The following is a 72,089-nucleotide window of genomic DNA, read 5'->3' on the forward strand; positions in this document are numbered from 1 at the left end:
AAAACCACACCTTCTAGTAGTGCCACTCCCTGCTGACCAAGCATTCAAATCTTTGAGCTTATCAGTGCTGTTCTTATTTAACCACACAGTCCACTTCTTAGCCTTCATAGGCATGTGACCACACCATAATGCAAAAATGCATTCAACACAACTTCAAAAGTCCCATAGCCTACAACAGTCTCAACACTGTTTAAAAGTTCCAAGTTCAAAATCTCTTTTGAGACTCATGGAAACTTCTTAACTGTAACTCCCTGTAAAACTCAAAATCAAAAAGTAGATCACATACTTCCAACATACAATGGCACAGGATACACATTACTATTCCAAAAGGAAGGAAAGGGAGCATAGAGGCATAGTGGGAAAACACTGGACCAAAGCAAGACCTGAAACCAGCAGCCCCACATCTGATGTCAGAGTGCTCTTCAGATCTTCAACTCCTTTCAGCTTTGTTGACTACAACAAGGAGAGACTCACTGCACAGAGTCATTCTCTGACCTCTGCATGTACACCATAGCACACATACATCATTCTCTCTCTCTGTCTCTCTCTCTCTCTCTCTCTCTCTCTCTCTCTCTCTCTCTCTTACACACACACACACATACACACACACACATGCACACACACAGCTCCCACTACTAATACTACTAATAATTGACAAATATTTTAAGAGCATACAGCTGATACTGTTTGCCTGTCTCTTCTTCAGCTACTCTGCCATTTTAGTGCTTCTATCTGGGAAGACTAGGCATTGGCACAGCAGGGAGCTTCCTGTTGGTCATTTTAGTTTTTCTTCGAAAGAAAGCCAGTGAAATGCCAGAATCACCACTAACACTGGGAAGCAGATTCCAGTGAAATGTCAGCATCACCACTCAACACTGGGAAGCAGACGCCACTTTTTAAGTTTTAAGTTTCCCGTGAGGAGCTCTTCAACTTCCGTTTGAAAACAATCACTGGGAAGTGCAAACCTCCGATGAATTCTGTGGAGTTCTAGAACAAACTGATTGTACGTCAACCTCCTGGAAGATGACATTTAACTAAACAACACAGAGAGTTTTATAGGAAGAAATTAGTAATGGCTTTGTTCTCATGGTCCTGAGGTCAGGGACAACATCATCCACACCTCCAGTAGGGGCACTCCCCTTGCCCTCACTTCCTACCTGGAACCATTCATTTACACAGGCTGCAGAGGCCTGACTGGAGGGTGACTTTGGGAAGACTTCACACTACCAGATGAGGAGTTAGAATACCCAAGGCAAGTCATGTGGCAAGCCTCTCATCAGTAAAGCTCAGATCATGGCTTCCACAGCTACTCCCAGGCTCACTGTGCCTGCTGAACCTTGAAGCAAGAGGCCATGTCTTGACTTATGCCCTTCTATTGTTCTGTTTCCTTAGTATCATCCCTCTGCTGCTTTCCTGCCTTCTGAGAAGACTAGGAACAGAGAAATGGACCTGTGCAATGTCCCTTTTCCTTGTCAGATTAAAGGCATTGTGAGGACAAGTGCTGAGTGTCTCTTGTTCAGCAGATTATCACACACACCTAGTTGCCAGCAACTAAATACATATAAATTTATGTAAATACCCTGAAAGGATAAGTGACCACAGGGACACGGCATTAGTCAGTTTCCCACTATTATAACCTCTGCTAGAGGTGATCAGCCTATGAGAGAAAACTTCATTTTACATCACTGTCTTGGAAATTGAGGTGTACCTACTGTTTTCTTAGACATGTCATATGTGTTAGGAGCAGCCCAGGGAGTGGTTACATGGTGTGTTCATGCCAAGAAATACAATACAGGCATTAAGGAGAATGGAGTAAATTGTGGGTGGAGGGTGCGCATGCCCTTAATCCCAGTGCTCAGGAGGCAGAGGCGGGCAGATCTCTTTGAGTTTGAGGCCAGCCTGGTCTGCAGAGCAAGTTTCCAGGACAGCCAGAGCTGTTACATGGAGAAATTCTACCTCAAAAACAAAACAAAATTGAGTAGTTTGATATTTAGATTTGCTTTTTAAAACAACTTGGGGGAGGTGCTGGGGAAATGGTTGAACAGTTAAGAGCACTTGCTGCTCTTGCAGCAGGCCCAGGTTCAGTTTTTAGAACCCACATGTGGCTCACAATTAGCTATAACTCCAGCTCCAGGGGCTCCTACTCCCACTTATAACTTTCTTGGGGAATGTGTACACATGGCACATTTACATAAACCCAGGCAAAACACTCAAAAAGATAAAATAAAGTAACTTTTTAATAAAAATGCTTTTCAAATTCCAAGGCTTTAGTAAATGTCCTAAACAGCTTGGTCTCACTGCTACTAAAAATTTTATTTACAGTTGGGTATAATGGCATATCCCTATAACCCCATTTGCTGGGAGGTAGAGGCAGGAGAATCAGTAATTCAAAGTCATCCCAAGCTATGTACCAATTTCCAGACCAGCCTGGGTTAGAGAAGACCCTGTCTCAAAAGCAAAACAAAAAAGACAGAAAAAAATGTGTTTCTATTCATTTACAAATGTACAGAGTCATGGCAAAAAGCTTGTCTTAAATGACCTATCCAAACCTGGTGATCTCTGAAAAAGTAAACTGGAAAATGGGTTGACATGAAAGGGGACTATTAGCTTTCAATTCATATTCCTTTGCAATGCTTATGCTTTTAAAAGTGAAATTGTGCTATAGTTCCAGCATCTCAGAAATTCAGACAGAAAAGTCGTAAGTTCCAGGCCAGCCTGGTTACACACAGGAACTTTGTCAGAAATAGACCCCAAAGAGCAGCATGAGATTGTATTCACACACTTGCCATAGATTATTTTTTCATATTTTGTATTTATTTATTCATTTATTTATTTGTATTTACTTTAACACAGGGTCTCTCTGAGTAGCCTTGGCTGTCCTGGAACTCACTATGTGGCTGAAGCTGCCCTTGAACTCACAGAGATCTGCCTGCCTCTGCCTCCCAAGTGCTGAGGCTAAAGATGTATACCACCACACCCTGCCATTTCTAATTTCTGAAAATTTTAAGTCGACACAACGTACCCAGGAATGTCTGCCCCCAAAAGGTCTAAAACACAAGAAAATGGTACAGCCTTCCATATCCAAAGTCTTTAGAACCGTTGACCTTGCCAGCCCCAGATCAAAAGTACTTAGGAGTGCTCTGTTGCTGACAGGTGTGGTGGGTTTGGCTGTGCTTTTTATGCTGGCCAGGCAGAATTTCCTCCTCCTCATCCACTAAACACAAAACACAGCCACAACGTTGATGGCATTTTTGTTGTATGAGGACATTACCAGCAATCTGAACATGATTAAAAGTGCAGAGGAGCTGGGCGGTGGTGGCACACACCTTTAATCCCAGCACTAGAGAGGCAAGAGGCAGGAGGATCTCTGTGAGTTCAAGGCCAGCCTGGTCTACAGAGAGAGCTCCAGGACAACCTCCAAAGCAATCCTGAGACAGAAACCCTGTCTCAAAAAAACAAAAACAAAAACAAAAAAATGTGCAGAGGAAACTGAGCATAGGTTACATGTAAATAGGACAACATTTTATGTAAGAGTATTGTCGACTGTGGATATTGGTGTCTGAGGGTTTCTGAAACCAATTCCCTATAGACTTTGGAGGTTGTCTGTATATTAATTTGAGAAAATTAGTTATCTAGTCTGTTACCATAGCCAGAGGCTCTTAGGCATAAGCAATACTTAGGAAGAAAAATCATTGTCTTAAATCCTGTTAAGTGAAAATTATTGAAGGCCATTGTTTTGGAAATAGCATCAAAGTTATTACCTACCCTTCAGAGAAATCAGGAAAGAGCCAAATTTCCCCCCAAAGGCCAGTTTTAATCAGCATGATAATTAAGTTCCTTCAATTTAATCCTTACAAAAATGTAGCCTGATGTTAACAGATTATTTTCTGGTGTTCTGTCTTAGCCAAGTCCTACAAGAATAGTAACTAAACTGACCCTTTTACTGGCTGTGAAAACAGCCCCTCCACTCAGCTCTTTGGGACACTATTTCATAGACCTAAGTGCAGTCCCATTCCAGAATGGAAAATCAAGCCAGTTAAGATCTTACCAAATGTGCTGCAATTTTGTCTTTTGATAGTCAATTCCCCAGAACTAGTCTGGCTCAGAGTCATTGGCCATCCCATGCTAGGGAGTATGTTCAATCAGGAGCGATGCCCAGGAGTGGCAACAGCACCACGGGGGACAGAGAGACTGAACTCACTCTCAAGGCAGTTACAATGGAGCTTCCATCATGTTCCTGGCAATGCTGCCACTGGAATGCTCCAGCAAGTGGCCCTTTCCTATCCAATAGGCATTAGTTGGGGCTGCCTCAGGGTGCAAACATGCCATTGAACAAAACCATGCCACTGAGGAAGTAAGCCAACAATTCTCAAGAACCCCAGTTTGGACAGGGGACTTGGTTGTTCCCTGAGAACCACTCTACTACCCCTAGCTTCACCTAGAGGGTGACACCTGGACAAAAGGCATTGAAAGAGCATGGCCTGAGGCTCGGGGATCTCTTTTCCGGTACACCGACATCCTGCAACACTTTCCTGAAGGAAGGAATATCAGACATGACCTAGGCTCCGAGAATCCCAAGTTGCTGGGTTCCTGTTTCCAGGTATGGGATGTCCAAGGCTGAAACCCCACACAAGGTAGAAGTCACCCTAGTGAATTCTGGGCACAGGACTTTGAGCCTCACCCTGTTGCAGCAGTGAAGAAGACCCTGGAGACTGCTTGGAGTTGGTAGTTCATGCTAGTTCACCTGTGTTTCTAGCTTTCCTTCCTTTGCTTCTGCTCACCTATCCCAGCTAACTGTTTTCTCTTCTTGGCACTTTTCCAGTAGAGCATCAGAGGAAGAGAAAGGCAATAGAGGACCAGAATGGTGCTGTGTGTTCAGAAGGCAGTCCTGGGGAAAATGGCACCAGCACCAAAGGCAGAGCTGTGTGTGTGTGTGTTGGGGGGGTGCTCCTAGTGACTCCAAGAAGCCAAAAGATTGTTGGCGGCAACTAGTAGCAAGCCTCCAATGTTCTAGGTTGGTGTTTCTCAAGCTGCAGCGTGAAGACAGACCACCTGGATCTTGTTGTAATGTGGATTAGGCTTCCAGCTTGAAAGAAATTTCAAAATTCTGTTTCTGACTTCTAGTTCAGGGATCATAGCTACAGTAGCTGAAGTTTGAGTGGGGAGGATGATTGTAAATGGGTGTCACTGGGTTAGGTCATAGTTGTCACTCATCACACCCCATCCCCATTCCTGATTTGTGTGGTGCTCTGGGCTAAGGGCTTTAACAAACTTCTTGCTTCTTTGGCAAAACAAAACAAAACAAAACAAAACCTCCAAACAGCTACCTGATACCCTCCCACCCCACCCCCGCCCCCATTTACAGAAGGACCAGAGCCCAAGCGAGACAAAATTAGCTGCTGATATGTGATGAAGCCAACACTGCAATCGAGGTCCTCAGAACCCTGGCACTGATCTTTTAACCTCTGTGAAGAACAGGTACCCTTTTCTATGTGAGTCTGCCTTCTGGAAGAACCAGTGCTGTCCAGCTTGGTGAGAAGAGAAAGGCTTGGGGCTGAGGAAGCAGCTAGAGCTTGTCTAGCATGTAGGAAGCTTTGTGTTCGATTCCCAGCACCGCATAAACCAGACTTGACTCGCTACACAGTGAGTTGGAGGCCAGGGTAGGACCCGCTCTCTCGGGTCCTCATTAGTTTGTTGGAGGCCAGGCCAGAACCGGCCCGGTGTTTAACCACAGTGGGCAGTGGGCAGTGGGAGCTTGGCAGCTATCCCAGCCTTCAGCAAAGAGATGCAGCTAGGGCCCGGGCGCCACCTGCTTGGCCACAGTCACTGGTCCTCTTGCAGTGGCGCACTCATTGCTCCCAGCAGCGCCTAGGCAAGCACCCGCGTTCTCAGACCACAGCATAATGTTGCTTAGCTCAGGCTTGAAATCCAGCCTAAATTCACCCCCTGGGCCTGCAGGCACACGCGCCAGATGCTCTTCCCAAGCAGAGCTGGGATAATGGGAGGTGACAGGCTGTGCGTGGGGACCTGGAGCGAGGGGCTGAGATGCTGACAGCGAAGCACTCCTCCTTGGAAGGAGACCCGCAGCAGGAAGGGGTGGGGCCACGCCCTGTGCCTCTTAGGGGCGCGATCGATAGCATACCTCCAAACTTCACTCCTTCGGGCTCTGATGATCCACTTCCCTCAGAGTTTGAGGTTCCTTTGGGTAGCTCCCGTTCCTGGGGGCGGGGGGGGGGTGTCTTCAACCTCACCCTCAAAGTCCACTGCAGCAAACCCCGATATCAGGCTTTGTGGGAATTTTCCGGGGTAGAAAATAAATTGAGGTCACGCTGGCAACAACAACAACAACAAAATTCCATTCAGCCCCTTCCCTTCACCCAGCCCATCTGGCACCTTTGTGGGAAATAGAAAAGTACTTCTCGGGGCAAGGCAGCGAACAGGGTCAGGACAGGCAAGCGAAGAAAGGGCACAGCCAATCAGAGGGCTCCTGGCTTGGTGAGCCTACCTAGCTTTCAGGGTTAGCAGGTGCCTAAGGGCAGTGAACATCAGATAAGATGCCAGGTCACTTACTCTCCTTTTCCCTTTTCTTCATCAATTGTTGGCTGAAAATCTATCCCCGCTCCCTGCTCCTTGGCTCTCCTTCCCTCTGAATGTACCCTATATCTCCCTACTGTAGGAACCAAAAACCGACTTTGAATCCCAGGGAAGAGGCAGACATGTAAATGAATAAACCACCAGGTTTCTGGTGTTTAAGACTGAGCTAGAATAAACTAAGAGAAAAAAAAAGAATAAACTTAGGTTTCTGATGTTTAGGACCAAACCATGATTTAGACTTCACACAAAAGTCAGACCCTTGGAGTGTTTCCCTTTAAAGCCCAACCTAGTAGCAAAGGGTCTCAGGAGTATGAGGGTAAGCATTCTCCATCCAGAGTCCCTGCTTTGCTGTAACACACAAACAGAGGCCTTGGTTCTTCCAGTCTCTCCATAGCATGTCTGGAAGAAGATTGAGTGACTTTGCCTCACTAGGCATCTGAATGGGGACATTGAGAGGAAAGGCAGAGACAGAGTGCCAAGGCACTTTGTGGAAGGAGGCTGGAGTGAGCTTCTCAGGTACTTATATATGCTAGGAAAGGTATTGGGAAAATCTCTACTCAGGAATACCCCCCACACCGCAATTCCACTTTGAATCTTGAACTGCTTGGGGAGAGAAATGGGGATTAAGAAGGGTTTCAGATCCTTTTAAATTGTCATGGGTCAAAACCATAAGTGCTAGAGGCAAAGAAACCCTTGAGAATAGAAAACCTCCAGTATTCACACTGCTCCTAGAGAGCTCTTGGGATCCTGGACCATGGAAGCAAGGATTTAGGATATTTCAGCCACAGCTGGAGAGCTGGGTGCCCCAGCAATGATGTCTGTGGATCGGTTGGACATGTTTTCAGCTCAGGTCATGTTGAAATACATACAGGCGTCCAGCAGGTAAAGAGGCAAGGCTGGCTGGCTAGGAGGCAGCAGGGAGTGGCAGAGACTTCACTGCAGAGTGCAGGAACTATCCAAAGAAAGCAAGCCAACATGCTAGACAGTCTCATAGAAGAGAAGCCAGAAATGCAAATGGCTGAGAAAAAAAAAAAAACTCATCTTAAAAGAGAACTACCCTGGTACAGTACCTGCCTACCATGGATAAGTCCCTGGGTTTGTGAACATCAGGACTACACAAACTGACTGAAGGGAGGCAGGGCACATGACAGTAACCTTAGTTTTTGGGAAATAGAGACACAAGGATCAGAAGTTTAAGGTCATTCTTGGCCCCATAGCAAGTTTGAGGCCAGCTTAGATTACATGAGACTGTGTGTGTGTGTGTGTGTGTGTGTGTGTGTGTGTGTGTGTGTATACAACTATATATGTATGTGTATATATATGTGTATGTGTGTGCACAACTATATATGTATTTAGATACGCATATAGTGTGTATACAACTATATATTCATGTGTGTGTGTGTGTGTGTGTGTGTGTGTGTGTATGTGTACACACAAAACTCAGAAAATATTTTTGATCCTCAGGAGTGGGACAAAAGGTGTTGAGCTGAATGGGACAGGGGGAATCTGGGTTGGAAGATGGACAAAGTTAAGGACAATATTCCTTTTTAGAGTATGTACTGGGGCCTTTGGCACTGCTCAGGGAGATGGGAAGGAAAGTTCTGGCCTGTGAGTCCCAGGCTGGGCTATAGCTCTACTCTGTTGGGGATCGTCCATGTGACTTCCATGAAATAATTTACAATATTGGGACTTAATCTCACTCTTAAAATGGAGGTATTTAGTTGGGCTCTCTTGATAGCTGGATCCCATGTATGGAGGGGACAGAAAGTTTGCATAGTGGAACAATAATCCACTTTCCAAAAATATTGAGTTTATTTGTCATGTGTCTGTGAGGTATGTTGAATTAAGTATGGAATTCTTGCTTCCTCTATAAAAGTCCACATGAACTCCAAAGGCCTTAACGAAGTCCTCCACTGGAGAACAATGCTTTTAAAAAAGAGGAGGATCCTGCCACAGGTTGCCTTGTGGTTACATGTGTGAGCAGGTGAGCTTAGCTCTGGCAATGATGGGAGGGGAGCTGGCAGTTTGTGCTGCTCCAACTGTACCCTCACTGACGTTTGTTCGATACTACCCAGCTATGGCAGAGGAGATGCGGGTGGGTCCTGCATCCTTTATCAGATGAACCCCTGAGGAAAATCTGCTGTAGGATGTTACAGATGCTCTGAGATGAAATACAGATGCTCTGAGATGAAATGATGTCTCCTTGAAAATTCATGAGGCATGGCCCGTTGCCCTGATGGTTGGCAAACCGCCTTGTGCTGCATCAAGACCCCTGCTTCCTCTCCAAGGCCACTCAACTTTGGGCTTATCCTGAGCCCTGGGACAGCTGAGCATTCTTTGGGGACTTTGGATGTGCCATATTGGGGGGGGTCTCATGATCTGGGAAGGTTGGGTGGTAGAGGTGGGTGAGGGGCCCTGCTGGGAAGGAATGGCTTAACAAGAAACAACCCAAATAGAGTGCTGGGATTGAGTCATTTTAGAAGGCAGCACTGTTTATGGAACATTTCGTTCTTGATAGCTACTGTCACATTCTAGTCATTAGACTGCATTTACTCGTGGGTTGTAGAAATGACTTCCCATGGGAAACGAAGGCAATTCCCTTTTCAAAGGATGCTTTGTTTTCCAGAAGAAGAAAGGGAAGCATGTGACAGTGAGGAGACCCAAGTCTGAATCCCCTGTTGAGCTAGTCCCGTTTGGAATCCACAAGGCATGGACAGGAACTGATATTGTTAATGATGATGGTGGTGGTGGTGGTGGTGATGATGGTGATGGTGACACCACTTATTGAGCACCTTCTGTATGTCTACCTCTGAACTAAACCATTATACGGCTGTCTCAAAGGCACTGTTGTTAACCTCATTTTATAGATGTAGAAACTGAGAAGTCAGATCTGTTCAAGACAATCCAGCTGGGGGACCTGCTCTGTCCAGTTCTGACGCTCATCCCTACAGTGGTGACCTCTACATTTTAGTGTACCCAGCATTTAATAGAGATTTCCCTTGTCACCCTGATGTAAAACTTCTCTCACCAAAACCCACAGGAGTGAGGAGTAAACAAAATAAATAGGACACAAACCAGATAACAAAATGGGAGAGAGCCACGTGCGCTTCAGCTTTAATCTATTACATCCATTAGGCGACAGCTGCTTCCCTTCGGTCCCCCAGATGCTGACACCAAGCGCTTAAGATGTCTGCAAATTAAAGTGGGACCACAGTGGTGTCCGAGGATGCAGAGCTACAGCCCAGCTCTCTGCAGCTCTGGCTGGCCAGCCAGACCTCCATCCTTGCCTTGTTAGCATTTATATGAGGCCTCTGGCTGCAGAGCCAATAGATGGAGCTGCTCAGCCTCACACTTTCCCATTTTGATTAGTTACAGTGAAGCTATAATAACTGGCCTTATTTCTTCTCTTCACACCTGACAGCATGCCAGGGGCTCCCTGGGCCCTCCTTGCAGTCTAGCATCAAGTCTTGGATCTATCCCACCTGAGTGATAATGATTAATTAAAGCCATCCATCCTTTTAGCCCATTTTCCAGTTTTTGGAGCTTTCAAATCCACTCTCTTGTTTGTAGCAATATAATTAGGCAGTGAGGGCCCAGCTAGAAATCTATATTGCTGCTACCCACGCCACACTACATCTCTCTAGAGCTGAGGCCAGTGAGCTGGACTCTGGGAGGTTTTGGCCTGGGGCTGATTTTAGAAGGAGGGAGATGTATCACTCTCTCTTTTTCTTCTGATGTTAACAAGCTGATAGAATGATAACATGACCCACCGGCCCCTATTGATGTTGTTCCCTAAACATGGGTACCCCTTTTGGGTGTCTCCTACTTCCAAAGTGAGGATTTAAATTAACCTTTTGGGGAATTTCCCTATAACAGGGTCCTCCTGATGACATAACAACTGCTTTGTCCTTCCCCGACACTGGGACATTCACTGGACCCTTCTCACTTAGTTGCGAGTTGTGATGTCTGGTTTGCCCATGACTAGTCATCTCTCCCCAGGCTTAGCCCATGGGTTCTCCAAGCCCGTGGGTCTAACCTAACTCCCAGGTCAGACACTGACATGTCCTTCCACAAATCTCTCCCTTGTTTAAAACTGAGCATGTCTGGGTGTGGTGGCACACACCTTTAATCCCATCACTTGAGAGGCAGAGGCAGGTGGATCTCTGAGTTTGAGGACTTGGTCTACATAGTAGTTTCAGGGTAACCAGGGCTACAAAGTGAGATCCTGTCTAAATAAATAAATACATGGAGTGTGGCTCAACGGGTGGTTAAGTACATTCATTAAGCTTTGGAGTTACTGAGGGAAGGCAGAGTTGAGGAACTCCCAGAGTTCCCTGGGGACAGGGAACACCAGAGCTGAATTGCCCTACAAAATGTTTTGTGATACAGAGAGTCAAGAAAAAAGCCAGAAAGACACACTGACAGCAAGAGGAGATATCAGAGCTGATAGGTTTGGGCAGGGTGCTTCATTACAAAGTCCAGGATTTAATGTTAGGGGCTTGCAGGGCTGTGACTTGAAATTCCTTTATCTCCTTATGGTCATTAAAGTCACGTGCTAGCATGCATGAAGTTAGGGTTTGTTTTGTGCAAAATTGGAGCGAAGTTTCTCCAGCAGGAGCAGAGGACATTCGCCATAGCCAGGAGTGAGGTGGGAAGGCAACAGCATTTGAATACTAGCGCTTCCAGAAAAGCATAGCCCCCAAAAGAACTTCAGGGCATAGCATGGGGGAAGTAGATGAGAGATCCAAGACGAGAGATGACACATGGGAAACCCTGACCACAGCCCTGTGAGGTAGGCTGAACAAATAATTGGATAACCCTACTGTACAGGTGAGAAAACCAATACTTGGCCATGGTACAACACCTGCCCAATTCCACACCGATGACAAATTGGGAAGCCCAAGTAAGACTCAAAACTTTGTTCCACCCCCTGCTACAAGCTTCCTAACCACTAATTGCTACTATGAGACAATCAGAGAAGGTCTTTGAAGCTAGCCTGGGCTACATAGTAAATCTCAGGCCAGCCTAGACTACATAGCAAGAGTCTATCTCAAAATATCAAACCTACTGACACATAAAAGGCAACCATGAAAAGATAAACAAAGGAACCGAAACAACTTCTGCACACTGCACCACCCTTGGCCCTCTGTCTACTCATCACAACATCTATGAGTGGGACCTGAAGCTGCAAGGGGGCAGGGGAGTCGTTTTGACACAAGGGATATTCCTGGAGCAGAAAACCTGCTTAAAACACCGTAACAGCAAACACTGGATATGTGAGGGAAGAGTGTATGTTTAGTGACATGGACTCCTGCCTTGGGCAGGCCAGCGCTAAGTCTAGGCTTCTCCCAGCCTCCCCACTGTATTGATTCCCTTTGCAGAAATCCTGATTCTTCTAACTTAAGATGATCCTTAATTGTAACCTTCATTTGTGCCCTTCAGCCTTGCCTTATGGACTCTTTCCTTTATTCCGGTTGGTACTGTCTGCTTAATATTGAAAATCAACTCCTCATGGCCAGGGCTAGGTTCCTCATGGGTACTTGCTTACTGGGTAATGGTTGATTACTGGGTAATGGCTGATTGGTTCCCTGATGTTTCTACCATGTAACTTGTGATTGTCACATGCTCCTGAACAAGAACCAGGCTGAGCTGGTACCAGCTGTCATTTGCAGGTGGCCTCATGGGTGCATTTCTTCCAAGCAGCTGTTCTGGTAAGTAAGCATGGTGCTACCTCCTGATGACTTCTGTCCCTGGAGCTTTCCCCAGTGACTGCTGTCCCTGAGGCTAAAGCTTAATGACTCCATTCCCTGAAGCAGTCTATGGTGGCTGCTGTCCCTAGGGGATGCTCCCAGAAACATGCCTGATGCCAACAAGGAGTCAGCAATGCTCCCACAGAATTAGAGGCTAGAAAATCCAAGAACTTCTGGGCTAGAAGAAGACTTGGGGAGGGGTAGCACACTGTCTGATATGGCCCAACTCAATCAAATCTGTTGTCCCCGTGGAACCATTACTAGTGCCTTCTTTGCAATATCAAAACATCACAGCAAGGATGACAAGTGACATAGAATTACCTACTTAATGGTCCTATAAGATCATTGTTTTCCTTGTTGTTATTTTGCCTACTCCCTCTTTTTTTGACTGAGTAATATCCCTGGAAAAATCCATCTTCTCACTCTGTTTATCCACTGAAGGCACCTGGATGGTTGCATAACTGTCTATAATACAGCAATGAACACAAGAAGGCAAGGATTTTTTTTGGCATAATGATTTCATCTTCTTAGACTATATACCCAGTAGTGGAATTGCTAAATCATATGCTCTTGCTCAGTTGTGGAAGCCAGTAAGTTAGCCTTAAAGAAGATGTAACCATGGCTGTTAGAGACTGGAAAGGGCAGTGGGGAGGGAAGGCACAGAGGAGCCCAATAAAAGACCAGAAAACACTGAGTGGAAAACTCACATCCGGTTGTTCTTCAGCACAGCAGCATAACCATTGGTTAAGAAACTCCCCATAATGTATAGCTGAGCATGAAATTTACCATACAATAAAAATGATTAAGAATTATTGATATGGGTCCAGTGAGATAGCTCAGCAAGTAAAGGCACCTGACCCCAAGGCTGATGGACTGAGTTTGAGTCCCTAGACCCACAAGATGGGCAATAGATTCCTCAAGTTATCCTCTGACCTCCATATCCCACACTTTGACTCATATAAGCCCCCAAGTCACTAGATAGATAGATAGATAGATAGATGATAGATAAGGTGGTAAAGAGATGTAAATGCTCACTTCTCTGATTTGACCATTACACATTGCATGTATGTAGTGAATTGGCATAATACACCCATAAAATTATACAATTTAAAAAATTAAGCATCCCCTTTAAAGATACACTGTCTATGGAATTTTTGTTCAGTGTTCATCCTGAAGGGATGGTCACGTGTCCAAAAACATCAAGTTCACCCTTGAGAGGTCCAAGTTCACAAGGCAGCAATGGAGCAATGGGAGAATTGTTTTGTGCTGAGGTAAGTTGGCGTGAACTGTGTACGTGTTGTTAAAGTAAACAGGGCTTGGGGACAAGTGCCTTTTCTAAAGTCTGTATCCTTGAAAATGTTTGGATGGACTTCGTTAGTTCTGACAGGCAGCCCTCAGAAAGCCAAACAGGAAGCAAACCCCAGGCCCTGGAATAAAATAAACACTGTCCTCCACAAAGGCTCCCTTTTGTCTTAGGTCCCCCCTGAAGTAAGAGTTGGCAAATCTAAACTGAAAGAAGGTCCTGTACCAGAGGCACACAGCTTCTCCCAGCCAAGCCCTAGGTCATTTCAACATCTTCCCTTTTCCACGTGCTCTCTCATGCCCTCACCTGGATCCAGCCAGGCAGTATCATCAAATCGAACCCTGTGGGTATCAAATTCAAATCACACAGCCACATCAATACTTATGGCCTAAGGAAGGCCAACACCAGGCAAGGCTGTGCCCAAGGCAGTTGGGGTTGGCTTCTAGGTGGAGGCATCAGTTTTCCTCTGTTTGTTTGCTGTGGGGTTTGTTTTTCTTTATATTTTAAACTTGTTTCCATGCGATCCAAGCATTGACTGTTTCTCAGGAAAGCAAGGACCTGCAACCTGGGACCACACAAACCGTCAAGGCCCCTCCTGGTGTTGAAAAGAAAACAGCCTGATGCAGGGGTGTGCACCAGCTTGCCCCTGTCCTGCCCACCTGCTGACTCACAGTATTTGCATAGCTGGGATTCTTAGGAAACACCCAGGTCCACCTGCATATCTATGCAAAGCATTTTCCCCTTTGGTTGGCAGAAAGAAGAAGCGCCGTGGTAGACTCCAAGTCTGGCGTTCTCATAGCCCTCACTCTAGACTATAGGTCTCAGTACAGTCACATAACAGAAACCCTTCTGTGGAACCTACACTTACCTCTTGCAGAGGTGAGGAAACTGTGCTTGGTAGAGACCAAACGATGACCACAGTCATTCAGCACACATGTGAAGGAACTAGGATGCCAGCTCACATTTTAACTGTAGAGCCTGGCCCTTAGCAACTCAGCAGCCATGCTGAGAGATCCTAGGCTTCCCCAACATCCCTGTATGTTCAGACATCAGTGTGGTCATAGTACACAGTTTGACTCAGAAGTTGCAGAGGTGGTCCCAAAACCCCACCTTTGGAAGAAGTCCTAAAGAAATGGTTAGTGCCACTCCTGCTGGTTTGGGAAGGGTCTGAGGCAATAGTCTACAACACCACCACCACCACCACCCTTTTTTTTTCTGGAAAAGATCAGCTAGTCAATAGTTTAGGCTCTGTAGGTCACAGACAGCTTCCATTACATATTCATTGTTATCGACCTATTTTACAGCCATGTGAAACCACTTATTGGCCTTCCAGCTACCCCAGGACTCAGCAGTAGTTTGCTGCTCCCTAACTTGAGGCATTGGATAGAAAAGTCCAGGTAGGGGCCATTTCCCATTGTGAAAAGACCCTACCCCTACCCCCAGTCAAGCTGCAAGGAAGTGGTGAAGGTGAAGCTTAGATTCATTTCTGCTTTGCAGTGTGGTGTGAGCCTCGAGACAGTAAGATTCCAGACAAGCCACATGCAGGCTGGAGCTGGAGGAGGTAAGGGCTCCTAAACAATGACACTGGAGGAAGGGGAAAGAAAGTTGAAGGGGAACTTCTGTGACAGGTAGAGCTCAAACTTGCAGACTCCTTCAAGTCAGTCAAGATCCCATGATCCTAACCATGCAAGGCTAATAAGCTATCATCAGATAATCTATGCACACAGGATCTGATTCTCCTCCAGTCCATCCGCAGCCACATCTCAGAGTGTCTGCCTTATCTCTTGCCTCAGCAGAGGAAAGACTGTCACTGCTCTAGGATGGGTGGGGGTTGGGGGAGAGCCCCGAGTTCTAAGCTCAAAAACGGAAGATGAAAAAAAAAAAAAACCTTCTATTGGAGAGATTCCACAGTCTGGAGGGATCCCGTTGCTTTCCCATCTTCTCATAACTCCAGAGTGCCATGCAATCATTCACTTCAGGGAATTCAATCCTTAGAGATAATTAGAGCTAGGAGTATGGATCCTCCACTGGTGAAAGGGTTCCCTCTGCCTTACTAGTTCTCCAAGCCTCTCCTTTTGCTCTCTTTTTACCCCTTTTGCTTTAACACTCCTTTCTTGGCTGTGGATGGTCTTGTTCTGGCATTTGACATGTATCTTTTCCCATGCATGAGCTCTTGGAAAACGTCCATTTTATACGTGCATACATTTTGATTCACATTATGTATTGTGCATGTGATTTGCAATACTTCTTGCTTCTTCGACTGCCACTGTATTTTTAAGGTGCAGCCTTGTAGCTAAATATAGACATACAGTTCTTCTAGCTGTTATATATACCAACTCCACATAACCAAGTTTGCCTTTCTGTTTCTTCCGTAATGCACACACAGGCTTGTTTCTGGTCAGTTCATACATAGTGTGATGAGAATTCTCACCCCTGGTCCTTCATAGCCCTGGGTAAGAAATTCCTGTGACTTCTCAGGAGAGTAGAGCAGTGGTCTGCATGTACTTGTGAATTGAACTGGATATCATCTTGTCAGGTAACTCTCAAAGAAGGCTAGACCAGCCAAAGGTCCCACCAGCCATAGACCAGGGTTCTTGCTGCCACATCTTCCCAATGTTTGACATGAACTGTCCTCTATTTCTGCTAGTGTAATACTGATGTCTTCTCTGTTGTGTTGGTCTGTCCTTCGGTGACTGAATTTTGAGCAGCTTTATCTTTGCCTCTTAGGCTGCAGGGTTTTCTTTTTCCATTAACTTCCCATTGTTATTCTTCTTCTCTTTCCCCAAAGCTTTGCTGATTTTTGTCTTAAGTTTTTTTTTTAAAAATCTTGATTTGCAGGAGTTTCATGAATATTCTAGAATTCAGGTATTTGTCCTTGGTGAGTGTCAGACATTGCCAGTATCTTTTTTGAGTCCGTTTGTGCCTTACTATGGTATCTTTTGTTTGAGAAGTCCTTAAAATTGATATAATCAAGCATATCAAGTTTTAATCTCATAGTTTATCCAGTTTTGCACACATAGTCCATCTATTATGTTGGACCAAAGATAGTCTCCTTCGGTCTATCTTATCACTTGATGTACCATGTCACATTTAGGCTGTCTTACCTAGAGATGATTCCTCAGCATAGTTATAATTTCTTGGTGTAGTTTGTATTGCTGAAACAACCAACCAGAATCTGGGTAATTTAACCATGAAAGGGAGATTAGTTTGGGCTCATAACCCAAGGTCAGGAGGCCACATATACTTAAGTCTGATGAAAGGCCCTAGAGCTTTAGGTAGAGAAACTTGAAGGGGAAATGGGCTCATGTAGAAGGATTGTGTATGTCAGGCCATGGGGTGTGTCAGGTTCATTACATAACAATCTGCTCGGGTCAGAATCTGACCCGATTCTGAAAGATATAGTCCATTTCTAAAAGAGAAAGAACCCACTCTTTGGAGGAAAACAATGTTCTCATCTATCGAGGAAGGCAAGCGCCCCATGAACTAATCCTTCCCAAGGGTCCCACCTCTGACTCTGCCACATGGATGAGTTAAGCCATTAAACTTCAACGTGAATTTTGATGAGAACAAATCATATTCAAATTATAACACATAGAAAAGGTTAAAGGCTGACGAGATGGCTCCCTGGGTAAAGGTGCTTGAGTGAAGGCCTGAGGACCAAGTTCTAACTCTGGATTCCACATGGTGGCAGGACAGAGCCCAGTTCAGAGAGTTGTCCTTTGACCTCTACTTGTAATTAAAAAAGGGGGGTGCCTATGACAAGAGGATTAAGATTTTTGAGGCTAGTCTGGGCTACACAGAGATATAGAATGTCTGAAAAGTCTTTATTATTATTATTATTATTATTATTATTATTATTATTATTATTATTATTGTTTTGAGACAGGGTTTCTCTGTAGCTTTGGAGCCTGTCCTGGAACTCCCTCTGTAGACCAGGCTGGCCTCGAACTCACAGAGATCTGCCTGTCTCTGCCTCCTGAGTGCTGGGATTAAAGGTGTGTGCCACCAACGCCCAACTGAACTGAAGCTGGAAAGAGCTTGTGCCTTTCCCCAGTAACCCAACAGACCTTGGATAACTTCTTCCAGACTCCTTGAAATAGAGGTTGATCAGTCAGCCATCTTTGTAAGCCCACTCTTTGTCAGTTGCTGTGGCGTGTGTGGGCAAAAGCACCATGGTGAACAATAGGCCTTTACTCAGCTACTCTCTGTGAAGAGGTAAGCACTCCCACACACAAGAGCCACTTTGTGTACCTTATTTCTACATTGATTCCATCCTTGTGAAGTTCAGCTTACCTCCACAGGGTAGCTCCCCAGATACACTTGACTATGGAGTGTAGAGTGATGCACTCCCTCACAAAGATGTCCCCTGACCTGATGCTGCAGTTTGGATATGGTATGTCCCTCACTGGCCCATGTGGTAAAGGCTTTGTCCCAGCCCATTGGCATTCTTGAGAAGGGAAGATAGTAGTACCTTTAGGAGCCATAAGTCTGCAGGTCATTATGGATGTGTTCTTGAAGGGCATTGTGGTACTCCCATTTGTCCTAGAAATTAAGTGAGAAGTGCTCTTGTCATGATGTGTCGTGGGCCCAAAGCAATGGGGCCACCCCATCCTAGGTAGGAACCTCTGAATCTGGGAGCTAATGTGAGCCTGTCTCTTCAGAACTTGGCTGTCAATGCCTCTGCCACAGTGCCTTACTCAGCAGCAGGCAGTCTGCAGCTGTCATTAAAGTTGAAATGGTGAAATGGGGGGAGTGGCTTGTCCTGTTTTCTAGAAGGGCCTAATTGAATTTGCATGAGCCTATGAACCAGGAGAACCTCTTTGTGCTGTGGTTGAAAAGAAATAAGATATGAGAATATAGTCAGAGAGATGGGTGGGACATTGCTGGCTTGGAAGACAGAATGTAGGCTACCTCAAGATTCTGGAAAAGGAAAAAGGATAGATGGATGCATAGATAGAAAGACAGATGACAAACAGGTAGATAGGTATATAGATAGACAGGTTAATAGAAGATAAATAAGTAGGTAGAGAGGTACATAGATAGATAGATAGATAGATAGATAGATAGATAGATAGATAGAAAAATAGATAGATGGATAGGCAAGAACAGACTGTCCCCTGAGGCCTCCACCAGCATCTTGATTTAACCTAGGGAGACCTGTAACAGATTTGTAACACATATAGCTATGCTATATTAATTAATGTGCATTGCTTAAGCCAGTGTTTATTAGTACTTTACTTGTAGCAATGACAGCAAACTGAGAAATTGGTCATGAACATGTCAGGTAACCCATTTTTCTTTACAATATATAATACAGTACATTAGAGTATGAGTTGGGGAGATCCAGAAAGATTTGTGTACAGATCCCGACTCTGCTTATATGACCTTGAGCAGTTCCCTTGAATTCTGAATCTCAGTTATACCAGAGATAAGATGTGAAGATTGACAAGAGTGGCACTCTTCCCAAGGTTTGTTGTGAGATCTGAATGAGGCTGAGCAAGCAACATACTTAGCACAAGACCAGGCAAGTGAAAGTCCCTGGATCAATGGTAGCCATTATCATATTTATTGAAGGAGAGAGATCAAGAGCCTGGAGGCTCCTCTGGGGTGAGGGATGCCCTTAAATCAAACATACTGCGCATTCAGTTTAAAGTCAAGAAGGCTGTGATGCAGTGGGAAAGATCACAGACTCCAAAGCCATTCTCCCTGGAGTACAGTCTAGCTTTGTGACCTTGACCACATGATTCAGCATCTTAGCCTGGCTGTGCCCAGAAATGGAGGCCCAAAACCACCACTGGAGTTCAGAACTGTATTTGGAGGAGATTCTAGAAAACACACAGTAGGAACTGGGAAAGTGTAGTAAGAAAGGGAAGAAGTCACTAAATATGTATTTCTACCATTGCTCAGCCTGAAGTATGAGCAATCCCAGAGCAATTTGAGACCCTGTGTTGCCTATGCACTGCCAAGCTTAAGGATGAAAAAGCCAAGCATATATACCCATTCCTGTTGGTTGAGGGGCCAGGGCTTCTTTCAGGAGACACCTGTCCTTTCACCCATGGGCAGAAAAAGCTCCCAGGAAGAGATGATGGCAGGGGGACCATGGACTGGCATGCATTGACTCGGCAAAGGGTGAATGCATATAGAAAGAGGTCCATGTCTGTCAAAGATAGCTTTATCACTGTTGAAGAGAGAAGATAACGGATACCTGAGAGGTAGGTGGAGGTTAACAAAGTAGATTGCTCCCCCCAGAGAGACACATAATCACTGCTGACACATTAGTGATCATTAGTTGATCTTTAGTTCTTTGTGTTTCCTTGATAGAAAAGCTTCCTTCAAAATGCTTAGCGAAGCTAAAGTCACAGGTACTTAGGAGAAGGGGGGATGTGTGAAACAAGGAACAACATCCCCCCTACACACACATCACATACACAGGGCTGGTCTCTGTGGGGACTGAGTCACAGAGTGGGTTGCTGAAACCAAGGATGCTCAGTCAGTGGTTTGCATAGAACCTAAAGGGCTTTGGGTTTCCACAGAGCACAGATTTGAAGTCAGCTCTCCTATCTCTCAAATGACAGAGGCCACAGCTACTGTAGATGTTATGAACTCAGTTATGAGCTTCCTGAAGGCAGAGCCCGTGGGCTCATGGCTGCTTGTCATCCCTTTTTTTTTTCTCCTGGAGCACTGTCAACACTCGATAATTGCCTGTTTGGTAGATGTGCATGAAAAGGGCTGGGAGAACCAGAAAGTGATGCTTCCATCTAAATATTAAGTGTCCAGTGCCATTTCCAGGTGCAGTCTCTCACCTTCAACTCCCTCTCCCCATCACTCGGTCACCAGAAAGCTCCCAGCGTCTGCACCCTGCTGATGCTGGCAACCTGGGAGAGTCTCCGCTCCGAAGCACCTTCTACAACACAAACCACAAGCTGTAGTTATTTATACCAACACACACATTTTAAGTGGGCCCTCATTTCTTCCTGAAAGGAACCCAAACACTCTGTTAGAACTAAAAACATTTTATATTTGTGGATCACCAGTTATTGAGGGAACAAAAAGTGCTCAGTAAATATGACCTCGTTTGTTCCCACATGAGGCCTGGGGGAAGAAGCTGGCAAGAATTCCTAACCTCCTGGGAGAGGTGAGTATGGAGGCCCAGGAAGCTGGCTCACAGGCACCAGGACTACAGAGCGGAGATGACTGCAAAGGAATGTCAAGTTCAAGAGTTAGCAGCCTTCATGCGGTAGGGAGGGGAAAAAAACAAGCAAAGAAGCAAACAAACTAGAAACAGCCCCTGTGCCTCAACATGGGATCTGATAGCTAGGGTATAAATGGCAATACTACTTTGAAGTTCAAAAAGATCTGTGTATTTGGTGTGAAATGTTGACAGAGACAGAGAAACTCAAGGTGAATGAGATCGTGTGTGACATAACCAGCATCATTATAAATTAACTGGTATATAATAATAAAGAGAAAGTGTAAAAGAAGGTGGACCAAATTACATATGAAATATAATCACATATTTCTTTTCCATTGGTGTTTTTTCAAGAGAAAGTTCTAGAAGAATGTATAACAATAGCTAGATTCAAATTACTCTTATTTTCTTAAATTTTTTCATTGTGCATACTTTTCTTTGTTAATCAGGCTAAAACTTTCTAAAAACCTTGAGAAGGGAAATCTCTCACCACCTAAAAAGCATGAAAAATCGAAAATAAAGTGATTACAATTTTCTCCGATCGTTTTCTTTCTGTAATGACGCCAGGAGTTTTTGCTTTGATGTGAAGAACTTGGAACAGCTCCAGTGGACTGCAAGGCCGTCCCTTCTGCACGACGAAGCATGGATCGGATACTCTATTTGGTAAACATATGGTCCTGCATCTGCAAAGCCACCAACAGGAGGAAATCTTTCTGCTTTTCTCCTCTGCTTTTAAACACAAGACAGACTTGATTGACAGCCTGGCCTTTTTACCTGGTAAACTGGGGTAGAAGAAAAACAGCCCCACCCTAGGGAGGGATTTCAATCACCAACTGCTCAGAATTTTCACGAGTGATCAGACAAAACATATAAGCTGCATCGTGTCATTAAACTTTACCTTTAAAAGCTCAATTGGCTGTGACTCACAGTGACCTAGACACTGATCACATGACTGAGTTGTATAAGCCAAAATGGCTAAAGCAGTAAATTTAATCTTGTGCTTTTTTTTTTCAAAACCACAGTAAAAAACAAAAGCAAATGAAAGTGTACAATCAACCAACTAACCTTTGGCCTTTGGACTGTGTTACCCTTCTTATTCTATGGATAAGGAAAGCCCAGAGACGGGGTGGCATTCCCCAGGGTCTCGGGTACAGAGGAAGCGGTGGCATCATTGCTCCTGACCCCAAACTGGGACAATATGAATCTTGACTCCTTTCTTGTCCTATACTTACTGATCTATACCTTATTCTTTCATAAACATGGGTCTCTCTGTGTCCTGGAAATCACTAGCTTAGACCATGCACAGAGAGAAAGCTGTCACCTTTGGGAGAGCAGAAAATGGGTTAGATTTCTGTCGGTACTCAACAGGAGGCCACAGTTGTGGCACACAACAGCCCCCTCTCTAAGCTTTTCAGGGACTAGAGATCTCTTCATGCCCAGGCCCAGTGCCTTCAAGTCCAACCGTTACTGTCTCCCACCTGCTTAGCCAACTCCCCATCCACTCCAACCCTATTTATTACCTGGGCACTTCTCCATAACTCCATGTTCCACTATGACATATGACATAATTCAGACACATTCTGCTCACCTCCCTAGGTCTTGCGCTAGCCAACTTTCCATTGCTATTAACATGACTGAGATAGGGCCAGTAAGGTGGCTCAGTGGGCAAAGGGGTTTGTGGCAAAGGCTGACAACTTGAGTTCAGTTCCTGAGACCCACATGATAGAGGAAAGACCCAGCTCCTGCAGGTTGCCCTCTGAACTCCACTTGTGGTGTGCATGTACACTCATTCCACGCCCATCCCTCACACACACATATAAACACACATGGAGAAATAAATAAATATCAGTAAAGATTTTTAAAATATTTTTTATTCAAATTAAAAACAATCTTATTTTATATGCCAATCCCAGTTCCCTCTCCCTCCCATCCTCCCATTACCCCTTCCAACCCCCCATCCCAACCCCCAATCAGTGAAGAATTTAAATGGCTAAAATAATCAGTTTGGTAAGGGAAAGGGCTTATTTGGGCCCCCAGTTTTGGAGAGTCCAGACCCTGCTGTCTTGTAAAGGAGGTGACAAAGAAGCAAGCACATTATGACAGCTGTGCATGGCAAAAGTATCTGTCTCGTGTTCCAGATGCAAAAGAGAAGAAGGGTCTGAGGCCCCAAATCCCCTTCAAGGCCACATCTCCAGAGATGTGAAAACTTCCTGCCCTCCTCCACTGCTTCTCAGCAGCACCCTGCTCTGGAGACCATACCTTGGGCCTTAGGGAGACAGCCGCCCAGACCTCAGATGACACCCTCTCTCTTCTCCTCTCTCCAGCTCTCAGAACCTGAGAGCTTCCCCACCTCTCACATTGTAACTCCACCCCATTCTCATGCCAGGATGCAACAGGCCCGGCAGAAGTTATCTGCCACTACCCAGGAACCATTCCTATAGTGGGCCATGGTGAGGCTCCCAGCACCTTGTCTCATTAGCTAAGGGACAGTCACTGCAGGGTGATGTGAACCCATAGCTATGAGGACGTCCTCATTCGTCCTCCGTGCCAACATCAGAAGAGAATGCTATTTAATTACCAGGAAGTTGTCTAGAAATAACACTAAAATATGTATTCTTTTGCCAAGGAGACAAGTTGTGCTTCTATGAATCTAGGATCTCTTATCTTACTCATAATCAGAATATGCACCTCCACAACTCCTTTCATCAGGCCACCTCTTGCAGGAAGCTATCCCAGATTGTCTCCATGCCATAGGAGAGCCAGATGTGTTATCCTAGAGCACCTGCCTGTGCCATGGTTTGTATGTGAAATAACCCTCATAGACTAATGAACTTGGGCTGCTGACACTGTTTTGGGAGAGCGTGAAGCTGCTAGGAGGTAGGGACTCGCTGGTAGAAGTGGGTCATAGTGGAGGAGAGGGGAATCAACACTTCAGTATTGATAATCCTGCCGTGCTTTGTGTCTTCCCTTTGATTCCCCATTGAACAGTGAGCAAGAACCTCCCATGGGCTGCCGTGCCTTCCTTGCCATGGTCCTATATCCCCTCCAACTGTGACCTCAAATGAATCTCTTATTCCTTAAGTCTCCTCTTGCCTGGTATCTGGTCCTGGATGTGAAAGGTCACCAATAAACCATCCTAGCATTTGCCACATGGAATTGTGATCACCTGCTTGTTCCAGCAGCACCCTAGAGTGTAACTCTGAGAATGGGGACTCGGTCTAATCCACTTGCCTAGCTCCCACATTGAATGAAACGTACTCACCCTTCATGAAGTAAGGAGAGGACATCATACTAAGGGAAGAAAATAGCATCAGACTAAGGTGGCATTCTCCCAATGATGGGCGACCTAATTTCTTCTGGGTTGAATGAGGGAAATGAGAAATGAGGGGGCACTCTTTGGTCCCACTAAAAACTTCTGTAAGACAACAAGTAATATACCACATGGTAAATCCATCCATTCATTCACTCATTATAGCCATTTACTGAGTAGTCTAGTTAATCTAGCCCTGTAGAGTCCACAGTGAAAAAGAAGCCTGGATATAGCTTGTCTGCCAGTGGGAAGGGGAGAGGGACGCTTAGAGAAAACCACTAACCATCCTGGCAGGAGAGAAGATATTCTAGCAGGAGGTGTTTGTGCTCCTCCCTTCAGCCATCAGACTATGAAGACAATGGATTTCATGAAACTGGAACAACACCCCTCCCCCCTCAAACAGGAGTCTCACACTAGAAGGAAAAGGCTGGGGTTCTGGTGCCAACCAGAGGGAAAGTCTGCCTCCCAGAAACAGATTTCACACAGTTCTAATGACCTGTCAGGCCTCCTCCCAGGAGATGTTGGAGCTGAGACTGTGACTGGTCAGTGAGGGGCAGAAGCACACCTGGACCTGCACTGCTGACTTCCACATGTCCTTTGCTTCCTATATAAGCTTAAACTCTACCCTGGTTTATTCATTCCTCTTCCTAGGATGTCACATTGTATGTCTCCTTCCCTCCTTTCTCTGCTTTTTATGATTACCTGTCTCTTTAACTGGACTATTGAGGACAGGTGGCCAAGCCTAGTTGGTGAGGGGTGCCAGGCTCCAAGCTATGACCCTCACTGCTCTGGTAAAACAGGAGTGACAGGATGGTTGGGAAGAGGATGACAATGCAGCCTGGGGCGATTCCTGGTGCTTCAGGGAAGATCAGTTGACTTTCTCTGGGCTGCAACCTCTTCACAGTAGAATAGTTACCTTGTCCGGAAGGGGAGGAAGGAAGCCTGGGAACACAGGCTCACCTTTGAATTCATCATAGAATCTTAATCTTGGAGGCTCAAGCTTGCTCTAACTAGGTGGTTGGCCTCCCTGAGCCTCAGTTTCTCCACAGGGTGATAATAACAAGAGCACCCACTACCTTGTGCTTCATAGCCTTCCTGACAGCAATATCAACAGTGGTTAGATATGATCATTCCTCATCGCTGAAGGATATGAAACACTCCCAGTTCCATATGTACCACGGCAATGTGAAAGGGATTAAATTATGACCTCATGCTTGGTAGTTACTCTACCCCTTATGTCCTCAGTTCTCTTTTAACTTTTAATTTTGAGATCAGGTCTCACTATGTTGCAAAAGCTGGCTTTCAACTCCCTCTATAAGCCAGACAGTTCTCGAACTCATGGTTTTCCTGACTCAGCCTCCTGAGTAACGGAGATTACAGGCCTGTGCCATGAGGCTTGGCAAAGTCTCCATTCCCTGACTCACGCTACGTTTTATTAGAGTGTAACTGATTGGCATAGTTACTGGTGTGTGATCTTTGGGACCAACTTCATTTCCCCACAGGTTGCAGCATAGAGCCCAGCCTTGTTGGTTTCAAGCAAGAAAGTGGTGCTCAGTGGGAGGACTCCAACAGGAAGGATTCTGCTTGGGTTCAGGCCATTGAGTCTGCCATGGAAGTCCTAGAGCTAATTTCCCCTTATTATTGAACTTGAAACAGCTAGGGTAAATAAAGCAGATTTTAATCAACTGCATTATAAACAAAAGGCACAGATGGCAAGGGAAGATTGACAACAGCGCAGAGCCCTGAGGCTCTCTTGAACACCCCTGGGGAGGGGTGCTAAAGACTGCTTCTCTCTGTTTTCTTTGTTCTTGGCATTTATAAATTCCAGGAACTCCTGCCATCAACAGGATGTTAGATGGGGAATGCTCTTGGAAGATGGGAGTGGGGGCGGGGAGCTGTCATTCAGAAGTTTCAAAGGTCATGGGGCAACTGGCTATCCAGAGAGTCTGTGGCAAAAAGGGGAATCGGGTTTCCCAAAGGAGGGTAGTTTAAGGCTCTTGCTGAGAGTCCAGGTGGCATGACAGAGGAGGAAATTGGAAAGAACGATGACTGAGATTTGATAAAAGGCTTAGGAGATGATTCCAGACTCACCTGACCGCTCTAAATCCTCTTCACACACAAACAACACATGCACACACAGAAGTCACACACGTGCACCTGCTGCTGATGTCAACTGCATTCAACTGCCACCTACCTCACATGAAACCTGGATTTCATGTGATCCTAACCCTGTGGCCACTATTGCTTGGTCCAGTAGGGAATCACTCCAGTCAAATGAGTATAATCATAGTCTCGATCATGACCCCAATCTTTTACCACAGCAGAATGCTTCAAGGTGAATCACTCAGAGTCCTTTCCGGGACTTAGGTAGCACTGAGAAAGCCAGTCACTTGCGGTTGTGGAGCTGCACACTGGAGGATATAAGTCAAATGTTCCAAGGTTTCAAAGGGAGGAAGAGAGGAGAAATGCGTTCTGACACACAGAGTTGAGTGAAATGCTGATGGAGGACACACTGACTCTTTAGACTATCTAGAAGGAACTGGAAATCTGATTTCCCAAAGGGCTTGTTTCCTGGAACTCACTGTAGAGGTAGAATAACACAACAGTGGATCACAGCTCTCAAAAGTGGCCCTGGGATCCTGGGGGTACCACAATCTTTTTGGGGTATCTGCAAAGCCAACACTATTTTCCAGCCATGCTTGGATAGTGTTTGCCTTTTGGGGACTCACTTTCCTGTAGGTACACATTGTTTCTCGGCGATTCTAGAGCATGCAATATCACAGCAGTTGGGAAGCAAACGTGAGCATCCAGCTGGTATCTATCAACCAGACATCAAAGAGATTTGCAGGAAAACGTGAAGCAAGGCAACTCTTAAAACAGGTCTTGTTGTGGTTTGAAAATAGCTATTTTCATTAAAAGTAGATGCAAACACGTTCACTTCTGTTCTTCCTAAGTAAATAAATCTTGAACTTCTTTTTCATTTTCATTTTCTCAAATAGAAAACACTCAAAGACACCTGCGCATCAAACAAATGCTCCAATTATCTTTAGACTACAAAGGGTCCTGAGACTAAAAAGTCTGGAAATCACATTCCAAGGTTTGAATAGGCTTGTCCATAACCTCGTTCAGCTAGATGTGGCATAGAAAGATGTCCAAAAAGGGAGATAGGAAAAAGATCTTCCAGAGAAGCTGCCTACACTACAGTCCGTGACAGCTGTGCATCATCATCATGCAGTCACAGGATGTGACCAAGAACACCGAGCCCAGACTTAAGGAACCCTGATTTCTGATGGCTCCTGGGAAGATCTCAATGACACTCCACTGGGAAGCAGCCTCCCGTTCTTGTCAGTCAAGTCCTTCCATGTTTGGGGAAAGATGCACTCCTGTGTGAGGACCGTGAGAAGGAAGGCATCTTTCCTACAGCCCCTGAGACCAGCTGCCTTTCCCTGGAGAGACCAACTAATCTGAGGCTCATGGAAACCAACCAGGGGTGTAACAGTCTCAGCTACAACTGGAAATCGGGCTTGAATTCAGTTGGTATTCACAAAGTAGGAGTAAAAGCCCTGGTGTTTCCTGTGTGTTTGCAGGAAGCCCTCTGCCAGCAGAGAGGGGCACAGCTGGTGCCAAAGGTCATATAGAAATTGTGATCCTGATTGTTCATGGATGGCTAACCTCATAGCTGACTGTCTTGGCCCCACTCTTGGGACAACTGGGTGACTCTGCTCTTCTGCATACACACATAGGGCCCCTGTATAGTCAGTGGCCTCTGCTTCCAGTTCAGTGACCTGCGTGTTCCCAATCCCTTTTGAGCCTTTGTCCCTGAGTCCTGTTCTTGATCCTTTCCTGATAAGTCCCCGCTAGGAAAGTCAAGCTAGTATGGAACGGAGATCTCAGAGGGACAGGAAGAGGACCAAAGGTCCACAGCCTCCATTTTATGGGGTTTTTCACTCACAGAATGGAAGAATAGCACTCCCTCGAATGGTTCAATAAAACACATTGAGGCTGTTTTTCAGGCCTGCACATAGGAGCTCAGGGGCCAGGCAGTCTAGGAAATGTTGGAGGGGAGCTGGCAAGGGGAGTCAGGCCATATTCTTTTTGTTAGTGAAGTCACTAGTTGCTGTATTTATATTCCATCTTCTCAGAAGAATTTAAGTTCACTTGTAAACACACACACACACACACACACACACACACACACACACACACACACACACACACAGAGTTAATTGAAATCTGCAAAGCAGGCTACTCTTCAAATAGCCTGAATCCTCAGATTTACTGAAAACAAAGGGCAAAGGAAAACTCCAACAGGCAGCTTCTTGTAGCAATCACTTACCATTTCTGTGGAGTCCTGGGAAACGTATTAAAATAAAAAAGAAAGGACTGGAAGTGTAGTTCATCTGTAGAGTGCTTGCCTAGCATGCAGGAAGCCTTGGGATAAATTGCCAGTAACCCATAAACCCAGCATGGTGATTCATGCTTGTGAACACAACATTCACACGTGGAAGCAGTAGGAGCAGAAGTTCAAAGTCATACTTGGCTAAACAGTGAGTTCAAGGTCAGTCTGGGCTACACAAGACCTGTTTCAGAGATCAAGGGGCTGGCGCGAGGTCGTGGTGGGGTGTGGTAGTCTACCATTTGCAAATACATTTACACATACATTGATAGTCCTTAAATAAAGTTTCATTTATTTTTATTTTATATAGTGAACTATGTACATTCAGTGCCAGTGGAGGACTGAAAAGGGCTCAGATCCTCTGGAACTGGAATTGCGAACAGTTATGAGCTGCTTTGTAGGTGCTGGGAACCGAACCAGGATTCTCTGCAAGAGCAATAAGTGTTCCTGACTGCTGAACCACCTCTCCAGGCCCTATGCTGAATGAAGTCTCTATGGTAGATTGTTGTGAAAATAGATCTAAAATACTTTAACTATTAGTTAACTTTTTAAAGTGATCTAACTCAAGTGAAGAAACAGATGAGGCACTTGGGCACAGGGGTCAGTAACATTAAAAATAGAAATCAACAGGCAATTGGAGACTAGGTCAGAATGGAAATCTCTTATGGGCAGCAGGCTACATACTTCCCCTGGAGCACTTCCCCCACACATTTAGCATTTGACACAGGGACAAAGACAAGATAAGCCAAATGCTTCTTGAGGTTCGTTAGATAAAGACAGTCCATCCCTCAGTTCTGGATTCATTCAGGCAACCCCCAGGAAGGAGGTTATAGGTTCAACTGGGTAATTTAAGACTTGCCAGCTCCCACCCCCTTTGCTAAAGTAATTGAACCTTCACTTACAGTTGACTTTAACAAGGAACTTAGTACAGAATCAAAATAATTACCCAACCAACTAGTGATCATCAGATTTGGGTATTTTTCTTCTCTTCTTTCTCCTTGATAATTGGTAGTCATGCTAATCTCCTTCATTAAATAGAATCTCTCTCTTTTAAAGGTTAAATATGCATCTTTGTACCCACAGATGTGTGCATCTCTCAGTCCTCGTCAGAGAAGCATCTTGGTTCAGTGGATGGCAGCTAATCCGGAGACTCACAATAGTTAAAGTGCAGAGGACAAGAGTCTGTGAAGGGCTTGGTAATAAAGGGACATCTGTCTATAGTGCATGCCCTTCTCCCAAGGTTCAGGGATCATCATGGTGTAGTTGGATATTTCTTTGGGCTGCCAGCTCACAAATAAGGACACAGAGACTTCTTATTAATTATAAAAGCTTGGGTTATTGCTTGAGTTTGCTCCTAACTAGCTCATAACTTAAATTAACCTATTTATATTAGTCTATATTCTATCACATGGCATTACCTCTCTTCCATCTTACCTCCTGTTTTCTCTCTGTGTCTCCTGGCATCTCATGTGTGCATAGATTCATTCTCCTTTTCCTTTCTTTCACCAGAACCCCACCTACACCTCCTGCCTAGCTATTGGCTGTTCAGCTTTTTATTACACCAATCATAGCAATACACCTTCACACAGTGTATACAAATATCCCTCAACATTATGGGACCTGTCACCATGATGCAGAGTATATCATGACAGGAGTGTTTGGTGGAAGCCACCTCCTTGTGGCTGGAAGGAAAGCGGGAACAAGAAGGTTTGAGCTTTAATGTCTTCTTTACAAGGATAACCCACAGTGGCCTGACTTCTTTCCTCTAGACCCCACCCCAGAGAGGTTTGCACATGAGCCTTTGGGAACATTCCAGATCCTGAGTGTTTAGCCATAGGCACTTACTAATCACTGACTGTGACCCAGAAAAGGTCTACCACTCAGACTCATTAATTCCTCACCCTGTTAATTCCGAGGCTTCTAGGATTGCCTCTGCTATAGACTGTACTTTGCCTAACAAACACAGAAGTCCTTGTAAACAAAGGGGTTGTCCCTGAGAGCTAAGCAAATGGGCTGTTCGAAGGAAGGGTGATTCTACCATTAGAGATTCTTATCTTTGCTTCCCTGTCTCTTTTGAAATGTGAATAACCAGTGAGGACTCACACATTACAAGTTTATGGTTTTATGGCAGGGTAGAGGTGAAGGTGCTGGCTATGATCCATAATACACAACCAGAATGAAGTGATCTTGTTTTGCTTTTGTTATCTTTAATTTTTTCTTAATCACTAACCTCTATGAAGGACAAGGGCTACTAGTTGCTTGTTTACAGTGGCAATATGCAATTTCTTTTAAAAAGAAATATACTTGTGTTTGAAAGTTGATAACTTAAGTTCAACTATTAAGTTTTAAGTATAAAAGGCAGTTGGTGAATGGATGCAGTGAAACCTATGTCTGGATATCTACAGTTTTAAACTTGCTCCTCTGTGGGTAAAGTATGTACTCCTGGGCCTGTTTCATGAGGCTTTCTTTAATGTGACATTTGCTTATGTTTCCAGCTGCTGGGATTTGCTGTGTCGCTTTTAGGGTTTCCACATTTTGTCTCTGTGTAAACCAGTGCCTCTCACTCAGATACCTACCCATTCCTTGTCCCTCTCACAGATGAATTTTTGCACAAAGTCCTTCCAGACACCAGGGCTCCAGGCTGAAGGCCCCTTCCAGCCCTCCTCTTTATACTAACTAAGCAGATAGATCCTTTGTCGATGGCCTGCAATACTGTTCTGTCACAGGAAAAGTTCTACCATAGCGTGACTCCTTGAGGGACTCCACTTTGTGTAACCTCACAATTATGATATAATATTTAAATATTTAACAATTTAAATATTTAACATCATTCTCTAAATATTTACTTCACCAACTTTGCCATTTTGTTTTTCAAATCCCCTGTACCTTTTCCTGTTTGTGTACTTTTGATCTACCAGTACATAAAATATGTATTATAAGTAATAGTAGGAGTGTGTAAAATGTCTCCTTATATTCAGATTTCTGTGTTCCCACAATATGTTATTTGGTGCTTACAAGTTTACAATTGTATTGTCTTTGTTTGGTGGCAGCCATGTCCTGTGTATTTCTGCCTTTAACTGGTAGCTGGATATAGAATCAAATACTCAATGTGATTTTATATAATTAGTTAGCTCTCCACAAGAGGTTTAGAGATACTTGGGTTTATAGAAGACGCACTTAGGGAAAAAAAAAAAAAAAAGAAAAAACTTCTTAGGGATGTTTGTACAGGTGAAAGAACATTTCTGCTGGTGACAAGGCTCTGTCCCTTTATGGCTTAGGAGCCAGAGCCTAGGGCCAGCAATTTTACAGGTGTTTATAGAGCTGAGGAACTTAGAAAGCTAAAAACAAAAGATAGTTGGCAAGATGGCTCAGCACTTTGGCTCAGCACTTGCCTCCAAGCCTAATGACCTGAGTTCTATCTCCGGGTCCCATGTGGTAGAAGGAGAAAACCAACTCCTACAAATTGTCCTCTGACCACTGTGCTCTATGGAATACATACACACATATACAAACACACACATACACACACACACACACACACACGCACGCACGCACGCACGCACGCACGCACGCAGGCACGCACACACACGCTACAAAGCTAAGTATAATGAAAATATTGTGATGGTTGAATAAAAACTGTTTCTTATAGGCTCATGTATTTAAACAAATTGGCTCCCGGTTCCTGTTTGAGGAAGTTTAGGAGGTGTGGCCTTGTTGCAGGAAGTATGTCACTGGGAATGGGCTTTGAGAGTTTGAAGGCTTTGTCACTTTCAGTTCACTCTTCCTATCTGCTTCACGCTCCTGGGGTGTGATATGGGCTCCCAGATTCCTGCTTGGGCTGCCATGCTGCTTGTGCCATGCCTCCCTGCCTTGAAGACCTCTTGATCCTCTGAAGCTATGACCCAGATAAGTCATCATAAGTTGCCTTGGTCATAGTGTTTCACCACAGCAGCAGAAAAGTGATGAATACAATTGTTTTTCTGCAAACATTTTTCAAAACTTTAAAAGTCAAAATTAGTAATATTTATTACCTATAGGAATTGTGAGATTTAATATTCATCCAAGTTATTATTGAAAGCAATCTGGAGATTTGCTTTTCTCATCCAACCGGGATTCCAAAGAGTAGACAATGGTTTGCCAAAATGTATCCAGTTATAAGCAAAATAAAATATTCAAGTTGATTAGAAAAAACTAATTGCAAATTTTCATAATATAACTACTCTCCCCGAAATGTATTCATATATCTTGTGAAAGGAGCAAAGATACAGTGGGCACTGTATTAGTTACTTTTCTGTTGCTGTGATAAAAATAGCATGACAAAGGTAGTTTGTAGGAGAATTTTGTATTTGGACTTACTGCTCCAGAGGTGTAAGGGTCCATCATGGCAGAGAGGCTTGGCAACAACCAGTTGGCATGATGGTTAGAGCAGGGAACTGAGAGCTCATATGTCAATCACAGGCATGAAGCAGAGAGAGACCTGGAAGCGGTACAAGTCTCTAAACTCTCAAAGCCTGTCCACAACACCATGCTTCCTCCAACAAGGCCTCACTTCCTAGGCCTCCCCAAACAGAACCACCAGCTGGGGACCAAATGTTCCAGTACATGAGTCTATGCCTATGGGGGACATTATCACTCAAACCACCACAGGACACTAAGTATGAAAATGGTCCAAGCTAAGAGGATCTCAGGGACACCTGGCAGATTTAGTTTTTGAGCTGGATTCTGCATAATGAGATGGAAGAGGACATTTGCACAGAGCCAGCAGCTACAGGGCAGAGGCCAGGGGCACGTGGCCTGGAGAAGGGTAAAAAGGAACTAGGCAGGGGCACAAGGAGATGAGAGTGAAACACTTCAACCCTGGAAGGACCTGAGTGCTCTGAGCAAAGTGTGGAAAGCCACTCTGTAAATGCAGGGAATGAGGAACAGTTCTAGAATCCAAATCTGCCTCCTGGGGTCACACTGCATGAGAACCATGCTCTGTGGCTTCTCTTCCCCAAGTGCGTTTGTTTTCATTTCAGTCTAGGCCATCTGGCTTCCAAAAAGGCACACGGCGGGGAAACATAAAGAGACTGGGATGGCAGAATATGCTGGAGCTCCCATCCTCTCCCCTTGTGCTTCTCCTAACCCCTGCACATCCATCCATTAACACACAATTAATCCCCTGGCCTTTTCAAAGCCAGGACCGCCCACCTCTCCCACCACATAGCAATTAAATCCCTGCCAGTTAAAAGGCCAGAGAGGACAGGTGTGCTTCACACTTGGCTTCACTTCCTGCAAGGTGCCAGACGGCAATCTGAGGCCACAGACCCTTTTGTTCATACAACGTGTCAGCCTTGGTTAGTGACTGGACAGTCTCTCCCCTTGCAGGCAGCCTCAGCTGCCACCAAGGACAGGGCCTTCATTGCTTTTGTTTGTTCTTCTTCTTAGACTCTTGGTATCTTGAGACAAGAGCCACCTGGGCTGGTAGCAATCTGAGGGTGCTGCTTTCTGCCCCAGGAATCCTCACCTACCTTTTTGTCTCCCTCCATCCATCCTTTTTTTCTTACTTTCCTTTCTCCCTTTCAGTACATTCGTCCATTGAATCTAGAGGAGCCAGCCACTATGTGGCAGTCAGTGTGGGTTAAGAAAGGGTTCCACCTGTAAGGGCATTAGTTGCAAGAGGAGACACTAATAGTGTTTAATACAATGCACCAAACCCTGGGTTCGATTCCCAGCATATACTGGACATGGTGGCACATGCCTATAATCCTAGCACTCTGGAGGGGAAGGCAGGAGGAGCAGAAGTTTACAGCTACGTAGTTTACTTAGTTCAAGTCATAGCACTCTAACAGTGTTGGGTACTGTTCTAAACCCTGAACAAATGTGAACTCATTGGATCCCTACAATAACACTGTGAGGCAGAGAGACATTACTGTTTTACAAATGTAGGAGTATTAGTAGGCTAAGTGACTTGCCTGAATAGACCCATGCAGTAAGTTAGAGAACCAAGATCTGAAGCTGGGGAGTTCAGCTCTTAGCCCATGAAGTTGACCAGTTTTCAGTGATGCACAGGATGTTTAGCTCCTTGCCCCAGAAATATGATTTCCAAGGTGCAAATGGCACAATAGTTCCTAACAGTGACAGAAGTGCTTGCCTGCCTGATGCCTCTGGGCTGGGTTTTTTGTTTTTGTTTTTGTTTTTGTTTTGTGTGTGTGTGTGTGTGTGTGTGTGTGTGTGTGTGTGTGTGTGTGTGTGTGTGAAGGGATTGTCTTAGGCCACCTCATTTCATTTCCATGAGCATTCTAGGAAGAATTGCTGTTATTGATCCATTTTTCCAAGTCTAGAGACAGGCTTAGGAGAAATCAAAGTCTTGAGCTCAGTTACAGAGAAGAACTGGACTTGGATAAAACAACCTGAATCCAGAATCCAGTTTCAGCCATCCCTCCAGCCTGGGAGAAGCCCCCTTTGAGGCAGACCTGCTTGGAATCCCTTTAATGTCACCATGAGAAGAGTGTCTTTTTCCACTAAGACTTTAGCCCTTTGGAGCTCTGACCCAGATCTCCCCAAGGTCATCTCCCAAAGCAAGAGTATACTTAGTTCTGGGGCTTCCAAAACATTAACATAGGACTATTGGATATTAACTATTGGTTCCAGGCATTGGCTCTGTGTCCCTAAGTGCCACCCCAAAGGGCACTATCCACAAAAGTTAAACCAAGGCCCAAATCAGGTCTGTCCTGGATACAGGGTAGGAGGCCTTAAGCCAGGGTTAGGAAAGGGGTGGTGTTTTGTTAGTGCAGGTTCCTGGGTTGGGTTCAGACCTGCCTCTCTGATTGTGAGACCAGGACATGACTGAAAACTTCTCCAGGGAATTAAGATAATCCTGTTTCCTGATGTCTCTTGCCTTATTTGACCTCCTCTGCTCAGTCAGCTAGTACTGACCTCCTGACCAGTTTGAGTTTCGTTCTTATCTGTCGAAAGAACGGAGTCCCACATAACAGGCAAGGGTCTACATATCCTGGGAAATGTAGAGGAGACAAGCATTTGAAGAGGCAGAGAAAGTCCCCAAGGTTCTTTAAGGTAACAGTTTACAGAAGCAGCCAATCCAGAAGCATTCCCAGTGCCCTCAGCCCCCATCTGCTGTTAATACATAGATTGTGTAATTTTTCACTATTTTGAAATGAAATTACATGGCTAATATAACCATCCTCATACATAACTTTTTAAGAAATCAATATAATTGCCTGACTATAATATAAAAACATGTATAATAAAGTGATGTGTGTGTCCCTCCACACACTCAGAGACAGCACACAGAGGTGCTGGATGTATTGGGCACATGTGTCTTCTTTTTTTTAATTTTATTTATTTTTATTTTATGTGCATTGGTGTTCTTTGCCATGAATGTCAGGTCCCCTGGAACTGGAGCTATAGACAGTTGTGAGCTGCCATGTGGGTGCTGGGAATTGAACCCAGGTCCTCTGGAAGAGCATTCAGTACTCTTAACCCCTGAGCCATGTCTCCAGCCCCGCACATGTGTCTTCTTGAAGCTGCACTGTGAATGCAAGTTCACCATGCAGGAGGCCAAGCTGGGTTTCGGAAGCAATTTGAAAATTACAAAGAGTATTGTCACTGTTATGTAATATTTCAAAATGCACAGTTTGTCACCATCCACAAATAATCAAAGTAAAATAATCTCTTGCTTTATACAGAAGTCACCCTCTAAGAATACGAACAATAAACACGCAGTAGAAAAATGAAGAAATAGATCGATGTTTCTAGGTTCAATCATGGTCATTTCTGCGTTCAGAGCATGAAGATTATTTTGGGATGGGACTGATTTAGGCATTGTCAATAATGTTCCATTCACTGAGACCATCTCACATGTGACTCGATGTCTCCTGGGTTGCCGCCCTTCTCATAGCCCAATAGTAGTTACGGTAGTAACCCAAGGACACAGGTCCACATGCACATACTTATTCGCTCAGCAAACATTTCCAGGATGCTGATTTCAAACAAGAAAGCTGCCCATTTATCTGACAAAAATATACTGTATGTATGCCAAGAGAAAGGGGGTTTAGGTCAGATGTTGAAGGCTTCCTCCTTTCCTACATATATTGCTATAAGAAGAAAAGAGACAGAAGCACAAGACAAATAGTCAAAAGTGCATTTGATTTGCATTTTGTACCAGTGAGTAGATAAAACTCCCAGGTCTTGGTTTCCCGTGGGGAGGGTTCCCACTTCTCCATGTCTTAGTAACCAAGATTTTGGGGGTTTTATCACACAGGTAGCCTCCCCCAGTACACATATTCGCATATACTCATTGTGATGGTTCATCTTGAGTGTCAGTGTGACTGGACTGAGAGGTACCTAGGACATTGGTAAAGCTCACCTCTGGGTACATCTTCGAGAGCATTTCTCCTGATGACAGTAACGGAGAGGGGTGGGAATGCATCCTCACATGAATGGACTTATTTTCTAAACAAAAGCAAAAGAAGGAGGAAGCTTTTCAGTAAAACCCCGCTCTTTCCTCTCTCTCTCTATGCTCTCTGGTTATTATGGTAAGAGAGTTCCTCCACTGTGATGCTCTAAGCAATGGAGGAGCTAGCTTACCATGGGCTGAACTTCTGAGACTGAACCAAACTGAATCCTTCCTGAAGTGATTTGCGTGGGTTTGTCCCAGTGACAGAGACTGGCAAGTACACACACATACACTCATGACTTATTTATTTGAGAGTGGCTACCAGCTACAGTGTGTGCCTCAGTGAAGTTTAAATGCTCTGGGCTACAAAGTCATGAGCTAGCTCTTCAGGAAGGGAATGAGTAAGCAAAACACAACCAGAAGATGAATATGGAGGAAAGAAATGTTCTGGTTCCATCATGTCTTAGAACACATGACACTGGAAGTTGGCAAAGTTGAATGTGGTTTAGTCACAGAAGAAAAGAGGCAATTGTCCCCTGGGAAGCCTTTCCACTTTTAGGGGCACTGGCCCTCTTCCACCTTCTTACTCAATATATAGAACAATATCTGAATACTTCGGCACATTTCTCTTTTCATAAATCCAAGTTCTCTTACCAAACTATGAAGCACATGAGGTAAAGGTTCTCTGGTTCTGTTGTCTTAACCCCAGGACTTGAGCAAGAGCCTGGAAGAATACAGCAGGTCCTCCACAGAACCATGTTGAATGGATAGATGGAAGAAAAAGAAGGACAGAAAGAGCAGAAAGCAAAACTTTTCTCTGTGGTCCTTGGCTAGGTCCACCAGGTATTCTAAGTCAAGATATACTCTAACTCAAGGATGATCACTCTTAACAGCAGCCAGGATAACGAATGCAGAAGGAAGGAGGAGGAAGAAATTATATCATGATAGGAAGAAAGAAAGATAGACAGACAGACAGGCAGATTATAGAATGTAGAATGAAGGATTGATAAATGATGGATACATGATAGACTAAATGACTAGTACATAGAGATGATATATAGATTAAACGATAGACAATAGATTAAGTGATGGATGGGTAGATGGGGATAATGGATGAGTGGATGAATGGATAAGTGGATGTGTGATAATATATCTACTTGTTGTCATTTCAGATTCTTTACACAGTAAACAAAGCCTTCATCCCGCACTTAGGATTTCAAATGCAGGTTCCCGAGAGAAGCACACATTGACAAGACAGAGTTTCAGGCTACAGTGAGTCTTGATGCTGGGTTCTTTCTCATTTTGGATAGACAAACAGGCAGAAGTGTTGGGAACAGTCTATTCTTGGAAACGGTGCTAGAAAACAGGACCCAGAAGTCTAGAGTCAAGGTCTGCCCACAACACAACCTTAACTGTGCACACAACATGGAAGCCAGGCTGTGACATCCTGACAGTGTCTGCACCATCCCCAGTTCCCAGAAAATAAGTTGGTCATGGAGTGTTTGTAAGCAGTCACTTACAAAGACAACATTGTGTGACTGTGACCCCGGGCAGGCCACATGAACTGGAGCACCAAAGAGTCTTGAGTTAAGCTTTCCATTTTACCCAGCACTGCTCGAGCGCTTCCTAGAATATTGTGTTTGAGCCCTGTAATTAAAGAGGGAAGACAAGTCTAAGAGGCTCCGGGAAGAGTTGTGAGAGTACCAAAGACTCGGAAACAACAAAGCTTATGAAGAAAAGATTTAAAGAGCCAGGATTATTTATACTGAAGGACAGGACAGAAGGTCAAGGAGCAAGCTCACCATCATCTTCAGATACACTCATTCCTAACTAATTCCTCCCTGATAAAATAACCACTGTTTGGGGCCTGGATGCTCCTGCTGGAAGGACTTGTGAGCAAATGACATAGAATTCTGTAACCAGAAACAGCCAGGTATTGAGCTGTTTGACAATCACGCTGGCTTCCCTGGGTTGTGGTCACTCCCCATTTCATAGCCAGAAGGACCTGGGACAAGCTTGCTGCCTGGGAGGGGATACGATTCTTTCTAGACACTGTAAACTTTCAGTGAGATGAGTGAATACCTGTGTGAACATGAGGAATAGCCCCCATCCATTTTATTGATCTGTTAAACAGAAGTTCATTTTTCCCCTTGCAAAAGTAATGCATGGCCCATAAGAAAACAAATCCAGACCATCAGACTTGAGAAATGGGTATGGAAGCCTTGGGGGCATGAGATTGAGGCTTTCTAATACCATCCAGGTTTATAAGGAACAAGTTTCACCCTGGACTCCTGGCTAAATGCCCCCCTGACAGGAAGCCTGCCAGCTCCTGAGAAATGTCACATCTGCAAGAGGGTGGCAACTGGGCAGCAAGCCCAGGGTCCCAGGATGGAAGTCAGGCAGCCACCCCTTCCCAAATTCCTATCCTGATAGTCCCCTAGGTCCAACCTGAAGGAGCATGGAATCAAGTCTACGACAGAAGTAGACTAATACCAACATGACTTGAAGAATGAGGCGGGGAAACTGGCTCAGTCTGCCACACTGACAGCCTGCTGGTTCCCTGTTGCATTGTTTCTATAGTTCTCATTAGTTTCATGCAATCTGGTGACTTATATTTAGTCTTGCATCCTATAAAAAACTGTTTCAATTAAGGCAAACTAATCAAAATGATCTGTAGAGTATGAAACCCATCTTCATAAATGCATTTGTATCCATACAATACAGAGTTACATTGAAAATCCTCAGAGATGGCTTAGTGGGTGAAATGCTTGCTGAGCAAGAATGAAGACTGAGTTCAGGGCCCCAGCACATACTTAAAAAGCCAGTGGTGACAGTTGAAATCTGTAAACCCATTGATTAGAGGATGGGGTGAGGCAGAGGCAGACAGAGCTCCAGGATCCATGGGCCAGTTAGTGAGTGTGGCCAAAACAATGAGCTCTAAGTTTAGTGAGAGAAACCCTGTCTCAAAAAACAGTGTGGAGAGTGACTGAGAAAGACACACAACTTTGACCTCTGGTCCCTACACACTGGTGAGGGCATGCCTACGCAGATACGCACATACTCACAATTACAAATCACAATCTACTTCAATCCAAGTCAACAGGAATCAAAGATAGTCTGGGGAGGAGCCTGGGCGAGTTAGATGATACACTGCTAAGTCCCCAATGCTTTCTCTAGTTTTTTTTCTCTCTCCCTCCTCCTTTTATTTTATTGTTGTTGTTCCTGTTTGGGGAGATGCTTGCTTGTTTGCTTGAGGTAAATTCCTACCATGTAATCCAGGCTGACTTTGAACTCCAGTCCTCCTTCCCTAAGTACTGGGCATGCCATCAGTTCCCGTCCTTTCCCAGCTGTAGAATTCCAGCCCTGTATGCCCTCATTGTTCCTACCTTCCTCCCTGATGCCTTAGTCCTTCCTGTCTCTTTTCTTCCTCCACTTCCTTTGCAGATGTCTCCAGACTCCTGGCATTGGGGCTTTTCCGTAGACATTTTTCCCCCAGCTCCTGCCAGCAAGACGAATCTATTGTTAGCTTCCAAATCTCCCTTTCCTCTGTCTTGAAGTTTGGGACATAAGAAAGCAGTAACAAGCATGGTTAAGTGTCAGGACCATGGCATCCGCCCGGAGGGGTTGTCACCAACAATAAATGCCTCCTCCACCATGAATAGCCTTAACAAAAAGTCATAAACCTGGGGTCATTTGCACATGTTTGATGACATTTCTTTGATGTCTTGAATACAGCACAGTGTTTTCCCTGCATATAGACAGGCAGCCATAAAAAATGGTGCGTTATTTTTAAGTTTATCTAACGCATGTGACTGCTATAGATGGAAAGGCTCAGTCCTGGCCGTCACTCACTGCCTAAGGACATTAGCCGAACTGTCCTTGTGAGGACACAGTTGTCAGGACCTTGAGCCATGCAGATGACCCCACAGTGAGTACCCCTGACCCTGTTTCGGGAGCTGTCTCACTTCACACAGCCCAATACTTCCCATTTCCTTTAACTACTTTCATGTGGCTTTGGTCGCACTCACAGAATTTCAAGACTCTTTTTTTTTTTAATTGAAGTAAAATTCACAGCATAAAACTAACCACCTTAAAGTGAACTATTTTGTGACATTTCTGCATGTACAATGCTGTTAACCCACCACCTCTACATCTTCATCACCACCCTCCTGTAGCCCTCAAGCAATTTTTCCTCTATCCATTTTCCTAGGCTCCTTTCAGCCATCAATCCACTTTCTATATCTGTGGATTTGCCTTTTCTGGATATTTTACCAAAAAAAGGGAATTATACACAAAACGTGAGGTTTTTTCCCCTCTGGCTCTTTCCACTTAGCACAGTATATCTGAGGTTCATCTCTGTCGTGGCATGTTTTAGCAATTCATTCATTTTTTTGTGGCTGAGTAATGTTCCATAATGTGTTCATTCATTCCTTGATGGGCAGCTACATCTAGGACAATTCAGATGAGTAAAGCTAGCTAATAACACTGCAATAGGAAAAGGTGAGTACTGAGGTACACAGGCTAATACAATCTACTAAAATTGGGATAAGATGAGCCAGCAAGGACCCACAAAGATGCAGTTGATGGCTTTTTAGAGAGTATTTCAGGTGTTTTTTTGTTGTTGTTTTTTTGGGTTTTTTTGTTTTTTTGTTTTTTGGTTTTTTTGTTTGTTTGTTTGTTTGATACAGGACTTCTCTGTGTAATAGCTCTGGCTGTCCTAGAACTTGCTTTGTAGACCAGGCTGGCCTCGAACTCACAGAGATGGTATTAAAGGATTAAAGGTTTGCATCTTCACACACAGCTGCATTCCAGTTTTGAGTGTGCACTTGTGTGTGTGTGTGTGTGCAGAGTATGTGTGTGTGTGTGTTTAGGTATGTGTGCATGTGTGTGTTTAGATATATGTGCATGTGTATACATGTTGAAGCCAGACCTCAATCTCAGGTGTTGTTCCTGGGAAGCCATACCTTTTTTTTTTTTTTTTTTTTTTCCCCCGGGGAGGGGATTGTGACAATTTCTCACAAGAATCTGGACTAACTAATCAAGTTAAGGAGGCTGACCAGTGAGTCCCAGAGATCCTCCTACTTCTCCTTCCCAGTGCAGGGATTATAAACTCCATGCCCAGCCTTTTATCTGGGTACCAGGGATTAAACTTGGGTCCTCACACTTACACAGCAAACCCTTCACTAACTGAGCAACCTCCCAAAGCCCTGGTTTTAGTTTTCTTGAAGATACCTAAAAATTCAGATTTTTGTATGAAGCCTTTTTAAATAGAACTGTTGACTATTTCATATTTAATTACTCTACACTAGCTGAGCCAAATAGGGCAGTTCCTTGGGTCAGCCTCTGGATATGTTTGTACAGTCGGGTGAGTTAATAGAACCTGTACTTGGAGCTCTGTTTCCTCACAAAATGATGATACAGTTACTGCAAACCACCTGGAGCAGATGTTTCTAATGTAACTCATCAACTTGGCATTGCGTTTCAATGGACTATTTCACCATGGAGATCGATGCTAGCTACCAAACCCATAATTTCATAGGCATGATGTAAAGATGGAGTATTCTGCACTCCTTATAAATCTGTTTACACAGAGTAGCTGGACAAATGCTGCATGTTTTACAATAGAGTATTTTGCTTTGATTGAGGGAAAGGTAATACAGAATTCTCATTTTAGAAATTGTGAATAACACAAAAATATTTAATAGTCATTGATAACCCGGCTGTGAGAGAGCAACAGCACATGGGTGTCTTTCCTTACAGATGTGTTCTGCAGACATGCATTAGTTTTCATCAATGGGTCTCACCTCAACATCATTTGGGGATCTTAAGGAACTTGGTTGCAGTACAAATACAGACTCCAACTGTGCAAGTTCAATTATTCGTGGTTTGAAGCTATTTAAGGTGAGTCTCACATTTTATCAGATTAGGATAGCTCAAGCATTTTAAAATGGTTTGAAGCAGAATTGCTCCATCCTTTCCTTTGCTTCCAGTTTTCAAACATTGATATTAGCATTAAACTAATACTTTACCATATAGTTTTAAATTAAAATAAAATGTGTGGGATCCTATTTTAGCAGCTATAAGTTCTCCTTTCAAAGATCCAGGATGTGGGATTCCTCCCATGCGGTGAGATCACAGGTTTGAGAGAAGGGTCTTTCAGGGTGTTAGCTTACCTCTGCACAGGGCAAGGCACTCTGGAACTGTGTGAGTCACCTCAAGTCCTATGGCTGGATGCATTTACCTCCTGAGACCTCTGCAGCCTGCAGTCCACACAGCGCTGCAGCTGACGCTGGCTTTGTTACTCCCTCCCTCCCTCCCTTTTCCTTCCAAACAGGGCCCTTATTATTATAATTAATTATTTTTATTTCTATAGGTGTCTTCTTTGTTTGCCACTTTTTATTGAGCTATATGTTTTTCCCACTCCCCTTCCCTCCCTCCTACCCCCATGCTCCCAGTTTACTCAGATCTTGTCTTTTTCCCCTTCCTAGGTGTCTCTTTTAGAGTTCTCTTTGTTACCTAGGTTCTCGGGGGTTGTAGCCTATAATCTGGTTGTCCTTTGCTTTGTGTCCAATATCTACTTATGAGTGAGTACATATTATATTTTTCTTTCTGGGTCTGGGTTACTTCACTCAGGATGGGTTTTTCTAGTTCCACCCATTTGCCTGCAAATGTCAAGATGTCATTTTTTTTTTTTTTAACCACTGAGTAGTACTCCGTGTAAATGCACCACATTTTCCTTATATATTCTTTGGTTGAGGAGCATCTAGGTTGATTCCAGGTTCTGGCTATTACAAATAATGCTGCTATGAACAGAGTTGAGCAAACGCAGGGCCCTTATTATTAACCCAGTTCACCATTGTGTGTCTAGGGGAAAGTGGAGGATCTCACGTGACCCAGTGAGATGGGAGGATGCTTTGTAGACTTTTCTTCCCCTCTTGCTGCCTTGGATAAAGGGATAAGAGATATAGAATGACAATTGTGAGAAACAGGTTTTGTTTTTTGATTTTGTTTTCTAGTCAAGATAACTACCCTGCCAAGGACCAGTAGTTCATAGACCTCCTCCATCTTGTGAAACCTTTGTGGATGTGAGTCTGTTTGCCCAATCCCTGAATACTCCTGAGACTGAATTTACTATCACATCCTTTCCCTTTGCACTAATTGTGAATTAGCTGATCACATCAGATTGTAAGGCCAACTTAGTGCAAATGGGATGAGACAGAAAAATATTTGCATTAGTTTAAAAACTAGTTTTTAAAATTAGTTTAAAAACACACCAGCATGCTTGCTCAACTGCTTTGGCCCATGGTGGCATGTCCTTTTTGCAAACAGAAAATTGCCTTGCCAGATTACTTTTGCTTTGTGTGTGTCTTTGTGCAACACTGAAGATATTCTTTTGAATACTGAGCACAGAATTCCAACCACATTATACATTTAAATTAAGTTGATGCAGGAGACAGCATACAGGCAACAGGAACAGTGCCTGGAAACTTCAGGGCCTGTCCAACTGTGAACATCTCAATCATATAAGAAGATACCAGTCGACGGGCCCGTCAACACTTTCCATCATTTGCAGATGAAGTATGTTCCCTGGTGCTAGGTCTAAGGTACAAGGGTTCAGCAAGCTTCTAGAAGCTATAAATAGTCCTACATTATTCAGATTTTAAAAGCAAAAGGATAAGTTTTATATTTTTGTTATTGTTATTTTAAAAGCAAGTCACAATAAATGTAATACAAATTTAGTTTTAAGGAATTCAGTGTCAGGCCTCGTGCAGTGATGCATAACTGTAATTCCAGCATTTGAGAAGTAGAGACAAGAGATTCACCAGTTCAAGGTCATCCTTTGGCTACACAGAGTTCAAGGCCAAGCTTTGACCCTGTAATAAGACACCTGCAAACTTCAACATGAACAAAACTCTTTCTTTCCTAAACACTATGCACTTTTTTAAAAACACGTGTATTTTTTTATTTATATTTATATATACATGGAGGAGAATGTTGCATGGGCACCAGTGGAAGCCAGAAGAGGGTTTTAGATCCCTGGGAACTGGAGTTATGTGCCACCGTGAGCTTCATGATATGGAGCTAGGAACCAAACCCAGGTCCTCTGTAAGAGAAGCAAGTGCTCTTAACCTCTGAGCCATCTCTCCAGCCCCAAAATGAACAAATCTCAGAATCATGCTGGAGTGGGGGAAACCTGGCCCAAAAGACTTCAGAAGCTCTCCTAAGTCTTGGAACTGACAGACCAATCTTGATGGTCGTTGGGATGAGATGGGAGGTTGACAACAAAGGACCAAGGAACTTCTAGGGAGATGGCAATTCTCTCTACTTTGTTCCTGGTGGTAGTTGCAGGTATGTCCAGTTATCTAAAATCACTACACTGGACACCAGATCTCTGTACTGTATGCTAACTATACATTAGTAAAAGCATTGAAAAATAAAGAATATGCTTGTGAGTTCTGGAACAACTTGAATAACCAACAAGAAGTGGTGAAAATCTGACTATCAAAATGTCACACAGCTTTAAAACCTAAAAGAATAAGGAACTGGGAATGTAGTGAGGTGCTAGCACATTTGTCTAGTGTGCTCAGGGCTCTGAGTTCAACAATGCAGATCACATAAACCATGGCATTGCATGCCTGAAACCCTAGCAGTCCAGGAGGATTGGGAATTCCAGGCTAGTTTGGGATACATGAAACCCTGTGTGAAAAAAAGAGGAAAGAAGAGAAATGGGAGAGAGGAAGAGGGAGAGAAATAAGTATGTGACTGAAATAGGATAATTTTCAACGTGAAACTTAGTTACTTGTTTGAAATCGGGTCACTATAAAACCTGCCTAGAACTTCATATGTTGATCAGGCTGGCTTTGAACTCCTAGAGATCAACCTACCTCTTCCTCCCCAGTTCTGGGACTAAAAGCATGTGCCACTATACTTTGCTAATAATGAAATTTAAAAATATTTTAAAGTAAGGTATACAAGAGGGGATGAATACACAAAGATAGGGTGGGCAAGATGGCTCAAGAAGTAAGTGTACCAGCAGTGAGGGCCTGGAGAGACGGCTCAGCAGTTAGGAGCACTGTCTGTTCTTCCAAAGGACCTGGATTCAATTCACAGCACTCACATGGCAGCTCACAGCTGTCTGTAACTCTAAGATCTGACACCCTCACTCAGACAGACATGCAGGCAAAGCACCAATGCACATAAAATTAAATTAAATAAAAAAAATGAGTGCCAGCAATCAAAGACCAACACCCTGTGTTCCATCCCCAGAACCTACATAAAACACCAGATGCAACACTTCTTTGGCACGATGGGGGGCAGAGACCAAAAGTCACCCAGAAGCTGCAGCCCAGTGGAAGAAACAGCAAGTGGAGACTCTGCCTCAAAAACTAGGTGGGATGGGAGAACTGACTCCCAGAAGATAGGAGATCTAACTCCTACAAGAAGTTGTTCTCTGAATTCCACACATATAAGCCTGCCCTCAGAAAATAAATCCATACGTCTTTAAAAAACACACAAAGACATGGACACTTGTGTGTGGACCTGTTGTGAGTAATATGCAAGGCACTGGTTTGTCACAGTTGTCTCTAAGGATGTAGAGTTGATAGGTAAAAGAGGTGTGAGTGGAGTAAAAGGGCCAATGGATACCAACTTAATCTCTTACAGTAAAGTGCAGCTTAGTTATACTTACAGTGTTTAGTTTACCGGCCCTAACATTGTTGGATGTTATAGTAAATCGAAGGTAGTGAGACAGGTCCAAGACTGGCTGCTAGGTAGGGTCCCCATCATGCTTGCAGTGGCCAGTTTGCTTAGCACTACCAGAACTGCAGGAAGTTAGTCCTCACCACTTGCTAACTGGTGTAAAGTTACTGGCCTCCTTTTAACTCGTTGGCTTATCTATGAGCTTAATCTACAGACTGACATAGCAACTGATGGAAAAGGATATATGTTGCGTGTTTGACCAAATGTAGGTTTCTTTTTAAAAACCTAGTATCTGGTGCATGTGTATGTGTGTGTCTGGTGCATGCGTGCATGTGTATATAACATTAGTCTTTCTTACTCTGGAGCAGCAAACTCTCTTCATTCTGGAGGAAAAGGTCTCTTTGAACTCCAAATCAGCCTGTGACAGCCAGTGAAAGAATAATGGGATCACACACCAGTGCGAGCCATCAAGGGATACCCATTTTCTGTGGCACACACATGACCTCCAGATCTGCTGTGGCGTCGTTGTGTAATTCTGAACTATTACAGTCTGTTGCCATATACATAATTATTTGAATTAGAAAGCAAAGAAATATAGAGCAAGCGAGTCGGGAAGAGGCAAAAGCTATTTGCAGTAATTAAGATGGTCTTGACACTACCATAGTGTGAAAGGCATCGTAGGCTGCCAATCATTCTGCTTAGGGACAGGTATGCACTTGGGCATGCCAGCCTCTCGGGTGGTTCCAGATACATCCTCTTGGTGGAACTGTTTTTCCCTTGAGAATGTTCTCTACACATCTGCTTTCCCTTTGTGGCTAGCCTGAATGACAATGAGGATACAAAGCTGGTCTTTCTATTCATCTATCATTGATCTGTCTGTCTGTCTTGTCTGTCTATCTGTCTATCTTTCTCAATTCCTTCCTTCCTTCTTTTTTCTTTATCTCTCCTTCCCTCCCAGAACCCATCCCACAAATATGTGGCAGCTGGACAAATATTTGGTTAAGAAAGACAACTATCAAGACTGAAGTTTCTTTTTGTCAATACCTAGGATAACTGATAATTGTCGCATGAGACACCTTTGATCCCAAAGAGACCGTACCCTACAAAATGTTGCTTACGTTTTTGCTTTTATATTTCAATAGTATATTGATGTGACAAGCTTCAAAATGTGTGTATTGTCCCCATGTTTGTAATTAAAATAAGCTGAGATGTCCCCCTTTTTTTTAAGTGTTCCAGGGGTTCATCATTTGAAGCAATGCATCTTACTGGGTCTTTCTTTTATTCATACAATACTTTCACCACTAACAGTATAATGCTTTTGTGATGAGAATAATCATAGCATAATTAATGTTTCCTAAATTCAGAAGTTTAGGTCATATATTTTCTAAAGCAAGTGTCAACTGTTCTTTGATTAACACCAAAACGACCTTTTTCTTAGTGTACACATTTAAATCCTACCTGACTTTAAAGGTTTTTATTATTAGATGAAGGTGAATGTAATTATTAAAGGGGAAAGGAGATGGGATTATGAAATAAGACAAAGGCACAATTCTAGCCTAGCTGGAGGGGGAGGGTAATGAACATCATATAACAATGAAGGGAAGACATGGACTGTGCCTGGGAGAAAAAAAGATTCATTTACAAAAAAAAGGCAGAGGGAGGCCAGCTGGGCAGACTGCAGAGGGAGGCAAGGAGAGAAGCAACTTCGAAGTCCTATGGGTGAAAGAAAGAAACACTACGAGCCACTCACGTCAGGCTCTGTTGTTGGGCAGGTTCTATTTGTCTGAGTATCAGACAGAATACTGAATTTGAGTTGTTTTTCTCAGGATGTATCTTTGCAAAAAAAAAAAAAAAAAAAAAAAAAAAAAAAAAAAAAAAAAAAAAAAACTGTGACAGTGTTCCTGTAGAGGTGGATGCCACTCTGTAGTTAGTTGCCTTTGCTCATGACAAACATGACATGACCAGGAAATTCACCACATGGCAGTTGATTGCTTTAGTCTTTGCTTGTTCGTTTATTATACAAGTGCATTGAACGGTGGATCTGAAGCATCCTATCTCCCTGTCTATCTTATTATAAGGAAGTAGATTCCCTAAGATGGCTTCCATTTCTACCTCCATATTGCTTTCTGAAAGTAAGGCAAGATTAGTAGGTCAAGAAGACATCAATCGCTGGGCAGTTGTGGATCACGCCTTTAGTCCCAGCACTGGGGAGGCAGAGGTAGGCAGATCTCTGTGAGTTCAAGAGCAGCCAGTGCTAGACAGAGAAACCCAGTCTCAAAAAAAAAAAAAAAAAAAAAAAAAAAAGACATCAATCATTTCTCTTGTTTGAGGTGTAGTCTCTGGAAAGTTGGCTTTACATGGCAGTGATGAATAGCATCCTATACACTGCTAGGTAACTACCAGGCCCATACCTGGCACTCAGTAAATACTTGTTGAAGAAACACATAAAATAGTTGAGCACCTACCTCATCCTCTGGCAGGGATGACAGGATTCAGAGAAAAGGGAGGAAACAGTGTCAAGCAGTGTCCTAAACTGTTCAGAGACAAACCGATATTTGCGGAGAACTGACCTAAGCCAATTTGGTCATTCTATAGTCACTGGTTATTCTTGTAAGCATGAGTCACCTCCGGCAAATGGGGTGGATAAAAGCCATGCATCCCTCTTCTCCAGCATCCTCCAAAATACCATCTAGTAGGGAGGTATGATACAGAGAAAGCACTCCTAGGCCAGCATCTTTGAGTATAAACATTTGTTACCAGGTAGGTACAAAACCAGACATACAATCTTGTGAGCTCAGAAAAGTCCACTCCTCATCCATAAGCCTCCTGACCATGGCTTGCCTACAAAACTCACTTGAAAGCTTTCCCTGGCATTTTGACTAGCCCAGTAACCAGGGTTTCTAATGTGCCATAGAGACCTAACTCTTCCTGAACCAAGAGGCCAGCACAGGACCAAACAACTCAGAGTAGAGCTTCAGCTCTGAAGGTACCAGGTTCTCCTTCCAGCAGGGACAGTGGGGATCAGTTGTGCCCCTCCAAATGATGATGTATTTTGAATAACATCAATGTCATTAAAGGAAAATATTGCATAATATCCCTATATCAGCTAATAGACTTTCTATTATATACTTTTTAAAAATAATTTATTTTTTATTGTATGGGTCTGAGAGTTTTGCCTTCATGTATGTCTAGGCACCACATGCATGCAGTGCCTGCCCAGGCCAGAAAAGAGTGTCAGATCCCCTGGAACTGGAGTTACTGATGGTTGTGAGCAATCATATGGGTGCTGGGAATTGAACCAGATCTTCTGGTAAAGCAGTCAATGCTTTTAACAGCTGAACCAGCTCTGCATGTACTTTATGGATGACCCAGCCTCCCGTGGAATGCAATAAGGGATTCCTTATCAGGTTCTTCAATTATTAAGCAACCACGCCTTTGTTTTACTCCTTCCCCCGGCACAGAACAAAGCTAATTTGCATATATGCTGATTTAGTCTTCAGAGATGTAGATCACTGCACAGATCTCTTCAGTTCTGCCATCTTTCTGCAGTGAAAGGGAGGAGAGAAACTGTCTATGAAGCACTTAGCACAAGGAAGCCAGAACCCAGAGAGGAGAAATCAAGACTGGGATTCAAACCTGCAGCAGGGGTTTCCTGCTGTTTCTGGGACTTTTTTATTTTTAATTTATTTATTAGTTCTAGTTAGGGAACAAGCTTGTTTCAAGTCCCTTCTCCCTCTCCCTCCCCTCCCTCCCATCCCTCCTCCCCCCCAGCCCACCCCCACCCCATCCACCCACCACTCCCCAGGAAGGGTAGGGCCCTCAACGGGGGCTCTGCAAAGTCCACCAAATCTTCCTGCACTGGTCCTGGATCCTTCCCCATGTGTCCAGGACCAGAGTGTAACCCTTCACGTGGGATGGGCTCTCAAAGTCCCTTCTTGCACCAGGGAAAATTACTAATCCACCATTAGAGGTTCCCTGGAGTGCAGAGGCCTCCTTATTGACATCCATGTTCAGCTGTCTGGATTAGTCTTGTACTGGCCTCCCCGACAGCATCTGGGGTCGATGTGCTCTCCTTTGTTCAGGCCAACTGTTCCTGTGGGTTTCTCCAACCTGGTACAGACCCCTTCGTCCTTCATTCCTCCCTCTCTTCAACTAAATTCCCGATTTCGGTTCAGTGTATATCTGTGGATGTCTGTCTCTGCTTCCATCAGCCACTGGGTAAGGGCTCTAGGATGGCATAAAGAGAAGTCATTAATCTCATTTTAGGGGAAGGGCTTTTAGGTTATCCTCTCCACCTGGATTGTCAGATCGTGTCAACCATATAGGTCTCTGAGATCTCCCTGGTTCCAGATCTCTTCTCGGACATATAGTGGCTCCCTCTGATATGGTATCTCTCATCCTGCTCTCTTTCCTCTATTCTTCCCCCAACTCAATATTTCTGCCCCTCCATTTCCTCTCCTCCTCCTCTCTCTTGCTCTTATTGTAGCAGCTCCTTCCCCCCTACCCTCATGCTCCCAATTAGTTCAGGAGTTCATGCCACTTCCATTCCTGGGGACCATTTATCCCTTAGAGTCCTTCATGTTTCCTAGTTTCTTTGGTGAAGAGGATTATAGGCTGGTAATCCTTTGCTCTATGTCTAAAATTCAGATAAAGAGTGAGTACATACCATGTTTGTCTTTTGGTGACTGGGTTACCTCACTCAGGATGGTTTCTTCTAGTTCCATCCATTTGCCTGCGAATTTCAAGATTCCATTGCTTTTTTCTGCTGAGTAGTACTCCATTATATAAATGTACCACATTTTCTCAATCCATTCTTCAGTTGAGGGGCATCTAGGTTGCTTCCAGGTTCTGGCTATTACAAACAATGCTGCTATGAACATGGTTGAACATATGTCCTTGTTGTATGAACATGCACTATTTGGGTATATACCCAAGAGAGGAATGGCTGGATCTTGAGGTAGACTGATTCCCATTTTTCTGAGCAACCGCCATACTGATTTCCAGAGTGGTCTTACAAGTTCGCACTCCCACCAGCAATGGAGGAGTGTTCCTTTTTCTCCACATCCTCTCCAGCATAGATTGTCATTGGTATTTTTGATTTTAGCCATTCTGACAGGTGTGAGGTGGTATCTCAGAGTTGTTTTGAGTTGCATTTCTCTGATGGCCAATGATTTTGAGCACTTTCTTAAGTGTCTTTCAGCCATTTCAGATTCCTCTGTTGAGAATTCTCTATTTAGTTCTGCACCCCACTTTTTAATTTCATTGTTTGGTGTTTTGGTGGCTAGCTTCTTGAGCTCCTTATATATTTTGGAAATCAGTCCTCTGTCAGATGTGGGATTGGTGAAGATCTTTTCCCATTCTGTGGGTGGTCGTTTGTCCTACTGACTATTTCCTTTGTCTTGCAGAAGCTTCTCAGTTTCAGGAGGTCCCATTTATTAATTGCAGACCTCAGTGTCTGTGCTACTGGCGTAATGTTCAGGAAGCGGTCTCCTGTGCCAATTTGTTCAAGGGTAATTCCCACTTTCTCTTCTAGAAGATTCAGTGTGGCTGGATTTATGAGATCTTTGATCCATTTGCACTTAAGTTTTGTGCATGGTGACAGGTATGGATCTATCTGCAATTTTCTGCATGTCCGAATCCAATTGTACCAGCACCATTTGTTGAAGATGCTATCTTTTTCCATTGTATAGATTTAGCACCTTTGTCAAAAATAAGGTATTCGTAGGTGCGTGGGTCAATATCAGGGTTTTCAATTAGATTCCATTGGTCTATCTGTCTATTTTTGTGCCAATACCAAGCTGTTTTCAGAACTATGGCTCTATAGTAGAGCTTGAAGTCGGGATGGTGATGCCTCCAGAAGATCCTTTATTGTAAAGAGTTGTTTTGGCTATCCTGGGCTTTTTATTTTTCCATATAAAGTTGAGTATTGTTCTTTCAATGTCTGTGAAAAACTGTGTTGGGATTTTGATGGGGATTGCATTGAATCTGTAGATTGCTTTTGGCAGGATTGCCATTTTTACTATGTTAATTCTACCTATCCAAGAGCATGGGAGATCTTTCCATTTTCTGGTATCTTCTTTAATTTCTTTCTTTAAAGTCTCAAAGTTCTTATTGTACAGGTCTTTCACTTTTTTGGTTAGTGTTACCCCAAGATATTTTATGTTGCTTGTGGATATTGTGAAAGGTGATGTTTCCCTGATTTCTTTCTCATTGGATTTATCATCTGTATATAGTAGGGCTACTGATTTTTTTGAGTTAATTTTGTATCCTGCTACCTTGCTGAAGGTGTTTATCAGCCGTAGGAGTTCCCTGGTAGAGTTTTTCGGGTCACTAATGTAGACTATCATGTCGTCTGCAAATAGTGAAAGTTTTACTTCATCCTTTCCAATTTGTATCCCTTTGATCCCCTTTTCTTGTCTTATTGCTATAGCCAGAACTTCAAGTACAATATTGAAGAGATATGGAGAGAGTGGACAGCCTTGTCTTGTTCCTGATTTTAGAGGAAATGCTTTGAGTTTCTCTCCATTTAGTTTGATGTTGGCTATTGGTTTGGTGTATATTGCGTTTATCATGTTTAGATATGGCCCTGTTATTCCTGTTCTCTCCAAGATCTTTATCATGAAGGGATGTTGGATTTTGTCAAAGGCTTTTTCAGCGTCTAGTGAGATGATCATGTGGTTTTTCTTTTTCAGTTTGTTTATATGGTGGATTACATTGATGGATTTTCGAATGTTAAACCATCCATGCATACCTAGGATGAAGCCTACTTGATCATGGTGGATGATTTTTCTGATATGATCTTGGATTCGGTTCGCCAATATTTTATTGAGTATTTTAGCATCGATGTTCATGAGGGATATCAGTCTGTAGTTCTCTTTCTTAGTCTTATCTTTGTGTGGCTTGGGTATCAAAGTGATTGTAGCCTCATAGAAAGAGTTTGGCAATATCCCATCTGCTTCTATTGTGCGGAACAGTTTGAGGAGTACTGGAATTAGCTCTTGTTTGAATTTCTGGTAGAATTCTGCAGTGAAGCCATCTGGCCCTGGGCTTTTTTTGGTTGGGAGGCTTTTGATGACTGCTTCTATTTCATTAGGGGTTATAGGTCGATTTAAACTGTTTATCTGATCTTGTTTTAATTTTGGTAAGTGATATTTATCCAGAAAGCTGTCCATTTCCTTTAGATTTTCCAATTTTGTGGAGTACAGGTTTTCAAAGTATGACCTGAAGATTCTCTGGATTTCCTCAGTGTCCGTTGTTATATACCACTTTTCATTTCTGATTTTGTTCATTAGCATGCTCTCTCTGCCTTTTGGTTAGTTTGGCTAGAGGTCTGTCTATCTTATTGATCTTCTCAAAGAACCAACTCTTTGTTTCATTGATTCTTTGTACTGTTTTCCTAGTTTCTACTTTGTTGATTTCGGCTCTCAGGTTGATTATTTCCTGGCATCTACTCCTCCTTGGTGTGTTTGCTTCTTTTTGCTCTAAAGCTTTCAGTTGTGCTGTGAATTCTCTAATGTGACTTTCCTCCAGTTTTTTCATGTGGGCACTTAGTGCTATGGACTTCCCTCTTAGCACTGCTTTCAGAGTGTCCCATAAGTTTGGGTATGTTGTGTCTACATTCTCATTAAATTCTAGGAAGTCTTTAATTTCTTTTTTTATTTCTTCCTCAACCCAGGAATGGTGCAATTGGGTGTTATTCATTTTCCACGTGAATGTAGGTTTTCTGCAATTCATATTGCTGTTGAATTCTAGCTTTAATGCATGGTGGTCTGATAAGATACAGGGTGTTATTTCAATTCTTTTGTAACTGTGGAGGTTTGCTTTGCTGCCAACTATGTGGTCAATTTTTGAGAAGGTTCCATGTGGCGCTGAGAAGAAGGTATATTCTTTTGTGTTTGGATGGAATGTTCTATAGATAGCTGTTAAACCCAGTTGGGTCATACCTTCTGTCAGATCCTTTGTTTCTTTGTTAATTTTCTGTTTAGTGGTCCTGTCTAGTGGTGTAAAGGCGGTGTTGAAGTCTCCTACTATAAGTGTGTGTGGTTTTATGTGTGTGCTTTTACAAATGTGGGTGCTTTCGTATTGGGGCATAGATGTTAGGATTGAGACTTCATCTTGATGGACTTTTCCTGTGATGAGTATGAAATGCCCTTCTTCATCTCTTTTGATGGCTTTCAGTTTAAAGTCTAATTTGTTAGATATTAGGATTGCTATGCCAGTTTGTTTCTTGAGCCCATTTGATTGGAAAATTTTTTCCCATCCTTTTACTCTGAGGTATCACCTGTCTTTGAAATTGAGGTGTGTTTCTTGTAAACAGCAGAAGGATGGATTCGTATCCATTCTGTTAGCCTATATCTTTTTATGGGTAAGATAAGACCATTGACATTTAGGGATATTAATGTCCATTGTTCATTGGTTCTTCTTTGTTTTGGATTTATTGGTGGTGGTGTCATTGCGTGTGGATTTCACCCTCCTGTTTCTTTTTGTGTTTGGTAAAATTAGATTATCTATTGCCAGTGTTTTTGTGAGTGTAGTTATGTTCGTTGGGTTGGAGTTTTCCTTCCAGAACCTTCTGTAGTGCTGGATTTGTGGATATGTATTGTTTAAATCTGTTTTTGTCATGGAATATCTTGTTTTCTCCATCTATAGTGATTGAAAGTTTTGCAGTAGGGTTGACATCCATGCTCCCTTAGTGCTTGTAGGGTATCTATCCAAGACCTTCTGGCTTTCAGAGTTTCCATTGAGAAGTCGGGTGTGATTCTGATTGGTTTGCCTTTATATGTTACTTGGCCTTTTTCCTTTGCTGCTCTTAATATTTTCTCTTTATTCTGTAGATTTGGTGTTTTGATTATTATGTGTCGGGGGACTTCTTTTTGTGGTCCAGTCTGTTTGGTGTCCTGTAAGCTTCTTGTACTTTCATAGGCATATCCTTCTGTAGGTTGGGGAAGTTTTCTTCTATGATTTTGTTGAATATGTTTTCTGTACCTTTGAGCAGTGTTTCTTCACCTTCTTCTACACCTATTATTCTTAGGTTTGGCCTCTTTACAGTGTCCCATTTTTCCTGGATATTTTGTTAGGGATTTGTTGGACTTGAGGTTTTCTTTGGTTGATGAATGTATATCCTCTAGCGAGTCTTCAGGAGCTGAGATTCTCTCTTCCATCTCTTGAATTCTATTGTTTATACTCACATCTTTAGTACCTGATCATTTATCCAGCCTTTCCATTTCCAGCATGGTCTCATTCTGTGTTTTCTTTATTGTGTCTATTTCAGCTTTCATGCTTTGAACTGTTTCAAGAGCTTCCTTCACTTGTTTGGATGTTTTTTTCTTGGCTTTCTTTAGATTCTTTAAGAGATTTGTTTATTTCTTGAATTTTTTGGTTTGTCTTTTCTTCCCTTTTGTTTAATTTTTGTTTGCTTTTTCTTCTATTTCTTTAAGGGATTTTCTTGTTTCCTCTTAATGGTCTCTATCATCTTGCTGAGATAATTTTTGAGGTCCATCTCATCTTCATGTTCTGTGTTGGGCATTTCAGATCTTGCTGGAGTGGAGTCCCTAGATTCTGGTGGTGTCATATTGGTCTTTCTGTTGTTGAGTGAAATCTTATTCTCTCTTCTTCCCATATCTTCTTTTAGTGGGTGCAGGTGGGGTCTTTCTATCTCCTCTTGTGACCCAGTGGTGTGTGGGGTCCAGGAATTCAATGTCCACAACTCTGGGTGGTCTTGACTCTCCTGGTAGTTGCCTCACTAGTTCCTGGGTCAGTCGGCGGAATGGAAGAGTGGGGTGCTAGCAGATTCAGGGAGCAGGGAGCTCCTCCCTGCCTGGGTGTGTCTACCCCAAGCCCGCAGGCGCAGGCGGGGGGGGGGCGTCTGGGTGAGTGATGTTTTGGGTGGGAGTTGGGTAAGGGCAGAGACTCACCTAGTTCCTGGGTCGGTTGCGGAAAGGATTGAAGAGTTGGGTGCTGGCAGATTCAGGGAGCAGGGAGCTCCTCCCTGGCTGGGTGTGTCTACCCCAAGCCCACAGGCACAGGTGGGGGTGTGTGGTGTGTGTCTGGGTGAGTGATGTTTTGGGCAGGAGTTGGGTAAGGGCAGAGACTCACCTAGTTCCTGGGTGGGTCGTGGAAAGGATTGAAGAGTGGGGTGCTGGCAGATTCAGGGAGCAGGGAGCTCCTCCCTGCCTGGGCGTGTCTACTCCAAGCCCGCAGGCACAGGTGGCAGTGGGGGGGTTTGGGGGGGTCGGGGTGAGTGATGTTTGGGGAGGGAGTTGGGAAAGGGCAGAGACTCACTCTCGTAGTCCCTGGGTCAGTTGGCAGAATGGAAGAGTGGGGTGCTAGCAGATTCAGGGAGCCTGTTTCTGGGACATTTTAAAGGATGTCTCCCACTTAGGCTGTGAAGGGCAAAGGCCTTTCTGATGTTCTAGGAGAAAGACGTGTCAGCTAACTACACTGTAAAAGTTTAAGGAGACAAGCTACACATAGTTTGACCAAATCCAAATGTGGGTGCCAATTTGAGAATTATAAAAATCTTCTTTCTATAGGTCACAATATCTTTTGATTATGAACCCCAGAGAACACAACATTTTCATATTCCTTCATTGTGTTTCAAAATAGAAAGAAAATGTCATCTTAAAACATCAGGGTGGTCAGATTGAGGGAGTAAATTGTTATTATTCAGTATATTTGGAAAGTAACAACCAACTCAGAGATAGCTTCTACTCTTTCGGGCTGGAAATGGCTACCAGGAAATATGACTAAGACTCAAGTGACACACGACAGTTTTGGAGATAAGGACACAGGCCCTGGATTTACCCGTCTGGGTTGGAAACCTTCTTTTGCCTCTAAAAGTCTTTTGCAAGGGAAAGCACCTGTCAGGACTCAGTTCTTCAGTTTTGAAAAAGAAATGATAGGAACAGGATGTGCAGAACCCATAACAGGTCAGAGTATAGCAGCAGTCATTAGAATGCTAACTATCCCTGGACAATTTGCAGTTAGTCAAGGTTCCCAGAGACAAAATGATCCAGTTCTATGCTTTTCAATCTGTTTTGGGGAAGCAGATCTTTTTGTTGTTGTTGTTAAATAAACATTTATACTGTTATAACTTTGAGTTATTACACTAGTAAACATCTTATATAATTTCAAATGTAACATACTTTCTCATAAAGTTATCAACAAGAACAATGGGATTATTTACTGATGATAAAAAAATTACCAGAAGTTATGCGTGACATATATTATCTAATATCAGCCTCAGAATGCAAATCAAATTTTTAGTCCATTTGTCAACTGCCAGTGGCCCAGTGTTTTCAATCTCTCCTTTGGTATCTCTGGACATTGTTCAATTGGACAAACTCAGAAGCTGGCGAGATCATCATGACATTTTGTTTGAGTCATTAACAATCTCTAACCGCCACATGCTGCTTTATCACGATGCAGAAGTCAATCTAGAAGGGCCAAGAGCTCACGGCACTGTTCACATGATCCAAACAGTGATATGATCGTCACAATGTGGTTACTTGCCCTCCACAAAAATACTTTTTCTGGGAGTCGGTGGAACGTGTTGATATTGAGCAGTCCAGGTCCACCAATTTGTTAGCAATTTGACCCTAAGAAATGTTAGCAATATTTTGAACCTCAATGCTATCATTTTGAAAATGACTAAATTCTTTTGGGTAAACAGTGGTCATCTCCAAAAGACTCTGAGTCATCATGGCCATACAAGTGTATGGCAATGACTAAGTTCTACAGGATATTATTCAAAAGGCACTCAGTCTTGTCTGATGGAAGATGGATGGGTTGTCATCTGTGTACCTTTGTAAACACTTTGCAAACAGCTTCCATGGAAGTCTCATTTCAAGCAGATACAGCAACAATTTGGTGGAAGAATTCAGCTAATTGTCTTCTTAGGTGGGTGACATAATCCTCCACTAATGTTCTGCATCTAGAAAGAGCTAGATCCTAAGTAAGGATTGTTATTTGAAGGGTGTAGGCTTTTGTCATTTGAAGGTTGACTTGGCTCTTATTTGGTACATGTTCCAGGTCAAGAGTGTCTATTCAACAGTTACAATCAACCTTTTGAATGCGGTTTCTTTCTCCAATGAGTTGTCATTTCTACATCCATAACATTAACTGGAATAACCTTTGGTGTTTTAATAAAAAATAAAGACCGTGGGGTTTGAATTATGAGGGAGTCTCTTTAAGATGCTAACTAGCCCTTTGAATATTTTAGATTAAGGAACTAAAAATGTTAACTATTTGCCCCTAGGACAGAAATTAAAATTAAAACCTATTATAGTAAAGTACTTTTAAGATGAATTAAAGATAATATAATGTTAGTAAAGAGTAACTCTCACAGGAATGTTTGCAAGAATTGACCAGAACCACTACAGACTGAGTGCTTCCGGTGTGCCAAGTACTATACTCGGTAGTTCATGTGCAACTTCTTTCATAATCCTCTTAAGAGCACCATGAGTGTGACAAAATTATTAAATAATCAATTAGCCAATATTTAGTTATGATTGTTTCCAGTGCATAGTAAACATTCGGTAAGTGGGAACATTCTTCCTTTGAAGACCTGACCTATGGATCAGGGCCTCAGGCTCTCACCAGCAGCTAAGCCCTGTCTGATGCTTGTGTAGATACCCCTGTGTAAGCTAATGACAGTTGTTCATCTTTGTCATTTAGCTGAATAAGGGTGGGTCCAAGTTTATAAAGATGAGTTAGAGGCTTCTAATCAATGGCATGCTTCCATAAAATCGCAACCCACTCACAGACATGGCAAGTGCTTCATTCAAATGTCCACACAAATTTACTATCCCAGGTCATGCAACATATCAGCTGTCTCCAGTGTGTTAAATTTGACCCAGTAAACATAGGGATATATGTATATGTATAAGTTTGAAAACCTTCAGGATTGTTTGTTGTTGTTTACAAATATTTGAAAAAGAAAATTAAAATCAAATATTCAAGAAATCTGTGAAGTATTTCCTGCCATGAGGTCCCAAACTGATGATCAGCTAGCATCCAGGGTTTCATCCCCTAGTTAAGTCTACAATTCCATTATTGCAAAAGATAAGGATCTAAGATCAACAGAAGCCCATCCTTTCAACCAAAGAACTAGATCCAGCAGATCTTTTTTTTTTTCCTTTTTGAAATTTAAATTAGAAACAAGCTTGCTTTACATGTCAATCCCAGTTCTCTCTCCCTCCCCTCCTCCCCTGGTCCCCACCAACCTCCTATACCATCCCCTTTCTGCTCCCCAGGGAGGGTGAGGCCTTCCATTGGGGATCTTCAAAGTCTGTTAGATTATCTGGAACAGGGACTAGGCTCTCTCCCGTGTGTCTTGGCTGAGAAAGTATCCCTCTATGGGGAATGGGCTCCCAAAGTCCATTCATATACTAGAGATAAATACTGAACCACTGCCAGAGGCCTCATAGATTGTCCAGGCCTCCTAACTGACACTCACTATCAGGGGGTCTAGAACAGTCCTATGCTGGTTTCCCAGCTGTCAGCGTGTGATCCATGAACTCCCCCTTGTTCAGGTCAGCTGTTTCTATGGGCTTTTCCAGCTTTGTCTTGACCCCTTTGCTCATCATTCCTCCCTCTCTGCAACTGGATTCCAGGAATTCAGATCAGTGTTTAGCTGAGGGTGTCTGTCTGCTTCTGCTTCCATCAGCTGCTACGAGGATGGCATATAAGGTAGTCATCAATCTCATTATCGGAGAAGGGCATTTAAGGTAGCCTCTCTACTATTGCTTAGATTGTTAGTTGGTGTCATCCTTGTAGATCTCTGGACATTTCCCTAGTGCCAGATTTCTCTTTAAACCTATAATGGCTCCCTCTATTACGGTATTTCGTTTCTTGCTCTCCTCTATTCTTCCCCTGACTCAATCTTCCTGCTCCCTCATGTCCTCCTTTCCCCTCCTCTTCTCCCGTTTTCTTTCTCCTAACTCCCTCTCCCCTCCCCGCATGCTCCCAATTACCTCAGGAAATCTTGTCCCTTCCCCATTCTCTGGGGGACCATGTATGTCTCTCTTAGGGTCCTCCTTGTTTCCTAGCTTCTCTGGTGGTATGGATTGTAGGCTAGTAATCCTTTGCTCTATGTCTAAAATCCATATATGAGTGAGTACATACCATTTTTGTCTTTTTGTGACTGGGTTACTTCACTCAGGATGGTTTCTTCTAGTTCCATCCATTTGTCTGTGAATTTCAAGATTCCATTTTTTCCACCCCGCTGAGTAGTACTCCATTGTGTAAATGTACCACATTTTCTCTATCCTTTCTTCAGTTGAGGGGCATCTAGGCTGCTTCCAGGTTCTGGTTATTACAAATAATGCTGCTATGAACACAGTTGAACGGATGTCCTTGTTATAAGAATGTGCATCCTTTGGGTATATGCCTAAGAATGGAATTGCTAGATCTTGAGGTAGACTGATTCCCTTTTCCAGAGGAACCACCATACCGATTTCCAAAGTGGCTGTAAAAGTTTGCACTCCCACCAGCAGTGGAGGAGTGTTCCCCTTTCTCCACATCCTCTAAAGCATAAATTGTCATTGGTGTTTTTTATTTTAGCCATTCTGACAGGAGTAAGATGGTATCTCAGAGTTGTTTTGATTTACATTTCCCTGATGGCTAAGGATGTTTGGCAGTTTCTTAAGTGTCTTTCAGGCAATTTAGATTCCTCTATTGAGAATTGTCTATTTAGTTCTATATCCCACTTTTTAATTGGATTAGTTGGTGTTTTGGTGACTAGCTTCTTGAGTTCTTTGTATATTTTGGAAATCAGCCCTCTGTCAGATGTGGGGTTGGTGAAGATCTTTTCCCATTTTGTGGGCTACCATTTTGTCTTGCTGACTGTGTCCTTTGCCTTACCAAAGCTTCTCGGTTTTAGGAGGTTCCATTTATTAATTGTTTATCTCAGTGTCTGTGCTACTGCTGTAATGTTCAGGAAGTGGTATCCTATACCAATTTATTCAAGGGTACTTCCCACTTTCTCTTCTAAGAGGTTCAGTGTGACTAGATTTATGTTGAGGTCTTTGATCCATTTGGACTTAAGTTTTGTGCATGGTGATACTTTATTTTAAATTCCATTCAACATAGAGAACCTGATGAGCAAACCATCATTCACATCTTTGTCTCATTGAATAAACATGAAGGTTTACAGTTTGCTAATCATTTATCTCCTTCTCTGCATGCTATATGCTTTGTAGGTTCTTGGCTTTAAACATTAGAGCAATTTCATGGAATTTTATGAGCTGCCTGTTTCAAAAAGTCACATGTTCCTCACCCACAAGACCCATTCAGCATCATGATTTGAAGACACACTTTGCCACAAGGCTTCTAATGACACATCAAAAACCCTGAGATTTAAGGTTAGCAGCCTCCTAAAAAAGCTCATCTCTCTGCTTCCTGCTTTTATGTATTTCACTTTATTTCTTGGAACTGGAAGTTGTAGGTAACCCCTTCTTGAGTCACAGTGGCCCATTGGAGTAATAGTAATGAATGAAGCAAGAAAATAACTTCCTTCAGGACTGTGTAGACATTAATGTGAAGCTGATAGAAGATGGGAGTGAAATGGAATGTGCACTTTTGTAAAAGCAAAGCATGTGACAATATTGTTAAAATGAAGCTGGAAAGGTGGCTCAAAAGTTAAGCTCAATCGCTGCTCTTATAGATGATCAGAGGTCTGCTCCCAGCACTGTTGTCTAGTGGCTCTTGACTGCCTATACCTCCAGCCCACTTCTGGTTTCCACAGGCACCACACTCATGTGGCAAGCATGCATACACACACACACACACACACACACACACACACACGTGCATATTTATATCATATACATACATATATACACGTGTGTGTGTGTGTGTGTGTGTGTGTGTGTGTGTGTGTGTGTGTGTGTGTTTTTGAGACAGGGTTTCTCTGTGCAGCCCTGGCTGTCCTGGAACTCACTCTGTAGACCAAGGTGGCCTCAAACTCACAGAGATCCACCTGCCTCTGCCTTCCAAGTGCTGGGATTAAAGGCATACACCACAACCACCCAACATAAAAATATTTTTAAAATTAAAAATATATTGATAAAAGTGTCTATCTAACTTTAAAGCTGAGTCTTAGGAGGGAGTTAAAAACTAAAAGGCCTGGATGTGGTGACATACTATGACTAGACGTAGAAGACACACAACGAGATGCTCTTGGCAAACAGCACTTTCAAAAAGAAAAGATAATTCAAACTGCACATGGAATTACCCAGATGCAAAGTGCGAGTGCCCTTCTATAGCTTGCAGAGAAAGGTTGTAAAAATCACAATATAAACATATAAACTAAAGCATACTTTTTGGATATAATATATATAATATATATATATATATATATGCCCAAGGCAAAGAAAGGTATACAATTAATTTTTAAATCGAATTTTGAGTGAAGGAAAAATGTTGCATTTGTTTGTCAAAACTTGCAAACATTAACAAGCAATTAATGACTTCTAAATTCAACAAAGTCATTACCAAACTAATAAAGCCAATCATAGCCATGTTCCATGGTTAGTCAACCCAAAGAAAAGACTGAATTATCTAAATGAAGTGAGATGATAGATTAAAGAACAAAAGGAAACTAGAGTAAAATAAAGTCACCAGTGTCATTCACTGAGAAATTAAGAAAACAGCCACCAACTCTCATGGCTGTCTGTCACCTCGGGCCATCTCTGCCTCTCCATGTCTGCTGATTGCCTTACTTCGATTACAAGGCACCGAGGCAGGGAACATCTCTTAACTCCGTTCCACACTGAGCTTCCTTGGCACTAAATGGCATATATTTTGTGGTTCATTAGTTCATTCATCCAGGAAATGATTGCTAAAAGCATGTTGAGAGCAAAGCATTGATTTGCGTGTGCTGGTTACACAAAGATGAAAATACCAGACCCTTCCCCTTGGAGGAGTTAACAATCCACTGAGCGACACATGAATCTAATTACTCTATGATACGCATATACACATGATAATAACTATAACACAGACAATCTTTGCTGAAAGTGCAATGGAAGCTAAAGACTGAGACATTGGCCAAAGGACTGGCAGTGCTGAAAAATCACTAGAGCACATTGACCATAGAAAAGCTCCCAGGTTCGATTTGCTAAATAGTGCTGAGGAAGTTGGGAATGGTGAGAGCCAGCAACTCCCCAGTCTTAATATGGCCAGGAAGTCAACCTCAGAAGACAGGGTCTGCTGTACATACAGAATTTATTTTAGAAGTACAAACAAAGAAGAACAAACAGGTTTATTTTGTCCATTAGATGAGGTGCCCATTAGGGGTTCTGTGTGTATGGATGGACAGGGGCCTGTCAGTCAGGAAGAGTCACTTCTCAGAGGAGGCATTGAGTTACCCTTAATGATGACAGTAAGCAACTATAAATCTCCTGTCACTCCATTGTTGTAGACAAGCATGAGAGACTGGGTTATGTAATTTTTAGCAGAGGTGTATGTAGTTCGCCATTTTGGAATCCAGTAGTCTAAATGGCGTGGTGCAGTCTTGAAGAAGACGACTTTAGTTGCATCAAATCGTGGCAGATGGCATCATGACAGGACTGTATGACAAGTGATGAGACAAAAAGCCAGAGAGATACTGGGATCCCATAAGAACTGCATTAATCCCTTCAGAGGGCAAGCCTCTAATGAATGAACAGCCTCCCAACACGCAGCTCCTCTTTTAAGTCCCACTACCTCTTAACATCTCCAAAATGGAGCCCAAACTTACAACACAAGAACCTGTGGGGGTAAACCCAACCCATAAACAAACCATGACATCCTCTGAAAGCAATGGGGGGACTTCGGGTCATTTAGAGATTCTGCTTCAAGTACCATCCCTAACATCATGCCCTCCTGCTGTTTATGTTCTGTGCATGCTGGAGAGAAAAGTGCCTCTGCCATATATCAGCCAACCTATAGTTCTTCAATGAATTTCATTTCACCCATGAAAACCATTTTAAATACTCAAGCTGCTCAAAAGCTATCATTTCATCAAGGAAAAAGAGCATCAGATTCCCTCTAGACTGACTCACACAACCTTGAGGGTGGTGAAGCTCAAGCTTGACTCTCTGGAGCTGTGTACAGCGATATGGTGCCACTTGTCACTGAGAGTGGCTTCAAAGACAGTAAATCAAGATGCTCTGTGAGTTTAAGATGCACACCAGAATTCAGGATTCAGATATCACAAAGCAATGGTTAGAAAAATGGAAATGATCCCATTAATAATTTTATGTTGGTTACATGTCAAAATAACACTTTGTATATATTGGGTTAGACAAAATATATTAAAAAACTAATTTCACCTGTTTCTTTTAACTTTCTGAAAAAAGTGGCTACTCGCAAATTTAATATTAAATATGTGACTTACATTATATTTCTATTGGGCAGTATTGCTCTAGGGTCTAGCATATGGAATTCCAAATTAGAATGCTTGTTGGTCTCCTCTTGACCTTGCATTCCTGGTGAAAATGTCAGTAGCCTTAGGTACAGCTGCATGTGGCTAAATCTAAGTATCATGACTGTAACAGCTAACTCTCTCTCTCTCTCTCTCTCTCTCTCTCTCTCTCTCTCTCTCTCTTTCTCTCTTTCTCTCTCTCATGTGTGTGTTTTTAATAAGACAGATTGAATCTATACTGTCATGGGTTTTATAGTCTCTCTAAGTAGAGAGAAAGAAATAACCCCAAAATTATATATTCAAAAGTGCTATACAGAGAACTATAATGGTGTGGTATATTAAAAGGTGTTCAACATGCAACTATTTCAGTTGGATGTTCCAGAAGCCCTCTTGTGAGGAGGTGACATGCAAAGTAACATGCAAAGATAAGGATGAGTGCAGGGTGGTCTGGGCTAAAGAAACAGCAACCTCACAAGTTCAAGTGTGGGAATGAAGTTACCTGGCTAAGTACAGGAAAGATGAACAAAGATAACATTTAGTGAGATCTAGAGAGAGATCTGGAGAGAATGGAGACGAAGAGGGGACCCTAGGAGAACACTGAAGTGAGAGAATGAATAGCAGGGCATAATAAGGGAAGAATCAGAGAGTTCATAGGAAAATCCGAGCGGTGGCAGTTGTTCTCAAAAGCTGCTGTGGTATATAGGGTTCCAGATTAGAATGCCTGGTAGTCTTTTTGTCCTGGCCTTGCATTCCAGATAAAATGCCAGTCAGTCGCCTTAGGCAAGATTGCACAGAGCCTAATCTGGGTTGCGTGCCCATAGCATCAAACCATATGTGTATGCCAAATTGTTTTTTAAAGAGGCATCAGGAGACATGAAAGTGGGCACAACCAACTTCAACTAAATGGGGACCATTGAGGATTTAGTAAACATCATCCCACCTGGGTGGTGGGAATGCGATTCTCCCTGGATTAGCTGGAGAGGAGAGTGGGAGGTAGTGAGAGGAGGCAGAGGCTTTAGTTGGTCCTTCGGAGCAGTTTTGATGATGGAATGATGAGCCTCAGGAAGCACAGAGACAGCAGGGTGTAAGTATATGGAGCATGTTCTTGCTGGGAGGGGCCAAGAGCACGCACCCTGAAGACTCTACCAGCCATTGGAGAAACAAGTTCTTCATTTCTGAAGGGAAGTCAGGAAGTCAGTGCAAGTGTAGGGTTAAGTGGCATCTCTATTCAAACTTTTTGTTTCCTAACTTTATTGCAATGTAATTGGTATATAAAAACATTGCATATAATTAAAGCTTGCAATAGATTAGATGTTTTTTACTCAACTTGGTGGTGAACACCTTTAATCTCAATACAGGAGGCAGAGGCAGTGAATTGCAGGACAAGAGCTACACAGTGAGAGTCTATCAAAAAAAGAAATAAAATTTTAAAAATGTAAATTGAAAAAATGTAAACTGATATTCTTGTTTAACATGAATTTTTTAATTAATATTAAGTTGTCAAAATAATACACTAACAAATTATCTACCTTTATTTTAGTGATTACTATGGTTTTTGGTTTTCCCTTAAGTTTTAATTTACTGCCTTGAACTTAATCCAGCCCTCTTCCTGGTAATTATGTAAGTTGGTCAGTTCATCAGGAAAGAAAGATGGAGTAATCAGTGACATTAGACATGTATGTACCAGACAACAGGGAAACCCACATCCCAGACATATACCCCAGAGAAATTATCTAAATGCCTCTGTAGGAGACACATGGAGAATATGCCTTTGCAAAGTACTCAGTGGAGAAAAGGCAAGCTGGAGACAACTTAGGGTACCATTGCTAGGTGACAGATAGTAAGGAGGTTCAGCAGCCCAGTGTCATGAGCTACAACGAACAAATGTCATCGTGGATGGATCCTTAAAACACAGAGCAAGAAACAGAAGGCGACTGGTGATGTCATTTCATATGTGTAAATTAAGAACGAGTGCACAGCACTGCTGAAAGGGTACATGTGTTTTAAGGACAAGCAGCAGACACACTAAAATGAGAGCCCGTGTGGAGGCAAGGGGTGGAAGTGTGGTCTGGGGATGAGCAGAGAATGTAAAATCATGAGAGGAGTCCTGTAGTGTTTCCTGAAGAAAGATGACTAGCTCAACTTTCTCTATAAGGACCAAAGTCAAATATGATTAATTCCAAAAACTGTTGTGGTAATTAGGGGCTAGGAATATAAGAGTGCTCTACCTCCAGCACTGTAAAAAAGAGGAGGAGGAGGAGGAGGAGGAGGTGGAGGAGGAGGAGGAGGAGGAGGAGGAGGAGGAGGAGGAGGAGGAGGAGGAGAAGGAGAAATTGATGGCAATCATGTTATAAGAACCATTTTCCAAACTCTGTTACGGAGTACACACACACTGTCAAATCATCTATCCTTCGCACCACTGTGCTGTCTCTGGCTCACCCGGCTGTTCTGTAGCAGATATGTAATCCAACTCAAGCGGATTTCAATTATGCCTGTAACTTGAATTTCAGACACTAATCCCTTCTCAACTGTTCAAAATACAAGGAAATATTTATTTGAACTAGCTAGTTAACAAATCTGAGTTAAGAGATAAACAAAAGGCAATGAACAGGGATGAAATATATTGGGAGAGAGACGCCTGCTCTGCCATTCACAAACCCTGTCATCTGAAGTACATAAGTTCCAATTTGAAGTACCAATGAAACTCATTCCTCAATGCTATTATCCTAAAACAGAGAAAATATTGAATGAGTTAGTCTGAAGAAACAGCTAGACCAAATAGAAGCTAACAAATTCAAACTAAATTCAAACTAAAATTAGGTCAAAATAAAAATTCAAATTCATCAACTAATATTTTGTGAAACTCTATAAAATCTAAAAATAATTCCACCTCCAACAAATTAATGTGAATGTTATGAAGTTAGACGAAACTGGTCAATTGATCGACAAGGCTAATTAATTTGAAAATCCAGTCTCTCACTTGGAGAACTGACCTTCAGTGAATTGACCTGAGTGTCAGGGACTAATCATGTCCTTTTCTCTCTCATGCTTGTTTTTCCACTGTCATTAGAACTGTGGGCACCTGGACCAAAATGTTGGGGGTGGGACAGGGAAAGGGGCAATGAGATTGGCCCTGATGACTATTCGTCATCAAAGTCAGTCCCAATTATCCAGTGGCAGAATTTCAACACATCCCATCCTCCTGAACCTGATTACAGGAAGTCGAGTGGAAAAAATTAACCTTGGGCAGAATCCAGTCCACAAGCAGCTGCAGCCGAGTGGGCTTTTTAAAGCCCACATCTGATTATCCTGCTCCCCAGCTTAAACCTTTGAGAGGACTTGGGATCAAGTTCCAACGACATCTTGTGGCCTGGAAGGTCCTTCAAGATCAGCCTGCCCCTCTGACCTCCCCGGAATCAGTTTTCCTCCTGGCCCTGGAGTAAATTCTAGCTGCCCTGCACTCTGAGTGTTTTCTCAGCTCTCCAGGGCCACTGGGCTTTTCTTCATCCATGTTGTTCCCTACCTGGAACACTCTCTTCCAATGCCTTGCACTCCCAGATACCAACTAGCTAGCCTTTACAGCTCCTGGGAGGCACAGCTCTGAAAGCCCAAGAAGAAACCATCTACACATACAGCTAGACTGGGAAAACTGTCACCCCTGGGATTCCCACAATTGTGCACATCCTGAAATTTGAGGTCTTCAAGGTCTTTGCTCCACACTAGGCTTTCAGGAATACTTACATTAGGAGCAGTCTTGAAAGTGAGAGAGGCAGATTTCCCTGGAGTAAAGAGCAAGGAGGGCTTTAGCTTAGACCTGGTGATAATGTCTCCTCCAAGCAAGGGAAAATATGCCTACTGTGCATCCCAAGACATGAGTTCCCTAAGCCCTGAGTCCCTCTTTTAAGTATGTGCTCCTTCTCGTGTCCGTGTGTGTGTGTCCGTGTGTGTGTGTGTGTGTGTGTGTGTGTGTGTGTGTGTGTGTGTGTGTGTTTTCCCATGGCTTGGAGGTAATTGCCCCTTGGGAAACTGAAATTTGATTCTCTAAGCAAGACGTTTTGTGGTGGACTTTAATAGGTAGCTGCCAGTTTGGGGAGGGGGCGTGGCACATGCTTTTCATCCCAGAGGCGCAGGCAGAGGCAGAGGCAGATGGATCTCTGTGAGGTCAAGGCCAGCCTGGTCTACAAAGCGAACTCCAGGATAGCCAGAGCTACACAGAAAAAAGCCTGTCTCAGAAAGAAAAAGGTGTCTGTCCTTTAAATGGCTGACTGCCTTTCTTGTGAGAGCCGCTGGTTATTCAAAAGCAAGGCCCCTCCATGTGTTTTCTCTGTTCTGCACTTGTCTGTTTGCCGTGTTGTGATTTCCATTAGGAGGGGAGGCAGTATGAGGTATCCTGCTCTTGAACTTCCCAGCCTCTAACACTGTGTGCTTTCCCTTTGTGAATTAGCCAGCCTCGGATTTACTGTTACAGCAACAGGAACTGGAGTAAGGTAGAGCCTGCAAAGATGGGCTGTTCCTGCCTCTTGCAAGGCAGTCAATGATAAAGCCCTTGTCTCAGGCCTGCAAGTCTCAGGTCTTCTTCCCAATCCACAAAACTCTTTATAGGCCACCCTGTTGGAACCTGGTATGCTCACCCCACCCCTTGACAATGGTTGGGACATGCATACAGCATTCAGGCAGATACTTAGGCAGCTTAAAGGGCCCTGTGTTGTGTGGTCACTTCATTTGTTAAGGGGCTGTGTAAGGACTCAGTATGCATGTGCAAGCTTCCCCTTTTAAGCGGGTAAATCCACATTCTTTCTCTCTCTCCCTTCGTTTCTCTCTTTGTTCACTCTCCCTTCGTTTCTCTCTCTCTGTTTCCAGTGGTGGACCACTACTTCTCTCTTACTCTCTGCTCTTGCCTTCCTCTCTCTCTTTGCTCTCTCACTCTCTCTGTCTCCCTAACTTTCTTGTCTCTCTCTGACTCTGTCTCTCTCTCATCTCTCCCCCCCCCCCAGTAATAAAACTCCATGGTTAATGTATCTCCTAGTTCATGTTCCATCTCCATCTCGAGATTTCTAATTTAAGCAAAAAGCAACACAATCAGCTGGTGTGGGTGCAGGGAAAGCAGACCCTTGTCCTTTCTCCACAGTAATATATGAATGGTAATTTCCGTACTGTAGCTTGATAGAATTATGCCCAAGTTTGTAGGAAATATGCCCTCAAGTATTTACAAGTGATGGACATCACAAAAGCAAATTATCTTTAAAGGGGCGGAAGTGATGAATCCACAGTTAAGAGCACTGGCTATTCTTCCAAAGCACTCTGGTTCAATTTTCAGTACCCACATGGTAGCTCACAACTGTAACTCAGTTCCCAGGGAATCCCACACCCTCTTCTGGCTTCTGTGGGCACTAGACACATACATAGTGCACAGACATACATGCAGCAAAGCATCTACACACATAAAATTTAAATTAAAAATTTACTTTTAAGGAGCAAAACGAGTAATATATTGCACTTGCAACTTTTATGCATGTTTGAGTTTGTTTTGGTGCTTTAAAAATTGACCAGTGGAAGCTGGGTGGTGATGGCACAAGCCTTTAAGCCTAGCATTTGGGAGACTGCAGACACAGGCAGATCTCTGTAAACTCAAGGCCAACTGTTAGGATAAAACTCCGGGGAAGCCTTAGCGGATTCTATGGCAAGCAAGGGTGACTGAGGCAGAAAGACAAACATGCCAGGCAGAGCTTAGTGATAAGTTTTTTGTTTTGTTGTTTGTTTGTTTTCGTTTTTTCGTGACAGGGTTTCTCTGTGGCTTTGAAGGCTGTCCTGGCACTTGCACTGTAGTCCAGGCTGGTCTCAAACTCACAGAGATCCGCCTACCTCTGCCTCCCGAGTGCTGGGATTAAAGGCGTGTGCCACCAATGCCCAGAGGTAAAGAGACACAGAGACACAAAGACAAAGAGAGGACAGAAAAGAGGGAGACAAAAAAAGTTATATCTGCCCAAGTGGAACAGTAGGAAAAGGAGAGGGAAAAGGAGCGTAAGTGGGCAGAGGTCTTTCTTTTAAAGAGGTCCTTTGCACCTAAGCTGACCAGGGTACTGCCTGAGTGCATTCTGCCAGGTGCCAGGGGCAGGCCAGCATAATGCCTGAATCCTTACACCAACCTGGTCTACAAATTGAGTTCCAGGACAGCCAGAGATGTTACATAGAGAAACCATGTCTTGGACAAAAAAAAAAAAAAAAGACCGGTGGAACTAGCTCTTATAGACCAGGCTGGTCTCGAACTCACAAAGATCCGCTTGCCTCTGCCTCCCGAGTGCTGGGATTAAAGGTGTGTGCCACCACCACCCGGCAAGTGATACTCTGTCAATGTCTTACTTTTTTATGGCTTCAGCAGTCATCAATGAACCACTACTGCCTGGATCCAGCATAGGGGATTCCAAAGTTATGTTTCCTTTACTCCATGTGATTTTAAGAGCTGTGATTCTTCAAGAAAAAAGCTTTTTCTCATCAACTCTTTGTTTGATGCAGAAAGGGCAGCAGTGGCAGCAGCATAAAAAAAACCGTTGATTCTGTGCCTTTTTTTCCAAATTGATGGTTTGCTGCCCTGAGGAGTTGCCAAAGAAACACGTTTTTGATTGTTGGCTTCATATACCCTTGTAGTTTTTATATACTTAGTGTTTTCAATCTGTGGCTGTCCATTATTCCTTTTGGTGTTCAAATTGCCTGTCTCTGAATAGTGTCAGCATCTCCAGAATGAATGTGGCATCCTTTTGTCGTGACTGCAGGTCTTTGATTGCTCTCTTGCTTTGGAAACAGTGAGAGTCCAGCTTCATCTTGTATATTCTTGCCCTAGCTGTGAAAGGAGCCATTTCTCTGAGGAATGCTGAGTCTTTTTAAGTGGGAGCAAACATTTGGAGGCCATGTTCTAAAAGCTGCATCACTACTCCAAGGTCACCTTGATTCTGGGTTTAAGAGAGGACATACAAGAACACACACGCCATATCATGAGTCCATGATGGTGACTTCAAGATTTCCAGAACTTCTTTGATTTTATCTTTC

Source organism: Cricetulus griseus, assembly GCF_003668045.3.
Source record: "Cricetulus griseus strain 17A/GY chromosome 1 unlocalized genomic scaffold, alternate assembly CriGri-PICRH-1.0 chr1_1, whole genome shotgun sequence".
NCBI classification, from domain to species: Eukaryota; Metazoa; Chordata; class Mammalia; order Rodentia; family Cricetidae; genus Cricetulus; species Cricetulus griseus.